Here is a 66,348-nt window from a genome sequence, read left to right as displayed (position 1 = left end):
ATAAGCAGTCAAGCACACCAAGTTTCCAAGTTCCTAACATCCTTTGGCACAACAAGACTTGATCATGGGACCCTTTAAATCCCACACTTTGGGTGCAACACTTGCTGGAAGAAATACTATGGCTTAACGGCCTGGTATGGGTACCCCTACTCCCCCACTTCCATCCCAAAGGGAAGGCCTAATCCCCTAGGAAGGGCGAGAACCAATGAACCGCAAGGTACTTAAGTGGGGCACCACTTCATATGAACCAAGAGCACCATAGTTGGTTTCCCTTCCAAGAGTGGGAGCTACTCTTGAGCACTTCCTTAGGTGGCCTTTTCGGCACCACCTGAGTCCATGCTCACTCCCATCCAAGGCCCCTTAACCCCAATTTCAACCTCAAGTTAGTTTGGAAGCACCACTAGAGAGTTCTTTCAAGACTGATTCGTAGACCTCAAGACCTCATTACCCTTACTATACTTTTGGAACCCTCTGTAGCCCCCACACCCCCCCCGTCCTAGATGAGAATATGCATGATGAAGCAATGTATACTTACCCAGATTCTTGAGTTACAGGGTGATGCTGCTGGCTAAGATTTTGTAATAGCCTTCCTCAATATCTCTTTTTCGATCCCCACTAAATCCCTTTCTGTCCATGGCCGTGTTCGCCAACACTACTGCTGGATCAAGGCCCATAGGCTTGACCACTAAGTCCCACTGTCCTCTGAGACTTTCTCACCATGTGACTATGTCCTTGGTTACCACACTAGAGGGCTACTCCTCTTCCTTTCCACAGTCTGGGACTTTGGGACAACATTTCAAAACACCATGGCCCTACACGGGCCTTATGAGTACTCTCCCCGCCTTCCGCCTTTGGGTGCTTTAACCATGGGCTTAGAGAGAGGTTCTGTTGAGCCACACTAAGTATCCAAGTAGCTAGTGCCACCCACACTTGGACTGGGAGCATCGACCATTCGATCTCCTAAGGGAACTAGAGCTGGCTCTTGAACACTTCACCAAGCTACTCTGCTTGTCAGTCTGTATTCACTCTAGCCTTGGACTTCCCAGTGGTTATCCCATCACCCAGCACCTGAGCACAGCCTTTTTGGGCCAAACTGGCTCCACTGGAGTTCTGCCCCTTACTATACTTTTGGAGCTCACCAAACCCCCTAGGGTCTGGGAGATGAACGCTTTAGGCTTTCACCCTCTCAGACTCGAACTCAGACTTGGACTCGGACTCGGACTCGGACTCAAGCTTGGGCTCGGTCTCAGCCTCGGCCTTGGGCTCGGTCTCAGCCTCGGCCTTGGTCTCGGTCTCGATCCCGGTCTCGGTCTCGATCTCGACTTTGGACTCCATCTCAGGTCCTTTTCGGACACCATCTCGGGTCCATCTTGGACTCCATCTCAGACTCCATCTCGGGTCCATCTCGGGTCCATCTCGGATCCATCTCAGACTCCATCTCGAACTCCATCTCAGACTCCATCTAGGACTCCATCTCGGACTCCATCTCGGGTCCATCTCAGGTCCATCTTAGATCCATCACAGACTCCATCTCGGACTCCATCTCGGGTCCATTTTGGGTCCATCTCAGATCCATCTCAGACTCCATCTCGGACTCCATCTCGGGTCCATCTCGGGTCCATCTCGGACTCCATCTCAGACTCCATCTCGGGTCCATCTCGGACTCCATCTCGGGTCCATCTTGGGTCCATCTTAGATCCATCTCGGACTCCATCTCGGACTCCATCTCGGGTCCATCTCGGGTCCATCTTGGATCCATCTTGGACTCCATCTCAAACACTTTCATGTGTCATGTGTTGGTCCTCTTGTGTCCCTTTTTTAGAGACTCACTTATTGCTTGCTCCATGCTTATTCCTTGAGCACTTCATTGGGAGTTCCACTCCTGCTCTCGACCTTTCAAGTCAGATCTTTTAGTCCAAACTTGTTACACTTGTTTGGTTTTCGCTTCAGCCACTAGCACATGGCACCCTTCCGGCTCCACTTTGGGGCCTAGGGATTTTGTGTCTCACATGAGTCTAAGACTGACTCTAAGACTAAGTTCAAAACTGAGTCTGAGATTGAGTCTGAGACCAAGTTCGAGACCAAGTCCAAGATTTGAAATCGGGTCCAAGACCGAGTCCGAGATTGAGTCCGAGACAGAGTCTAAGCTTTGGTCTGAGATCGAGTCTGAGACCGAGTTCGAGACCGAGTCCAAGATTGAGTCCAAGACTGAGTCCGAATACTAATACAGGTCATGGGGTGAAAGCCCAAAGCATGTGTCTCCCAATGTCTGTGGGCATCCTAAGGATGTTAAGGAATGGATCTGGGATGATCACCCATAGACGGATGGCCTAATCTTTGAGAGACGGGACTGCGATGCAGGTGGTGTTGGACCACTAGTGTGACCAAGGTCCTTAGCGTAACAGGCTGAGAGGTTGGTGGTACCTTGGGGTGTCGGTCATGGGTTCAGACACATAGAGCACTTGGACCAAGTGCAAAGGTTGAGTGGCATGGATGCCATTCTCAGGGCTAGCAAGCCCCAAGTCCTGAATGGGACTTATGGAAGTTATGAATGAGACTCCTCCAAGTGGTCGAAGGTGCGGTTAAGTGACTAAAGTAGAATGGAAAAATTAGTTGCTTACTTGATCTTGGACTCAGTTTCATCCGATGAATTCTTTATCATTTTGGTCATGCTTTCAGGGATCCTTTAGCATTTGACACCTCAGGGAGTTGGTTCCTTACAGATGGCTGTGGGGGGTTCCAAATATATAGTAGGGATAGTGGGTAGGTTGGGTATGGCTAACTAACCTGAGGCATAGCTTAGCTCCTGTTTATCCTTGTTTTGCGTTTGGCTTAGGTCTAAACCCAAATTTCACACCATACCAATTGGTGGAGTACATATATCCTTGTGTTAAGCCCCCGGATGCTGAAATAGCGTCAGACTCCATTTGGCTCCATTTTGCGTGTTGGTCCTAGCATTGGGATGCTAGATGCTCTAGGACTATTCCAAGTCACTCCGTACTCCTATCCTTTTGCTTCTTGAGCTAAACACTTGGGAGTCACTCCATGCTCCAGTTTTTTTGCTCTTTAGCTCCATGTTTAGGAGTTTGGCTCCGTTCTCATTCAATGGCCTAATGCCCTAAAACTTGGGTTCCACACCACTGTCCTTAGGACATGTGGCATGCGACATATGGCATATGAAGGGTTTACATTTTGCTTCATGGTTATTTTATGGTAAATCACCATAGGGTAAAGGGTAAAAACCACGTGCACTATACATGATTAGAAATGTATTTCTCAATGATACACTCAAGTTGTCCACCACAATGGACTATAGACATGGATCTGTCAAAATGGGATAAATTGGTCGTCTTTACTCTACACTAATTATGTGGATCAAGATGTGTCTCCATGCCCTTCTTCTTGTTTGATGAACTGGCCAGTGGAAATTTGAAGTATATATTTCCATTATAGGAAGACAAAAGCTCCTCACCTTTCATGTACTCAAACTCCTTCAATTTCAGCCATAATGATTAAGATTGCCAAAATGCCTTATTTATTGTATCAAAAACCAATTTAGAAAGAATGCACCTCCTTATATGGAAGTCTAAAAACTCATCTTCTTTATTTTCATTGCTAGAGAGAATAACAACTTCATCCTTCACTCCTTATGCAATTGGCTATGAAATTGATATCTTCTCCTCTCCTCACTTCGAAGATTCTACAATTAGAACCTCCTAACTTATACATCTATCAAGATCCCACTAAATCCCATTCTTTCCCACAACACTACCGAGAATAATGGATTTCTCTATTTGCTTACCCTTATTGTGATATATATTCTCCAAACTAACTGATCTTGGCTTTAGCTTAAATCTTTTGCAAAGGAAGCCCTTTCCAATAACACTCTTAAATTAAAAAATTGGAGGCTTTTGATCGAACTAAATTCTCTTATATCTTCTCCTTGCTCAAGCATTTAGAAAACATTTAAGGAGAAACTTAGAAGAAAGAATAAAGATATTCTTCTATATTGTGAACTTTAATTAGCTATGTCCTTACAAAGGATGAGTTAATTATTTTAACAAAATATATAACTGTTAAGAATCTAGAGATATATGAAAATCTTAAAGAGCCACCCATATTAATTGTATAATTGATTGTGAAAGGAATAATACTGTTGAAATGAATGGGGTTATGAGCGAGAGGTGCTGATTAATCACGAGAGTTGTAGTGTTGATAATTTGTTCTTCTCTCATCTCCATGTTCTCTTCCCTTCAAGAGAGTTTCATTCTTTTGTGACAAGTGAGAGAGAGCCAAGCTTAGAGAGGTTGGTTCATAAGCAGTTTTTTCTCTCACTTATCTCATTTATCACTCTCACCTCTTTCTCACTTGTCACAAAAAAACTCTCTTGAAGGGAAGATGAGAGGGAGAACAAGTTATCAATGTTACAACTCGTGATTAATCAACACCTCTTGCTTATAACCCCATTCATTTCAACATCTCACAATCAATTACACATATTTTAATATCTAAAGTATTGAATGATTGTGTCCTTGGAAAGAACATGTCAAATCTATGTTTATAGTGGATTTATTCAATAAATATATCCTACCATTTGGGAAATTAAAGTACTGTTAAAAAATTGACTTATCACTAGAATCTAGGAAGCAATTGCTGAATGAAAATCATAACCATTGATCATGACTATTGATTGTGACTATTGATCGTGACCGTTAATTTTTAGGGTTTTATGGCTAGGGTTTGAGCAAGGAAGGGTGAGAGAAAAGCACTTGAATCTCGCAATGTGCTTCAAGATGCTCCTCAATTTAGACGTTAGATGCTCTTCAAGACACTAGAAAGACACTCCTCAATCGAGGTATGCCTCTCAATCTCCCTACCTACTGCTTTTCCATCTCCTTATCTCTTGCTCCTAGCTTGCCAACAACTTGCATCTCATAGCTTCTTCTTGCTGGAATGATCGGTTTGGCGGTAAACCGATCTTCCCAACACATCAAATTTTGGGCTTTTTTTTTTCTTGTTATTCTCTTGGTGCTTTAAGATTATTTCAGTAGTGAATGGATCTTCCTAGTGCTAAGGGAACTATTCCTTTTTTTCTATTTTTTTATTCCCTTGGTGTTGAAAGATTAGTTCACTGCTAAATTGATCTTCCTAGCACTAAGGGAGGTGCTCCTTTTTTTTTTTCTTTTGTTCCCTTGGTGCTAGAAGATTGGTTCAGTGGTGAATTAATCTATCCAGTGCTAAAGAAATCACTCCTATTTTTTCTTCCCAATGTTTTTTAAATGTTTACTCAAGTGTTTTTGTCATTTTTATGTAAACACATAAATCATGCCATAACAAAAGAAGCGTGCTGGTCAACCTTAATAGACCTGTTCTCTAGGAAAAAGACTAGATCATTGTGCTAGATTCACTAAGAACACTTCACAAGTTCAAGGAGTTTTTTCAGAGGAAAACCATAGTGGGAGCAGTGGTGTCCAAATCTAAGTAATGGTTGATCCTGATCTAGATGTCAACATGCAAAAGCCATATGGTTCTAGAGAGCGTGGAAATGCAAAACCTACCTATAGCATAGGAGAAGTTGGTGGTGGTGGTGAAAATGCAACACCTGGTGCCATAGGTGGTGGGGTAGATCTTAGTGGTAGAAATGGCAAACATATCACTAGTGTTGAAGGTTATAAAAATGAGGTGGTAACTATGCTAGAGGCTGATATGATCTTGAATGAGCGAGTACGTGAGACTATTGTCCAGGCTCAAGAATGACCTATCAACAACGTGTTAGGTGAAATAGGTTGGAAAGGATCCCAAAATCTTCAAATTCCACTTTGCTGTCTCAAGCAGAGTCATTGGATGCACTTAGCCTACAACCTCAACATGGCTATTTATACCTCTTTCACAGAGGTTGGACTTGGGCACACTGGTGGATCATTTATTGTGTCATCATCATTCCCTAGAACAAATTGCATAGACATGGTTACTCACAAGATCAAGTAGACTTGGGATTAGATATAACAAAGGAAATCTCAAGAGTTTGATATTTTGATGGTGTGCTACAAGGAGACATAAGCCTTTGTAGGCTAGCTATTCTTCATTATTGATGGAAACCACCAGTGGCTAGTGTTTTGGAGGATATCCAAGAGAAGTTCCAAGATGATGATAAGTAATATATTTGTGTTCTAGTGATACTTGTGGAGGTAGAGGATCAAAACCAACCTGGAGGCTCAACTTGGAATGTCACAAGATCAACATGTAAGAATCCCTTATTAGTAGCCTTTGTTCTCACCACTTATATTACAGGTTTAATCAGTTTGCTTTCCAAGCACATACCTTGTTCATGATATCGAGCACCTTCGATATGTTGGTATGCTCTCTCTTGAGAAATCCAGATGCTATATAGTTGTGAGGTTATAGAAGTAGTTTAAGCAAAGCTTGTAACACGTAAAGGCTAAGAGTTGTTTACTTGGTATCAAGTGCCTATGGATTTTTTGGTTGCGGTTTGGGCAAAGGTATTCTTCTCTTGCATGAACTTGTGTTTTCTATATACAAGTTTTCCTTTTAGCCAATTGTCAAGGTAGAGCAAAACTCATACCTGAAAATTATGCGATGAGGGGCAAAAGAACCTTAAACTGTGACAAATTGAGCTGCATATTTTGAACTTGAAGAAGTTAAAGGTGAAGAAGCTACTTGTGATTGTGGATATAAAATGCGATAAAGATTAGCTAGATTATATTGCAAAGATATACTCTCATAGTAGTAAGTCTCTTTTATCTTTCTCATTCCACTTTGAAATTCTTGTCCTTGTAAAAAATGGTAAAGCACCTGAAGAATTGATCTATAACATCACAAAAATAAAGCTCTCCTTCAATGAACTTTTACTTGGAGTTCTTCAATACTTGGCATTGTAACAATAACATGAAGCTAGAGAGCAAGCTTGAGAATGTGATGAAGGAGAAACTTTATATCACTCAGAGTATTGTGGCTACTGAGAAGCTACTTCAAGCATGGGATACGAAGTTTCTTACCAATGCTCGCATTGGCATAAAACTTTAGGAATATGTCCAAACTTTCTTTCAAGAGCTTGGGGATGGATGGCTTCCTGATGGTAGCTTATGCTCCATGGGGTTCAAGAACTAGCCAGGCCAACCATTTTTCTCACGCCACATGGCATATAGATATATTGCAAGAAATTGACTTGCTTATTTAATCATGGCTCTTTTGTAGCTGTTTAAATCATTGCCCAGGTGATCTAGTATACATAGCAAGTGTTTTTCTCAAGCTCTTAACTAATAGAAAGAAGCTTAGCATGTATGAGTTGGAGTTCCATTGTACCATTGCATGGGAGTGAGAATTTTGTCCATAGTACTTGGAGTTGTGGAGGCAAATGCCATTGTCACCTTTTGAGCTTGATCTCTACCTCAAGTGTCATCTAGGTTTGATGAGTAAAACTTCCTTGCAGTAATTTATGTTTCTACTTTATTGTAGAGGCACTTTTGGAGGGAGTGGAGATGCTTTAGGACAAGGAGGAGATTCATATTGAGCAAACCGAAGAGGGACAAGTGGAGAACCCAATTGAAAACTCTCTTGCCCCATCTCATCCTACTACAGTTGCTCATTCCCCAGGTTCTATTGCCACTGCTCGTCCAGCCCCAACAGCTTGAAATGTACGAAGACAACTCCATACCGAGGATGTTCAAGAGAGTAAGAACTTGATTTCCAATGACCTTGCTTATTGTAATTTGATTGTAGATGTCAAAGAAAATAGCTAGCACTCTATATGCTGATGTACAAATGCATTTTTTCCATCCCTCCCCATTGCTACAAAGGATGACCTCTAAGAGTTGTCTTCATTGGCTTCACACAAACAAGTATGAAATAAAACATGTATTAACTTTAATACTTCTTGGTTTTGAACACTATTTAAGTTTGCCCTCTTTCTCCTATAGGAAGTGTTGGCAATGTGGAAATAGTTATTGGGGACTACTCTCAACTTCCCAACGATGTGAATCGAGAGTCTTTATGTTCCATAAATGGATGTGAGGATTGGGAATGAACAATACCTTCAACATCAATCTCAAGTTCTTTGACTTGCCTAATGGGTTGCCCCTTTACAAGGTGACATTCTATCTTGGAACATCCTTCGACCAAACTATATTTCTAAGTGGTGGATGTGGCACACAAAGTAATGCCACCCAAGTAGGGTTATGGTGTTTCAAAATGTTGTCCCAAAGTCCTAAATTGTAAAAAAGAAAAGGAACAATCCTTTTATATAATGACCAAAAGCATGGTCACGTGGTGAGGAAATCCCAAAGGTCAATAAGACTTAGTAGTCAAGCTTTTGGGGCTTTACCTAGTGGTGGTGTTAGCGAGCACGGCCGTGAATGAAGAGGGATTTGATGGGGATCGAAGAAAGGACAATGGGGAAGGGTGTTTCCCATGTCTCCAAATATCCTAAAGATGCTAAAGTGTGGTCCTAGGATGACCAAATGGCTCATTCTTTGAGAAACAAGACTATAATATGGGTGGTTTTGAACTGCTAATGAGACAAGGGTAAATAGGCATGGCTTTAGTGTAACGAATTAATATGTAAGTAGTACCTTTAAGGTGTCTATCATGGGATCAAACACATGGAACACTTGGACTAATTGCAAAGGCTGAGTGGCATAAATGCCATTTATGGGGCTAGCATGTCCCCAAGTCAGGAATAGGATTTATGGAGGTTGTGGGTGAGACTCCTCTAAGTGGTTAAAAGTGTGGTTAAGTGATTAAAGTAGAATGGAAAATTTAGTTACATACAATTTGGTTTGACTCTTATTGTTAATTAAGTATATCACTATTTGATATTGACATTTGAAAGTCTTAGGAGTGGGGTTATACTTGAGGAGTAGCATGTCGAGAAAGTATGACTCTCCACTTTAATTCATACATGAATATGTAGGTAATGTGGTGGATAGAAAGGGGCTAATAAAAAAATGATTTTGGGATTTTGGGAACAATAAAAAGGTTTTCCTTAGAGGGTTAAGGATGTGATCTATATGAACCTTTGACTTAGTTAATTGGTTAATGTGGTTGTGATAAAAAAAATTATAGTTGAGATCATGGGAAAGATAAAGACTCTAAGAGAATAAAGGAGTCACAGGATTATCCTCATATGGTTGAGGATGGTGCTCATTAAAGCTAATGACTATAAAAGGTTAAATATGGAGAAGGACATATAGGTAGCTAGGGCTACTTTTAATAAAGGTCGGAATAACCTAAGGAATTGGGGGGTGTACTAAAAGGATGATTTGGTATTCTTATCATATAGAAAAATAATTCTAAAGGGCAAAAATAGCCCATGTAGAACAAAGGATTAATAAGTGTCAGAGTAACATTTGCAAAGATAGTCTTTATGAATAAGATGCAAATATAAGAAATTGCATTCAAGTGTGGTGGCACTTCAAAAATAGTCAAAAGGCTAAGACTTTATGGGACGTTAGATTAACAAAGTCCAAAAGTTAGATGACTTAATAGAGTTAAAAGATGGTCCTAAAGGCTTAGAGGAATCTTATTTGGATGGATGTGTGTTATACTTTATGAAGGACTGAGAGGATCATGAAATCCAAGTATAAAAATAATAGGTATTTCATTGATGGCAGAAAATATTATACTAAAGTCGTAAAAAGGTGTTTACAAAAGACAACAACTTTGACAAAGAGTTGTGTGTAAACATTATAAAGTAGTGTTAACCAATAGTTAATATAAGAAATGATTACTTTTGTATTGGCAAAACCTAGACATATAGTGTCTTGAGGATAGGCTTGTGGAGCAGATAGGGTGGAGACCCTAAATGTCTCAAGGGATGTTGCCTTAAAGTCAAGTTGGTGGGTTCATGGGAACCCCTTACTAAAGGAATCCCAACGGAAATAGGATTGGTAGGTTGGGTTATAGAATTTCACGACTATAAGGCAATTAAGCAAAAAGTGTGGCATAATTAATTATATTGGTAAAAGTTAACTTCTTAAAATTTTTTATTGGGATAAAAAGGAGGCTAAAGATATCCCTTAGAGGATAAATTACTTATGTTGCAATATAATTAATCAATGTGGTAAAAAGAAATGCTCATTGTAAACAAAGTCCATCATTAGGATACATAAAAACTCTAAAACACTAGGAAGTGGTGTTTGGTATCATAAAAGCATTAGATAAGGCCTAAAGGACTAAGTCCCTAAAGAATAATAGATAGGAGGTGTTATCCAATATCCAAGGTTATGGAAAACTAGAGATGAGAGAAGTTCGGTTATCTAAATTGAACAAAGCTAAAAAGATTTTAACAAGGCTAATGTCAAGTATATAGAAGCCTATGAGTAGCAACATTAATCCTGGTCTATAGGATTGCAAAATGAGCATATCTAAATAGAGGAACCATTCCCTAAGCCATCAAGTAGGTTCATCCCTAAGAATAATTACTAAAGCATTTTAAAAAATCCTTCTAGCTTGGAAGAGAATAACCAAAGGGAATATGTAAAGCCAAAAGCAAGTAATAAAGGGATAAAACTAAACTATAGGATTCAAAAGGCATCACCAAAGGTGGTTATATAAGTTAGGGGTGGAGAATCAAATAAGTGCTCGAAAGCGTATTGTGAGTTTAAAGTATAAAATTGCCTATGTTAAACCATATGGCACTTAAAAAGCTTGCGAAAGCCTTGACAAACTAAAGAGTAAAGTCCCTTCAATGTTCCTAAAAACAATTCTGGGTAGGTTGGTACTTAGAAATATAAATATGAATGGTTCACAGGAATATGCAAATCAAAGTGGCGTAACAAAAATGTGGCCTTGAAGTTTGCCATGAGGTAAAGCTATCAATGTTGGGGAAATAGTTCCCAAGCATTCAAAGATATGCCTTTGAACGAAAGTCAATGTTTGAGGACTTTCAAGCTTATGCATAGAATTACACTAATCAAGTGACTTGTTAAGCAAAATTGGCAAGTCGGAAGAACATAGTTATAGGTGTTGACTTCAAAAAGGATGGCCCAAAGGGCCAAATATAGAGGAGTCCATACATGATCATAGACTTATCAACTAGTTTGTCAAGTGAGAGGATTTGGAAGCTCAAAGGAACTAGGTTCCCAAGCTGTGACCTGTAATACACATTGGATATAAGTTAGTGCATCAACATGGGGAGTCATGCCAAACATCCTAGATGATGCCGTTTATAGATACATATGTAGAGTTTACATTTGATGAAATGTGTATGTACATTCTCCAATGTCCTATAGGGACTAATACAAAAATTGGGCATGCCACCCTGAACTCACACTACCTAATGGAGCTCTCCCTCATCCCAAGTGACACCAAGTCTGAAGTAGAAGTGGCTGCAGTCGTTGCTATCATACCACATCTAGGTTCAAGTCCCCCCTTTGTGCAGACTGCAAGATCGATTCTAGGGGGCACCATCTCTATTGAACTCCTTTTTGGTCGCCATCACCAAAACATGTTCTTTGCCACTTGTCTAGCCACTCTAGCTTCCCCCTATCTCAAAGGATAGCATGGTGGAGCTGTTAGTGTAAGTCTTCACCACTCCACCATCATCTATGATACTCTAACCTATATCCCATCAAAGTGCACCCAATTACGTGCTTCCCACAAGGCTTGGACCCCTGTCACTTGCCATATTGCCCATCGAGCATGGCCAAGAGCTTCCCACATAGGAACTCTTATCTCTGCCCCAATCGCATCCCAGTGGACCTGGATCCCCTAGCTATGTCATCCTCTACATTTGATATGTCGCAGGGTTGGGCCCTTCCCTCAAACTAGTGGAGAATGTCCCCACTATGAGCCTCAAACTCCTGTGTGTGAGACACAAAATCCCTAGGCCCCAAAGTGGAGCTGGAGGGGCACCACGTGGTAGTGGCCAAAGCGAAAGCCAAACGAGCGTAACACGTTTGGACTAAAAGCTCCGCCTTGAAAGGTCGAGAGTGGGAGTGGAACCCCTAACTAAGTGCTTGAGGAATGAGCATGAAGCGAGCCATAAGCGAGGCTCCAAAAAGGGACCCAAAAAGGACTAACACATGACACGTGGAAGTGTCCGAGATGGACCCGAGGTGGAGTCCGAAGTGGAGTCCGAGAAGGACCCCGAGATGGAGTCCGAAGTGGACCCGAGATGGACCCGAGAGGGAGTCCGAGATGGAGTCCGAGATGGACCTGAGATGGAGTCCGAGATGGACCCGAGATGGAGTCCGAGATGGACCCGAGATGGAGTCCGAGATGGACCCGAGATGGAGTCCGAGATGGAGTCCGAAGTCGAGACCGAGACCGGGACCGAGACCGAGACCGAGACCGAGACCGAGACCGAGACCGAGACCGAGATCGGGACCGAGACCAAGACCCAGGCCGAGGCCGAGACCGAGCCCGAGCCTGAGTCCGAGTCCAAGTCCGAGTCCGAATCCGAGTCCGAGTCCGAGTCCGAGTCTGAGAGGGTGAAAGCCCAAAGCGTTCGTCTCCCAGACCCTAGGGGGTTTGGTGAGCTCCAAAAGTATAGTAGGGGGAGGACTGCAGTGGAGCCAGTTTGGCCAGGAAAGGCCAGTTTGGCCCAGGAAGGCCAGACCCAGTGTTGGGTGATGAGCTGCCCACTGGGAAGTCCAAGACTAGAGTGAACACGGACCGACAAGCGGGGTAGCTTGGTGAAATGTTCAAAAGCCGGCTCTAGTTCCCCCGGGAGATCAACTGGCCGATGCTCCCAGTCCAAGTGTGGGTGGCACTACCTACTTGGATACCTGGTGTGGCTCAACAGAACCTCGCTCTAAGCCCATGGCTAGAGCACCCAAGGGCAGAAGGCGAGGAGAGTACCCACGAGGCCCGCGTAGGGCCACGGTGTTCCGAAATGTTGCCCCAAAGTCCCAGACTGTGGAAAGGAAGAGGAGTAGCCCTCTGGTGTGGTGACCAAGGACACAGTCACACAGTGAGGAAGTCCCAGAAGACAGTTGGACTGAGTGGTTGGGCCTGTGGGCCTTGATCCAGTGGCAGTGTTGGCGAACACGGCCACTGACAGAAAGGGACTTGGTGGGGACTGGAAGAGAGATATTGGGGAAGGCTATTCCCCATGTCTGTGAGCATCCTAAGGATGCGGAGAAGTGGATCTAGGATGATCACTCATGGACGGATGGCCCCGTCTTTGAGAGATGGGACTGTGAGGTAGGTGGCGTTAGACCACCGGTGTGACCAAGGTGAATGGGCATGGCCTTAGTGTAACGGGCCGATATGTCGGTGGTACCTTGGGGTGTCGGTCATGGGATCGGACACGTGGAGCACTTGGACCAAGTGCTAAGGTTGAGTGGCATGGATGCCATTCTCGGGGCTATCAAGCCCCAAGTCCCGAATTGGACTTTTGGAGGTTGTGAATGAGACTCCTCCAAGTGGTCGGAGGTGCAGTTAAGTGACTAAAGTAAAATGGAAAAATTAGTCGCTTACACTGTGTAACCCCTAACTCCTTCATGTCCTTGACAATCTATTGTCATACCTCCTTTGCAATATTGCACTCCCACAGTGCATGCATGACTGTTTCAATCCTGCCACACTCCTTGCATGTGCAACTCACATCATATTGAAAATGCTGTCCAACCGAGAGATCGTTATTGGCTACCAGCCACGAAGTGACCTTCACTTTCTCCTACACAGGCAACTTCTAGAAGTGAACCGTGTTGTCCACCACCTACTCCACATCCACCCCTTGTTCTATCCACTTCTGCCACAGCCTTAGAATCTCCTCCCGTGCCTCCTCTCTAGATGTTAGCAGTCCATTGCATGCTTCCTTGACCTCATAGGAGAAGAAGCTTTTCGCCCCTTGTCACCATACAGCAAGGTCCTAGTCTGAATCTTCTATCAGTTGTTGGTGCCACCATAGCAGTGTTCCAACACCCTCTAGTAAGCCCTCTAACTCCACCATGTCCAGCCTCTTGGGCGTTTGCCTAAGAACTTAGATCCTCCCATGTACCTTGTCATCAATGATATCCAACATCACTTTTGTGTCACTCGTTGGGAGAAGTGTATCTCCTCTGGTAACGTGAAGAGGTCGTCCTGTGTTGTGCTCCAGTGAAGCGACGAACCACACCTTGAAGTCCCCTTCTACCCACGCTAGTGTAAGTGCTGTGAATGCTCGAGTCTATGTCCCCAATGGACGGCACATTGTATCCTACTCCTTCCGCTCCATTTGTTGTTGGATTGCCACAAAGTCTTCTACTTTGAGGCATCTCCTTGGCCAGTTCATCCCTCCTTTAGCTCTATTCAGAACTTGTAGGAATTGTAGAATGTTCAATTGGATGTTATGCCACCATCATAGTCTAAACACTTGTCTTCCTCTCTATTTGCCACTAATCCTTATTGATCACTCCAACCAATTACTTCATAGTTTGAAAACCATTTGAATGCATTTTTCTCCAGATTGTGTGCTGTATCTTCCAACCTAGTGTGACATCTCCCAGTTGGAATAGTGCATTAAAGAACAGGGGTTGGTTGAGCCACTCCTCGGCTCTACTTGGCGACACTTGTTCCAGTGGAAAAACTTTCCACAATTTGTGTATACTTTGGATGATGTTGCCCCCTTTCACTACCTAAATCAGCCTGTTTGCAAAGAGCCACTAGGGGTCCTCCTCCCAAGGTTTGGCCGCATTGTACTTGGGTTGTATCACTAGGAGACTCTATCAAAACATTAGCCTCCTTGATTGCAAATCCATGAGGATGATCTTATATCTCACCTTCACCATGTTGTTAGGGTCTATGATCCCGAACCCCCCTAGGATCTATGGCCGTGCTGTGGATTGCCATGCCACCTTAGCCATGGCCCACCCTAAGGCCAAGGTTCCCTGCCATACATAGGTCCTCACCATCTATTTAGCCTTTTACAGTGTGGTTTCCAGCACTGGCCAAATCGAGAGGTAATACTAGATGCTGGGGAGGATCACACTTTTAACTACTACAATCCTCATTGGGAGCCCAAGTTTCCTTGAGGCCCACTTCTGAATTGCAGTTTGAATCCTCCTAAGTAGTATATCATCTTGTGTGGTTGCACTGTACTAGATCCCTACCTGGATGCCCAGGTAGCGGGTGTCTTCGCCCAATTGAACCCACTGAAAACCGATCTCTTGTCCCTAGGCTTCAATGCTTGGCTTTCCTTAGTTCACCCCAACTGACTTATTCCAGTTGATAGTGGCTCCTACTGCCATGTTGAAAATCTCCAATTTGGATTTCACTACATTGAGGTTCCTTGGGGTGGCAAGTAGGAATATTGCAGTGTCATCCACAAATGCCCTATCCTACAGCTCCTATGTTCCCGGAAGCTATAGTCTTTTAGCAGGTAACACCAGTCCCTTGATATCTCCTCTGTGTGCAAGAAAAGAGCCTAGTGTCTCTACGACAATCAGAAACAAGTAGGGGGTGAGTGGATTGAACATCCTAAATGGAAGGTTGGACCAAACTCTCTGTTCAGTGTGAGCCGACTTGATGCTCCACTATACAATAATGAGATGTGCACTATAGCCATTGCTGGGATCCTTACCCTCCACATGTAGTCCTCTAGGAAGTCCTAGTCTACCTGATCGTATCCTTTCTTGAAGTCTAGCAGCCACGCCATCATCTACTGGTTTGAAATATTTGCCCACTTTTGTGCAAGAAGGTATGTCCAGATGTTTTTTGCAATCTGTCTTCCCGGCACAAATCATGTCTATTGTTCCTTGATTATGAGAGGCATGACCGACTGCAACTTTAGTGCCATTGCCTTTGTATATAACTTGCACAATGTGTTAAGCATGGTTATGGGGCACCAATTCCTAAGTTCCTAGAGGTCTCCACATTTTGGGATCAGTGTGATTTGTCCCTCCAATACCTCTCTAGGCAATGCCCCCATTTGCTGTGCACCCTACCATGCCTCCAAGAGCATTAGGCCTATCTTGTCCCAGTAATCCTCATAGAACATTGAGAGAAGGTCATCTGTACCTAACATCTTGTCATCATTCAGCTGTTCTAGGGCCTGGTAAAGGTCTTCCAATGAAAAATCTGCCATCAACATCTCTAGGTACCCATCGGAAACTCTATGCGGGAGAGAGGACAACACCCTACTTGCCACATCTCTCCTATCCTAGGACCAGGGCTATGCAGTATATAGCTTTTGGTAGAACTCCTATGCTAACCCCTACATCCCTTGTTAGTCCTCTATTACTTCTCCATCATCCTTCCTTAGTCCCAGGATTGGGGGAGTGTTGGTGACTAGATGAATCCCCTTGTAGAAAGCTTTATTAAGGAGCCTCTCATTCATCACCCATTTATCCTCCATGGTGCAGAGTCCAGCACTCCACATTGCATATTTCTTGTCTCGCAGCTCAGCTTCCCTCTTGTCCAATGTTGCTACCATCTATCCACATCGTTTGTGTTCAGTACCATTCTTTAGGCCACCGCCACCTTTTGCCTTGCTAGCCTCACCTCTTTCAGGACTTCCCCCTTGAGCATTGTTTGCCTTTCCCGAAGCTTAGTAGAGCAGGTATTCAGAGCCAAGACAAGTTCCCCTTTACACTCGTCCAGTGCTTCTCAAACGAGCTCCAACACTACCTAGTCAACTAATGTAGCCTTGGTGATCCTTCGTTGCACTGCCATTCCCTTATCTGCCTATAGCTTAAGGATGCCTCGGAGTGGGTCATGGTCCTAAAAGGTGCCAAATGCAGGCCATGTTTTGAGCCTCCCTCCATCTTGTCGCAGCCTGGTGGAAGCATAAATCCTGTCCAAGTGTGCTTGGCTCCCCGTCAGTTGCCATCTTGTGAACGGGTGGGAATGAGCAGCGAAGCCTTCTACATGCTGGAGGTCTAGTATTCCCAAGGCTTCCATTAGCGCTGTACAACTCTTCCTCTCTCACCCCTAAATGGTTCCCAGTGAGCCTTGATGATCACTCAAATCCTCAACCATGTTGAAGTCTCCTACCATGAGCCACTCATCCACCACTTAATTTCTACCCACATCTGCCATTTGGTCACCTAACTTAAGTTACATCATTACTAATAGTTCAAATCAACGCTTTGAATAAGAACTTTATTCTTCAATCTAACAAAAACTTTATCTTTCTTTAGCCATAAGATCACCTAGTGATTTCATATTGACACTTTAGTGAGTTTACCAATAAGTACTAAGATTGTCAAACCTTTAAGTTGTTTTACATTAAATAATCTAATCATGCATCATGACTCTAGGGCATCCTCTGCTTAGTGGTGTGCCTAAGCTAGTCTCTTTACTGAGAGTTTATAACCACCAAAAATGAATATTTTCATATTCTAAACCATCACCACACCTTAGTGAGTTTGAACTTGAACCCAAGCACTAAAGGGTTAAGACTCAAAGCCAAACTCCACCCGATTGCTAAAAAGGATGGCGAAGGTTTTCAATTGATTCTTCCTCGAACGGTGAACATGGTAGTTAGATGGATCCCACCCAACTGAGAGCTAACAACCATAGAGGTTGGTGATTGATTGATGTACTAGGGACACATGGCATTCCCAGAGGTCATCATGCTGGGAGATTGCTAAACTCATATGGAACATGCCATCATAGAGTGGATGGGCTTTGCAAAATATGTAGTGCATGGCTTTTATTGGACCAAGTATAAGGGGAAGCTCACTATAGTGTGGATAATCTCCACAAAATGGAGGGCTAAGCCCAGCAACATAGTATTCTCCTAGAAATATATTGCTCTATGACTACACTCTCAATCCTAACATGGAACTATGGGGATTGAGATCTAACAATAGCATACTCAACAAGAGAATACAACTCAAGTCCCACATTTGGGAGATTGGCATGGAGGGGAGGATTGACATATAGTGCATTCAAGAGCACAAGATGGTGAAGGCACCAAACTTCAACTTGGGCATGCGAGGGAGGCTCTAGTGGAATCTAGCCACATGAGCAAGAGTACACCATAAAGGAGGTATGGCGATCATTGTCTCTACCAAGTGGTCAGCACAAGTACATGACCACATGGTGCTGGTCCTAGGGAAAGTGTAGCTGTTAGTACCTACACTTTGGGCGGGTTGGGATTATCAATGTTTATGCACCCACTTGACAAAGGGAGCATGCACAGAAGTGAAGAGAAGAGTGTGTGTGTTTTGCTACTCAACCTTTCTTCTTTCTCCTCCTCCTCCCAGCACAAGCTGTTTTTGGGGAGGCAAGATACCTAGGGGAAATGAGTTATAACAATACAATGATATTGTGAGTTTAAGAAAGTAGTCTTAAAGAAAAGACATATAGGAGAGTTGTAAGGTGGGGCCATAGATAGAGCCCATAGTAGAAAATGCTGGAGAGACTTAACACCCCTTACACTTAGCAAAACAAAGCCTTTATTATGGAGTTGAAAAGATACCTTAAAGTTGGAGATAATGATCCTATGTTTTTTGGTGCAACAATCAAAGGATATAAGTGAAAGATTAGTGGCTGAAAATGGGCCTTGGAAATTATTAGAAGAAATCCAAATGACAAGTTAGGCAAGAAACCACTATATGGTGGTTTCTAATGGATTGTGGGAAAAGAAATATATTTCCAAAGATGGGATTCCCAAATGCTCTAATTTGGCAAATATAAAAGCTCCAAAAGAGATAAAGTGGTAAAGTAGCCAAATGATAGGGCTATGGATAACCCTAGCATGAATTATAAATGAATGGAACTTAGTGCTAAAGGTGGTATGAAATAAAAAAAAGGATGATGATACCCTCAAGTAAAGAACTTCCTAAGATGGGGAAGTGGAGTTTGTAGAACTGATGTAATGCACGGTGAACATATATAGGAAATTGACTCTAGATATCAATATTAAAGTTCTAGAGTCCAATGATTATGTTAGTAGAGGCTAAGATTATTTTGAAATGAGTAGTAAAATTAGAATAGAGAAGGTGTCTCCAACAAGTTTATTGAGAACTAAAAGAACGAATATAAAGAACTACTATTGGTGATCCAATGAAACTTTAAGTTTGAAACACTATGCTTCTTAAAAGATGGGCAAGGCATGGTGAGCCTTTAGTGTCAAACCATTGATGAATATTGGTTTAGTGCTAAGGATGAAAATGGTAATCCATGATAAGGTTACTTTATAAAATGGTTTATTGTTTATTGAATTTTGTCCATGACACAAATCCCTAAGTCCCAAAATAGAGCTTAAAAGGGTATCATATGGTAGTGGCCAAAGTGGAAGCTAAACAAATGTAATATTAATATTTGGACTAAAAGCCCCAACTCGAAGAGTTGAGGGTGAAAATGGAACTCTCAATGAAGTGCTTAAGGAATGAGCATGAAGTGATCAATAAGTGAGTCTCTAGAAAAAAGAAATGAAAGGACCAATATATAACATGTGGAAGTATAAAAACTAAGTCTGAGATGGAATTTAAGATAGAGTCAGAGATGGAGTTTGAAATGAAGTCCAAGATGGAGTCTAAAAAAGAGTCTGAGATGGACACCAAGACCAGAGTCCAAGATCAAGATCGAAACTAAGAACAAGACCGTGACCAAGTTCGAGTCCGAGTCCAAATTTGAATACTAATATTGTAAGCGATTAAATTTTCCATTCTACTTTAGTCACTTAATCATACCTTCGAGAGTCTCACTCATGACCTTCATAAGTCCTATTCTAGACTTAGGGATTTGCTAGCTCCATGAATGGCATCTATGCCACTCAGCCTTTCCATTCCAAAGGGTTTCCATTCCAAAAGTATAGTAGAGAGAGTGTGGGGATTGGACTCTAATGGAATCAATTTGGCTAGGAAAGGCCAATATGACCCAAGAAGGCTATACCCACGTGTTAGGTGATGATATAACCACTAAAGAGTTCAAGGCTAGAGTAAATACTGATGGACAAGCAGGGTAACTTAGCCAAGTGTTCAAGAGTTAACTTTAATTCTCTTAGGAGATTGAATGGTCAATACTCTCAATTCAAGTGTCGGTGGTACTACCTATTTGGATACCTAACGTGGCTCATCAGAACTTCACTCTAGCTATATAGCTAAGGCACTGAAAGACAAAAGGTAGGGAGAGTATCCATAAGACTCGTGTATGGCTATGGTGTTTTGAAGTGTTGTCCCAAAGTCTTGGACTATGAGGAGCAATCCTTTTATATAGTGACCAAAGGCATGGTCACGTGGTGAGGAAGTCCCAAAGGTCAATGGGATTTAGTGGTCAAGCCTTCAAACTCTGACCCAATGGTGGTGTTAACGAGCACAATAGTGGATGGAGAGGGATTTAGTAGGGATTGAAAAAAGGATACTGGGAAAGGGTGTTACCCACATCTCTAGACATCCTAAGGATGCTAAAGTGTGGTTTTAGGATGACCACTTATAAATAAATGGTTTAGTCTTTGAGAGATGAGATTATGGCATAAATGGTTTTGGATTACTAATGAGATAAGGTAAATGGATATAACTTTAGTGTAATGGGCTGATTTGTCAATGGTACTTTTAAGGTGTATATCATGGGATCAAATACGTGGAGCATTTAGACTAAGTAAAATGGTTGAGTGGCATAGATGCCATTCACGGGGCTAGCATGTTTTCAAGTCAAGAATAGAACTTATGAAGGTTGTGAGTGAAATTTCTTCAAATGGTCAAAGGTATGGTTAAGTAACTAAAGTAGAATGAAAAATTTAGTCACTTACAATCATCATCCTCAACCAAACCAAGGTGCAATACCACTAAAACCAAGTCAAGATTAGTGAAAGTTCACTACTCTTAGAGTTTAATAAAATGCAAAGTGCAACTTGCCACCAAACATAACACTACAAAAAAAAGGTATAAATGTCACTTTTTAAAAAAGCACAACAACTATTTTTCTACACTAACTCTACCTTTTATTTAGCTTAGCTATTTTAGCCTTAAAAGTTGGCATCCTTTTTAGGCTGCAACATACAAACTATCTACTAATGTTTAATCCAACTGAAGTTAACTCTAACCCTTTTACTAGCTTGCAATGGCTCACAAAAATAGAATGGTTTTCAAGCAAAATGATTAATAGATTAACCATTGAAAAAGTCTAAAAAAATTTGTAGAAAATTTTCCAACTTAAAGAAAGAATCACTCTTAGTTTAGAAATGTAAATTTTCAAGACTCAATCAACTTCCTCCTACTTACAAATTCATATAGGTTCACTTCAACACAAGTTCTCATGACCTAATAAAATACATGAGCGTTTACCAAAATGCCTATATACTCAATATCTAAAACTGACATCATAAATACAAAATAAATATCCAAAATCTTAATCACAAAAACCATAACTTCAGATATCCATATTGCATTAACAATCTTTTTCAATCATCTTTAAGATCAAATGTGGAATTGAAACATTAATAAGAAAAATAATATGAAAAATCAAGCTCTAAGGAAAATTCTTCATCACTCAACATAATAATGCCACTTTTACTAACACAAGTGCTAAAAACGTCAATACCTCAATTATTTCCATCCAATAATTTACTTCAAGTGCTAATGTTAAACTAACAAACCATAGCAAGACCTTTTCCAAAATTCAATGTGCAACTCTAAGGTATCAATTAAAGTTTTACATAAAATGGATCATCATTGAAAACTTTGTCAAATCTATTTCAATGTTGTTATGTGCAAATAAATTAGCATCACTATCAACCACTTTGGGGTTGATCATTATTTGACCAAAAGAGTTTATTTAGACTCATATCATCCTTGATAATCAAATAAACTTATCAAGTGTAAAAAATAAAAAATAGATAAGATTCTAAATACTGTTTATAAGTACTTAAAAAAGAATAACTAAGTATTTGTTTTATAAATAATTAGAAACACTTGATATCAACAAATTAATTTCTATAATTTTAAATAATAGAATAAGTTTATTATGTTTCTTAATTAGAACTTTTAAAATATTTTTATATTTCACACTAATTCTAAATTTAATTAAAGTTTAGATAATAGTAAAATTATGATAAAGGGTTTATGGATCTTCTAATTGTTTAGAATGGATAACTATTAGCATTATTATCATATTGTAATTCCCTTGATTAGGAATCACATTAGTTTTATTTCTTACCATCTTACTAACTTATATATAATTTCTTTTATAAGAGTTTTGTAAACTAGAAAACCTTTAAAAAATTTATATATATATATAAGTTTATTACTTATCCTTCTAGTGTGCTAGAAGTGCATGATCCTACTATCAAAAGAGGGGAGATGACATGGTTGCATATGTGGCATAAAGTGTTTGTGCATGTGGCATGCCCTATACGCATGGCAATGTCCAATACTTAGATGTTTATGGAAATAAATATGTGATTGCACATAGGTGCATCCTTTATTTACATATATACAGATATATTTTGTTTCGATTTTACATAATTTTATAATGCACATAATCATATTTTCTCTTAAACTTTTCTCTAATTCTTTTGAAATTAAGTTTACCTATCACAATAAATAAATTTTTAAGCATTGGTTTGCTTAATAGTAGTGTTATTTTTACTTATTAATTCAATTGATCAACTAAAGTTTATAATTATAAGTGTCTTTGTAATTTATAAACACAAGATTAATCTTATTGAGATGTAATATAAAAAAGAATATCCTTGAAAGGGTTTAAGAAAGATTATAAGTTATAAACATGTTTATAAATTATAAATACAAGATTAATCTAAATGAATAAGATGGTAGAATATCCTAGAATATTCAATCATATCTTAGGTATATCCACTACCATAGGTTTGGTTAAGCAAACCAAAACTTTATTCAATTTTATAATAAAGGATAAATATTAAACTTTGTGTTGCCATGTCATATAACAAGAAATTTGTGATTGCATGTTTGGGGGGAGGTATATTTCCCAAAGGAGGTATACCTAATGTGGGCATCTTGGCAAAAAAGTTTATTATCTTGTAAGATTTATAAATTTAAAAGACATGTGTGCTTGAATTGTTTAAACACAATATGTGACTTATAAAATAATCTTTTGGATATTACCTTTTGTTCAAGGCATATATATATATTAGCATACATAGCCATATGTGAATTCCTAATCTACATCAGTTTATTTGCTATATAAGCATCTTCTTCTTTGCCTTTTAAGTTTGGCAAAAATGGCAAAAATGCATGGTGAAATTCAATTGGATTAGAAATGCACTTAAACCGAGCATTATAGACATTGCCTGCTAAAATAATGTTGGCCATAAGCCTCCATGCACTAGTTATTATCCACTACAAGTTATGCCAGTTCAATGACACCACTACTGCACTAGAGCATGTGATTAAGCCTTTTAATGCATTGAGCATATAATTGCAATGTTTCAACAGTTAAATGCAGTTGGGTGTTGATCTAGAGTTTCACCAATCTCTACCTCATAATAGAAAGAATTGCAAATGCCACACATATTACAATTGGCACTCAAGCTCTACACCAAGAATGATCTAGAGGAGTAAAATCCTACAGCAACAATATACAGTAAATAAGGTTACTAACAGATTGACAAAGATTGTGGTGTATAGCATGTTGGAAGCATGCAATCCTGCTGTCATAAAACAGGGGATGACATGGTTTCACACATGGATGAAGTGTTCACATTGCATGGCCCCTATATGCATAGCATGGCCAATGCAAATATTATAATGCATACATAATCATGTTTTGATTGCTATTATAGTGATTATATAGATTATAATAGTGTGTGCAATTGAAAAAATATATATCCACACATCTGTAAATAAAAGATGCACCTTTATGCAATTATATATTCATTGTTTGAGATTTAAATTAAATTTTACCTAGTTTATAATGAATTTAACTATATCAATATATTGATATAGCAATGATATGCCATCCTTCTTTGGAGCCCTGGCCATATGTGTATTGAATGATAATTATTCTTATTAAATATTTAATTTATTTAGAAATATCCTTTTACATGAAAAGAGTATTTACATTATTGTTAAATGTAAGACACACTTAAATTAATGGTTTGCACCACCATAGTTCTTTATTATTTGTTCGTTACCTTTGCATTGTGATTAAAATATTTTATGAAGATTTATAATTAGGGCGAGAGAAGAGGGCGAGAGAGAGAGAGAGAGAGAGAGAGAGAGAGAGACGATGAAGGAGAAGGCCCAGGAGATAGGGAAGACGGTATGGAAGATGATCCGTAAGGTCGTCAAGAAGCCGTGGGAGTTCACGGGGCCGACATCGCACCCCGAGTACGTGGAGGCGAACCAGAAGGCGACTGAGTACCGCCGCATGTCGCCCGCCACGCCCGACGTGACGCCCATCATACCGCAGACGGAGCCCGACCGCATCTTCGACATCAGGTACCACACTCGCGAGACCCACCGCGTCGCGCCGCCCGTCAAGCTCGACTACGAGTACGATCCCCACAACCCCGAGCACATCCAGTTCGTCAAGAAGTTTATCGACGAGATGCCCCTGCCCCGGGCGTGGGTGTTAGGTCCCAAGCGCGGCATCTGGGAGGAGGAGAAGGATCGCCCAGATGGGGGATACCAGGTCGGCGGAGCCCGGGAGGCCCGAGAAGCTAGAGCCAAGGCGGCGGCAGCCAAGGCAGCGCCGGCGGAGTCCAAGGCGGCGGCGGAGGCCTCGGCGTGAGGGAGAGAGAGAGAGTAAGATCTCTTTGGCCACATTTTGCCTGTGGAATAAGCTCTCGCCGCGCGGACTTGGAATCTTTGTATTTTTTTTCTTCTCGGTGTGTTCTAGGCTCTTGCAATCTTTGCTGACAATCCTAGCGCACAAGATCACGAGGGTTATGGAAGCGCTGCATTCTAGATCACGAAATGGTAATGTACCTCCATTTTTCTTGGATCTTTCAACCAAGTTGATGGAGTCTTTTCTCGAGCTCGGCCACTTTGAGGATGGCGTATGTCTCGTCCTCTGGATAGTAGGCAATGGGATCGTCCAGCAGCGCCTCGTCCACCCCCGCAACACCCTCGAGCGTCGCGTGGACGCAAAAGGCCGTGTAGCATGGCTGGTATCCTCCTTCCTGGACGAGCACCATCCGGCCACTCGAATGCTTCTCGGCTTGCTCGCGGATCATCCTTCCCAGGACACGGTAGCCTTTCATTGTCAGGCACTGCCTTCCATTTGGATCAAACTGCGAAGAACGAAAATGTTAGTAGCTAGCTGAAAAGGAAGCTTGCTCTCTTACAGCACTAGAATCCTGGCCCATGGTGACAACGATCAGCTCCGGCTCGAAGCTCTCCAGCCTTGGAACCACAAGTTTCTCCATCGCGTGCTGGTATCCTCTATCGCCGGTCCCGTTTGGAAGAGGAATGTTAACGTTGTATCCGACTCCCTTCCCTGTGCCAGCTTCTTCCGGCTGCCCGAACTCGGCGGAGTGAGACTCGTCCCAGGGGCCGTGATCCATATGGAGCGAGATCGTCAAGACGTCGTCTCTCGAGTAGAATCCAGCGGCGGTTCCGTTTCCATAGTGCACGTCGATGTCCAACACTGCTACTCTTTTTACAGAAGAGGAGCTGAGAGCAAACTGGACGGCGAGTCCGGCATTGTTGAGGAAGCAGTAGCCGTCGGCTCGAGAAGGCTGCGCGTGATGGCCTGGAGGTCTCACCAGTGCGTAGGCCAGCTTCGACTTACCTTCCAGGACGTGCTTCACAGCGTCAAGTGTGGATCCGGCAGCTAAAAGAGCCGCTTCCCAGGAGCCGGGATTGAAGCAGGTTCCAGGAGCAAAGATCGTCGTGCCACCAGCTTTGTCAGCGTCGATCAGCTTCTGGATATAATCTGTGATAAGAGAAACTAAGTAAGAGTTGCAAGAGATGAGATGAGACTCGAAAAACCCACCTGGGTCATGGAAGAGGTGAAGTTCCTGAATGGTTGCCATCCTTCCCTGGTGCCACACGATCCGAGGAGAGATGGGTCCTTTCTCGAGAATGGATTTGATGTTAAGGACCCGGGTTGCGTTCTCTGGGTGCTGATCCAAGACAGCCAACAAACCCCCTGCGCAGCTGAGTGAGTCAAAGATCCCACGAAGCGGCTCGTGCTTGAGCATCCCATCATGCCAGAAGACGTGAATGGCCGCCATAGCTAGACAAACAAAAGGGCGTAAAGGCTGTCCTGGATATTGCGGATTCCAAAGTCTAACGGAGCAGTAGCAAGTGGAGTAAACTCCTTCACCAGAATTCTCTGAAAGGCATACGAGAGGCTAGAAAGGTCCCCACGAACTCGATGGTGGACTTGCCATAGCGTCGAGCGACTGGGCCGCTTGCTTCAGCGACAGCAGAGCAGTATCATGCTCCTGCTTCATCGGCTTGCCATCCTCCCCACCTTGCCAGTTAACCTGCAGGTGATTCATAAACGGCGGGTAGTAAGCCGACGTCGATCCCTCGGCCCGAGCCCAGTCGAAGTCTATGAACTTCACGTCCAGTGTACCATCTGCCGAGCGGCGCACCATGACATTGACGTCCCTCATGTCACCATGTACGCCACCGCCAACGCCAACTTCACCTGAAGCTGAAGAAGAAGTCACGGGAATCTGCTGCGCAGCAGCAAGAGCCTCAAGCACCTTGGGCCTCAGCACATCCGCATCCGGGCACGCCTGTAAGACTTTCCACCCGTCACCCTCTCCCAGATATTGCATCTTGACCTGCCACCAGCCTCCTTGAAGCAGAGAGACCCCGTAGAGCTCAGGGGCATAACCTCTTGCAGCCCAAGCCCTGTGAACGTCTTCCCCATAAGGACGCTGCACGAACTTGACGACAACAAGCCTTTCAGGATGCTGCACTAGGTAGACAAGCTTATCTCCGAAACGTCTCGGCACAGCTGCGCAGTTCTGGAGCGGATACGGAGTGCTCCTCTTGAAGAACAAGTCCCTCGGTGGGCCGCTTTCGAAGTTGGTGTAGAAAGCAGCGAGCTCCGTCAATGCAACCTTCACAGCCAAGATTAACCGGACGCCTTGCTCAGCTGTTCGGACATCGTCACCTTGGAGTTGCAGGAAGTTGACGAAAGGCGTAAGCGGCATGCAGCAGAAGCGATCCAGAGTTGCTACAGCAGTCACCCGGACAAGAGTACCGAGCTGCTCGATGGAAATCGCGGGGTAACAAGTGTTGTAGAATCGTTTCCTGTTACCCTTCCACAGGCGCACGTACTGCGGAGCTTGTGCTCCCGGATCACTTTTGCTGCGGAAAGGTCCCAACTTCGCCTCCAGTGCTGCCAGAATAGCTTTCAGAGCGAAAAGCCGCGCCCCCAAAGTGCCACCCCCGGTATTAAGCTCGTTGGTGAATTCGATGCCCGTGTATTGCTTCCAAAGTTCAGCTGCTTCGTCCTTGTAGTCCGCTTCATCTGTGTAACAGCTTGAAAACGCACTTGCTATCTTCAGGTAGAACTTGTAATCGTTCCTATCCGGTTGCTGGCCCTGTCCATGGAAAACATCCTTAAACCTTGCAAACACTGGATGAGCGAGCGTCAAGGGTATTGGCGGCTTGGCATGCTGAGGGCGATAGTTGGAAAACGCCGGGATCTTGGGCAGCCGGAGACCTGTTGTAGGATCTATACCTTGTAGCAGCATATAGTTCTCGTTGTTGATGCTGGACGGGGCGATTTTGAGGGCCAAGCTATCGCCCCACTCACAAACTCCTGTCGGCACGACTTCCTGCTTTGCTCTCCTGGCGTGCAAGTCGAACTCGGACGGCAGACTCCCCTCTTGCTGCGCAAGCCGCATCCAACCGCGCACCGTAAGCACATCTTCCACCTGGTGCCTGGCTTCTAACCAGTTGAACAAACCCGAAATGTCGTTGATCTCGGCAGGCGGCGGCACGAACGCCACCTTCGTAGCCAGAATTTGCGCATCGCTCCCCTGCTCGCTCGCTGCATGGATAAAGACCCTCCGCTTCGGATACCCCAGAAAGGCCGCCATCTTTTATTACTCTATTGCATTAGGTCATGCAAGCTGCTAGTCGTACTCCAGCTCCTCTGGAGTGACCATCTGCTTAGGCGAGATTATGGATTTTCTCTCCACATCTCTCGGCATAGGCTTCCGCATATCTGCAAACGCAAGAAATTAGAGAAGGCCATCTCCTTAAAAAATGAAAAGCAACGCACCTAGCGCGTCTTCTTCGCCGGAGTAGTACTTGATCACCCTTCTGTATATTACGTATCCCAGCTGCAAAGGAACGATTTTCCGGTGAGCAATGGAGGTTTTTAAGAGAAAACTCGTTACCTTCTTGTACATCCTTATGGCGAGAGTATTGGATGCTCTCACGAACAAATCCACGAAGTAGCCATTGTAGCTGGAACCATGGTTGATCATTCGTCAATGAACAATGCAAGCAAAACAGCAGGAAAAACAAAAGAAAAAAAAGAAAGGAAAGAACTCACGTTTTCTCAGTGACTTCCTCCAGAATGTTCATGAGTTTCATCGCCAATTGCTGCCGGCGGTACTCTGGAGCTACAGTCACTGCTGTTACATGCCCATGCCACGATTCACCGATGCCTTCCACTTTCCCCATTACTGCCACAAAGAAGAATGAGACATCTCCGAGGAAAAAAAAAAAAAAAAAACAAAGTTCTCACTGTATCCCATCAGATGTCCATTGGGAGCTTCCGCGACATGGAAGTAGTCGGGCCATTGCGAGAGATAAGTGAGATAGAAATGCATATTAAACTGGCAACAAGCACAAGGGCCAGAATCAATCGATCCCATTCTTCCAATCGAAGCAAAGCTAGGTAGCGCTGCGAGGAGGGACAAGCTTACCGTCTCCGTCAAGTGATCGAAGTTGATGTGCGTCATCCGGAAGAGATCCGCGCAGGTGAAGCGCCGGATCGTCGTCATCGCCTCGAAATATTTCGCGAGGAACCCTAGCCACTAGAGACCAAAACAATGTGTATGTATAAATATATTTTACACGAAGAACAGCGCTTATTCTAGAGCATAGAAAAGAATCCTTGTTCCCCATCGCTAGATTTGGGGGGAAAATCTCTCTCACGCGCTCACCTCCGCCACTCGGTCCTCCAACGCCTTCCCATCCATCTCCAGCTTGAGCAAATCGTCCGCCTTGTGGATCATCGCGGCCGCGTTCTTGTGGATCATCGCTTGGGCGCGCCGGAGATCCTCCCTCTCGCGCAGCCACAGCTCCGCGTACTCGCAATCCTTCCACGCCTCAAACCACGGCCCCCCGGATGTGTAGTGGATCGCCTTTGGGAGCCCGGCGCCATCGCCCATCTTGTTGTGGCCGACGAGGAAGTTCCACACGAAGGGGATGGATCCAATGTCGGCGTCGTCGAGCCAGAGGAATCGATGGAGGAATGCCCCGGTCTGGGAGCTGACGAGCGCGGGCGTCAGGATCCTGTTCTTGGGGTGCGCGCAATTGTAGAGCACCATGGACGACCAGTTCTTGCGCGGGTAGCTCGTCTGGACGACGCCATCCATCTTGGTGGCCGATTTGGGGGTGTAGTCGTGCTGGACGCACATCACCGCGTAGTGATCGTCGATGAGGGCGGCCAGCTCGCGGACGTCGGCCGTGTAGAGGAAATCGCAGTCGACGAACATCGCCCAGCCGTGGAAGCCCGCCAGGAAGGGCGTGAGGAAGCGCGTGAAGGAGAACTCGGTGCTCTCGGTGGGATCCTTGGTCCGGGTGTAGAGCCCGCTGGCGCGCAGCTGGGATTGCTTGATGGGGGTGATCTCCACCGGCATTGTGGCGTGGCGGAGGATGGAGTGGCGGCATACCTCGAACGCGTCGTGCTCCCTAGGGTCGTAACCGATGAAGATCTGGAGCTTGGGCACAATGCTCGTCGGCGATCCGGATCCAGCCGCCATTGCGCCGCCGCTCACTCCCCCCCGCTAGATCGATCGATCGCGGCGGCCGAAATATCGCCGCTATAGAGCTAGAGAGCTCACGCAAAAGAGCACTCGAGCGAGAAAACAAAGAGAGACGGCTTATAACCAGGGGGCCACGTCACCGCTCAAACGGTTTTGTAAATGACGCGCGTTCGATTCCTGTTACGAGTAACAGAATATGCCACAAACGGCACGCCGTTTGTGGACTGACAGAATGTGCACGGAATCATTCCCGATTTGGCATATTCTCGGGAATGTCTAGGTTCAAGGGGTTTTCCAGAGCCTGTGGAGCGGGCGAGCGATGGCGGGGAGGGCGCTCTACCAGATCGGCTTCTGGATTCGCGAGACTGGCCAGGCGCTGGACCGGCTGGGATGCAGGATTCAAGGCAACTACATCTTCCGGGAGCAATGTAAGTCTCGACTCGATTCCCAGGAAATATTTGCGGCTCTCGCGCTAGGGTTCTAGCTGCGCAGTGATTTCTAGGGACTGATCGGTGCGCGCCGCAGTGAATAGGCATCGGACGCTCATGAATCTCTACGACAAGAAGCCGGAAGTGATGGAGAATGTATTTATAGCTCCCAGTGCCACGCTTATTGGGGATGTTAGCGTTGCCGGAGGCTCGTCCATCTGGTATGGCTGCGTTCTAAGAGGTACTAAAAGAGATTTTTTTTTTGGTGTTCTTCCCTGTGTTTAAGTTCTTTGCTACTTAGGTGATGTGAATGAGATAAGAGTCGGCTATGGAACAAATATCCAGGATAATACTCTCGTTCACGTAGCAAGAACGGGCATGAGTGGCAAAGTTGCTCCAACGATTATAGGCGACGCAGTGACAATCGGTGAGCACGTCTATTCTTTTTTTTTTTCCTTTCATCGCCAAAGTTTGTGAGAAGTTTGTTTCTAGGCCACAATGCGGTGCTTCATGCCTGCACTGTCGACGACGAGTCCTTTGTGGGAATGGGCGCGACTTTGCTCGATGGAGTTTACGTCGAGAAGGGCGCGATGGTGGGAGCTGGTTCATTGGTCACGCAAAACACCCGCATTCCTTCTGGAGAGGTAAGTCACAGAAAAGAAGAAACAAAACTTTGTTTTGATTGATTCTACTCGTCCTCGCAGATCTGGGCTGGAAACCCGGCCAGGTTCCTGAGGAACCTCACCGAGGAGGAGACCTCGTTTATCACGAAGTCGGCCGAAAACTACAGCAACCTGGCAATCGTGCACGCGCAGGAGAATGAGAAGTACTCGGACGAGATCGAGGAGGACAAAGTTCTCCGCAAGAAGTGGTGCTACCAGCTCGAGGAAGACAACTACCTCGGAGTGATGCGCCAGGCGCCGTTTCAAATGCCATTCGGCGTCAAGGCCGTCAAGAGATCAGCCACTGGGTAAGCTCGAGAGCTTCGCTATTTTTCTCTCGAGATTACTCTTTTGCAGGAGAAGAGAAAAAACAGTCCCACCATTGTTCAGAAGAAGAAAACTTTGTTTGTTTGGCCGAATTTTTCCTCCCAACATCATCAACACAAAGAGACACAGTCAGCACACTTCGATTTTTCATAAGTGGATCGAGCTCGTTTCAGCTCAGTTCGATCCATTCATCTGGATAATAACGAAAGAGAAGAAAGAATCCACTCGGGCTCCTCCGAGATCTCAGAGAAGCTCCTGGTTTTTGTGGTCAAGTTCGCCAGGAGCATGTAAGGCGACGAATCTCCAGGCTCCAAACTCACGACTTGTTTCGTGGCGTGGATTCCCAGTTGGAGCTCGTGCAGGCAAGGATCTGCGTCTGGAACAAATGGCATGTTTGTGATGAGATCTTTAACCTGGCCCAAGTGTGATCACGCATGGTGCTGCTTGCTCGGCTAAAGTTCATCGAGATGCACGACCGGCGCCCACTCCCCACGAGCACACGATCCGAGAGATCGAAGCTTTCGATCGCGACCTCACATCGTCCATTGATGACACACGATGCCAGGATCGCACTCCAGTAGGCAATCAAACGTGGAAATCGCGAGATCTAGATGCCCGTGTGGGGCATATATCGCAAAGGTATCATGCTCTCAGCAAGATACCCGTTTATCAAACAGATGCTTGGAACCATCCAGATACCCTCTCATGCTCTCAGCAAGATACCCGTTTATCAAACAGATGCTTGGAACCTTCCAGATACCCACTGACATTCCCTCCAAACCATCAAAATTTCTCCTAATATATTTGTGATTATATTTTCACTTGCGCTTCTGTGTTTATATAGCACTTAAAACATATTTAACAAAATACAAATCATCAAAATTGAAATAAGATTAAGCCATCTCAGCAAAAAGTGTCATCATTCTTGGTAGTGGATTTAATTATTTTTCCTCCACAATGGTTTTACAGGAGTGAGAGGCAAACAATTTTATTGTGGGTAATGGGTTCTTACACATTTTAAGGTAGAATGTATAGAGAGTGTTAGCCATTTCTAAAAGATCTTGGAGAATATTCATTGTTCATGTAGGATGCTAGGATTGCACTCCATGATTAAATTTCTATATAGAAATTATGAGATTTAGATGCTTAAAAATATGCATTTTTAATTAACCTAAATACCTTAGTTTATATATAACAGTAAATGGTCCAAATTAAAACTAATTCAATAGCTACTCATATTAATATATACCATTGTAATTGTACATTTGAACCTTATATCATCCCTTCTTTTTTAGAAGGATAGAAGGTAGTTAAAGTTCTTTAATTGATTGTCCAAGATTTGAAAAAACATCAAGAAAAAGCATTAATGTATTTGTAGATGGTGTCAATTATTTTTAATCTCTTGTATGAAGCCCTTTAATTATTACACATATAAAATTTCTAAAGGATACCATTTGTGATAAGTTGGACTACAAGTTTATAAAATTTAGTTTAATAAGCCAGGGGAGCGATAGATGCCGCCCGACGAGAAATGGCTCGTGCATGACAATATATGCTGCGTTGAGGCTGCACAGAACGCAAAGTTAGAGAACACTCAGAGTTCATGGATATGGCTTCTCTACTCACGTATCAATGTTGGGTGGCGTCAAGGGATTGAAAACCTCGTTGTTAGGATCATACATTGCATACGGATTGCCCTAGCAGTGGCAGAGAAAAACTTAAATCAAGCAAGAACAATGTTTTTCACATTTACCAGTTGCATATAGCCTCCCTTTCTTCACATGCCTTACACCTTCTCCCACCTTCAAGAGATTGGAAACGATCAGAATTTCTTCCCTTTCATTAAGTAAAGAGCCCCTTTATATATCATAAAATTAGGAAAATGAAACTAATATTATGTTATTCACTTTATACTCCATAGTTAGAAGATGATAGAAGTTATAGCATTATTGTTATCCCACTTATACATAGCCAAAGTGTTCAATAAACTCTACTCAAAGTAGTGGAAGATTATTTATCAAATATTAATTCCAAAACCTAGTATTAGCAACTCTTGACAATTGTAAAAGTGACCTCATGTTAGCAGTGTTAAATCATGATCATATAATAGTTTATATAGTGAAGCATCAATAGAACTTTATACCCCTATAACATATACATACCAAAAAAATGGTAAATAATTATCCCAATTGGAATGTTATAAATGCATGTACTTCATGATCATCCCTCTGAAGGTTTAAACAAGTGGTTTTATCAAACTATCCATTTGTGGATGATAAGCATTCATAAAATTATAACACATTCCTAATCGAGATGTAAAATGTGAAATGCCTCAACCATAAACACAGACTATTATCTGAGAAAATCTACCCCAGACAAAATGTTAAAACACCATTTGATTGAGGAGGAAGTATTTAATAATAGTTGCAGATACACTTGCAAAAGTATCAACTTTCACCAAACAAATCAAATAGTTATAAGTAAAAATGACATACTCATTACTAGTAGTTGATTACAAATATTAAATCAAACACTATTAACTCAAATAAATAGGAAATTACAATTAATTTTAATTATCCTTTTGCAACATGAGGGAGAGTATTATGAGTATTATTATGTAACTATGCACATACCAAATAACATTATGTTGCATATTGTAATATATATAATTATGAGATGATATTTAGATATATTGTCACTATGGATCCTTGAAACCTTAATTGATAAATGGCGGTAAAATAAACACTAAAACCTTTTAAGATGTAATTACCCCTTTTTTAGTTGGTTTAATGGGAGATAAATAAAGTGCACTACACATATCCAATCAATAGAATGATGTTAACTATACATACTTGTGCTCTTTTGTATCAATACATCCTACACATATAATAAAATGTTGAGTATGAATTTCAAATATGCTGAAATTGGTGGAGTTGTAAATAGCTCATTGAGAGCCATAAATATTTACTTAAAATTTTCTAAATGAAAAACAATGTTGATAGCTTCAGCAATACTCATAATGGTGTAATATAATTAGAAAGATGATCAATAAAATGATTACGATATTGCACCTTACTGATGAAGCATTGCACATCATTTACACACTTCAGAGTAGGGAATTTCAAAATAGCCATAAGTTTTTTAAGATCAACTTACAAATCTTCATGAGTAATATGGTATTTTATATCTTTAAACCCAAATACATATTTTGATTACTTCAACTTTAAACCAACTTTTTACAATCAATTCAACACTTTGTAAACATCATAAATATGTTTCTCCCATATCCCCTTCAAATGGATCAAAACATTATTAATGAAGTCAGTAATATCCTCTAGCATATCGCAAAGAATTTCATCCATCATCCACTAAAAAGTCATTAGAGTATTGTTTAAACCAAATAACATCACCAACAATTTATACAAATTAAATGATATATAAAAAGTAGTTTTAGGAACATCTTCCTTAACTATTAATACTTCTAAGGATCTAAAAAAAAAATTCAACTTAGTGAACCAATTCAAATGATTCAATAAATTAATAATATGAACAAGAAGGTACACATCCAAGATAATCACTTTGTTTAATGGACAATGGTTAATGTAAAATCAAATACTCCCATTACACTTTGTCATAAGATGAAATTCATACGAGCAATGACTTTGAAAATTTCAGATAACACCTTTCTCTAACATTTCTTTAACATTTATGCATAAAATTTTGATCTCTTTCAATGACTGATGCTAAACAAGAATCTTAATTGGACAACTATCCTCAGTTGAAATAGTATGATGCATTACAATCTTGGCCTTAGATAATAGGTTAAAGTAAAAAAGATTAGCATACTATTTATTAACTTGATGAACTACTACAATATAAAGATTGTTGAAGGATCTAAAAATGGTATAAAGGAGTAAAATGGAAATACAGGAAAAAGTAATAAAGAAACAAAAGTGATAAAATCAAAAGTAAAAGTAGAGGGATGAAGTAAAATAAAATTTTAAAAAATATAAAATAAGTAAGTATAAAACAAAAGAGAGACACCTCAAAATCACACTTGGCATGATTGTGTTACAACCAATCTATACTAAGCATGAGGTTAAAAACTTGACTCAACACCATTTATAATAATAGAAACTTAAACTTAAGATCACCTATATATATAGTTATATTCATTCATCCCATGAACATATATGTGTATAATTTTTGCCATAAAAATGAAGACTTGCCTAGAGAATTTCTACCAATGTGGAACTACTGAGCCAGGGTGAAGTTGGACACCCTTGATAAATGATAAAGCTATTTGAAAATCTAGCTAGTTTATATACAATGCTAACATTAAGGTGTTGGACTTATTGAAACGTGGTTGTGAATTTGATGAGATCTATATATCGAGAGTGCAAACTGTGCACATGATGAGTGTTTTTATGGCTGTGATTCCCAAGTCCCAGAAGGTCTTAAGAGAATGTCTGGAGCACCTTTTAAATTAGGTTTATTTTTGTTTCTCCTTTATTTTTAAGTGCTACACTTTGCTACAGGTCCGCGCCAGCTTGCACCAATGATCCAAGGTCTGTGTTTCCATTAACTTCCTGTGTTCATCGGCCTGTATTCTTGTGTTCTGGACTTAACTGTCGTTTCGATGTTGAGATTGTTAGTTTGATGTTCTCTTTCTAATCTAAACTCCACTCCTTGGACAAAGTTCTCCACAAGAAGTCATGCTACCGGCTGGAGGACGACAACTACCTGCGGGTGATGTGCCAGGCCCCGTTTCAAATGTTGTTCAGTGTCAGCTTCACCTCCTCTTGTACAGGAGAAGAGAAAAAAATGTCCCAGCCATTGCTCAGAAGAAGAAAGCTTTGTTTGTTTCGCCGAATTTTGCCTCTTAACAGCATCAACAAAAAGAGATAGTTGCAACACTTCGATTCTCCATAAGTGGATCGAGCTCGTTTCAGCTCATCACCTGGATAATAATGAAAGCGGCTCCGTCGAGATCTTAGAGAAGTTCCTGGTTTTCGGTGGTCAAGTTTGCCAGGAGCATGTAAGGCGACGAATCTCTAGGCTCCAAACTCACGACTTGTTTCGTGGCGTGGATTCCCAGTCCCGGATTGTTGGAGCTCTTGCAAGCAGCGAGTAAAGATCTCCAGTCGAGAGCGTCTGGAACAAATGGCATGTTTGTGATGAGATCTTTGGCGTGGCTCAAGTGCCCGGATCGCGCGAGGAGATCAATGACGCAAGAATAGTGCTGCTTGCTCGGCACGACGTTAAAGTCCGTAATCATCGAGAGGAAGGAGCTGACGCTCGACTGGAGCTCACTACCCGCAAGAACACACATGAAGCTCATCTCATCCGGGAGATCCACGAGCTTCATCGAGTGAAAGCTTTCAACCGCAACCTCGCATCGTCCGTTGTTGACGCATGATGCCAGGATCGCGTTCCAGGCAATCAAGTTCCTCTCCGGTAGGCGATCAAATATAGAGATCGCGAGATTTAGATGCCCACGTTGGGCATATGCTACGAGCATCGCAATGGAGAGGAAATTGTTGTGCTCGGGTATCATTCGAAAGAGCTCTAGCGCTTCAGCGAGATACCCGTTTTGGGAATATGCGTTAAGCATTGCTGCCCAGAGAATGTGGTCTGGATTCTCAATGCCATCGAACAAGCGCTTAGCATCTTCCAGATACCCTCTCTCAGCATATGCCGTTAGCAGCGCCGTCACCGTGACAATGTCCCATTGTGCCATTCCGTCAAGAAAGACCTTGGCCTCCTCCAAATGTCCGTTACCAGCATATGCCGTCACCATGGTTATGAACGACGCTAGATCCTTCTCCTCCATTCCATCAAACAGCCTCTTTGCCTCCTTGACACGCCCACTCCGGGCATATGCTGACAGAATAGCATTCCAAGAGACTATATCCCACTCCGGCATCTTGTCAAACAGCCCTTTTGCTTTATCCAAGAGCGCGGTTTGTGAATATGCCACGAGAATCGTCGTCCAAGATACCAAGGATTGCATTGGAGTGTTCTTAAAGATCCCTATTGCTTGATCAATATGCCCTGATTGGGCATATGCGTGAAGCATCGCGTTCCACGACACGACGTCTTTCTCCTTCATAGAATCAAACATGCGCTTTGCGCCGTGAAGATTCCCGTTGATAGAATATGCCGAAAGAAGGGCATTCCAAGCGACTAGATCGTGCTCGGGCATGGAATCAAACAAGGACTTGGCGCTTTCCAGATTTCCGGCCTGGGCATATGCAGAAAGCATAGCGGTCCACGACAGAATATTTCGTTCTAGCATTGAGTCAAACAACCGCTTAGATTCTGTCACGTGTCCACGATTAGAAAACGCTGCTAGCATCGTCGTCCAGGCGACGAGGTTGTGCCGGGGCATGGAATCAAAGGTTTCTTTCGCAAGCTCAAGATGCCCATTATGGGCATATGCTGCGAGAAGAAGACCCCACGAGAATCGATCCCTGTTTGCCGGCGTGGAATCGAAGATATCTCGAGCGCGCGATGCGTCGCCGCACCGCCCATACGCCCGGATCATCTGATTCCTCACGAAGGAATCGCTGTGGAAGAGATGCTGGGATTTAGAATGCGCGATCGATGCCATGGCAACGCTCCGGCACGACTGGATGAGCTCAATGCAGGCATCCCGATCGACAGGAATGCTGTTGTTAGGCTCGATGATCGTCATTCCCTGCGAGAGAGTCATCAATTCTCAATCCACCTGATCGATCGAACAAGAATCCAATCGCCCTCTAAGCGCCCTCGATCGATGCGTGTTGGTAAGGAGCACGTAGGCAGCGCCATGGTGTGGATCCATGTCAATCACGAGCTTGGCGGCTTTAGCCCCGAGCTCGGCGTCGCGGTGGGCGTGGCAAGCGCTGAGAAAACACGTCCAATCCAGCGCCTCGGGCACAAAGGGCATGGAGTGGAGGAGCTCCTCGGCGTGGGCGAGATGCCCGGCGCGCCCCAGGAGGCTCACCATACAGCAGTAGTGCTCCTTGCGCGGCGCTAGAACAAAATCCATTGCCATAGCCACGAAGAACTCCCAACCGCGATGGAGATCTCCGAGGTGGGCGCAACCCAGCAGCGCGCAGCACAGCGACATCTCGTCTGGGAACTCCGTGAGATTCATCGCCGCGAAGAGGGCGATGGAGCGGCCATTGTGGGAGTAGCCCGCGAGCATCGCGTTCCAGGAGACGATGCTGCGCTCTTGCATCTGATCGAAGAGGCGCTCGGCGAGGCGGAGCTTGCCGGCGCGCGCGTAGGCGGACACCATCGCCGTCTCCGGGACGAGCGATTTGCCGTGGATGGAATCGAATATCTCGCGCGCCTCGCACAGATGCCCGTTGTGGGCATACGCGACGAGCATCGAGGTCGTGGCGAAGCGATCTCTGTGTGGCATTCGATCGAAGAGAAGCTTTGCCTCGTCGAGGTATCTATGCTGGGCGAGCGCGTTGAGCATTGTCGTCCACGCGAAGATCGTGTGCTCGGGCATTCTATCAAAGAAGAGCTTGGCCTCCTCCAAATGCCCGTTCTGGGCAAATGCATCGAGCATCACGGTCCAAGAGATAAGATCGCTCTCGGGCATTTGATCGAAGATCTTCTTGACGCTAGCGACGCGCCCCGTGGCTCCTGCCGCAGTGAGAATCGACGTCCAGGCCACAAGATCGGCCTCCTCCATGGATTCGAACAGAATTTCTGCGCGATCCAGTTGCCCAGCGTCGGCAAATGCCGCGAGCATCGCGTCGCGCGTCACCAGATCCCACTCGGGCATCGCGTCGAAGATCTTCTTCGCCTCGCGGAGGCGTCCGTTCTTGGCGTACGCCGAGAGCATTGCCGTGCACGAGACCCGATCGCGCTCCTCCATGGCCGCGAAGATCTTGGCGGCCGCGAGGAGCTGGCTGTGGATCGCGTAGGCTGTGAGCATCGCCGTCCAGGAGTGGAGGCCGTGCTCCGGCATGGAATCGAAGAATCCCTTGGCGCGCTCGAGATGACCGATCCGGGCATAGCCGCTGAGCATCGCGGTCCAGGACACGAGGTTGCGCCGCGGCATCGCGTCGAAGAGCTGCTGCGCGTGATCCATGCGGGCGTTGCGCGCGTAGGCGTGAATCATCATCGCCCAGGAGTAATCATCCTTGGATTGGATCGAATCGAAGACGCGGCGCGCCTCCTCGACGCTGCCGCGCTTGCCGTGCATCTGGATGAGCTTGTTGCCCGCGAAGGCGTCAGGGCGAGATCGATTGGATGGATCGATGCGCGGGTGGAGACCATGCAAGGAAGAATTGGGAGGATCTACGAGGTCCAAGCACGCATGGCGATCGAGCATCTAAAAAGTATCATTCAAATTTTTAAATCTATAGAACCCTAAAATCGCTGTTGTAGTATATTCTGTCATATTCATGGTATATGCCGTCACATAGGGTTTATTTACTTTTCACCCTTTTAGAACATAGGTTCTTGCGTGACACGTGTAGTGTTCGTCTCTTCGATCTAGCAATGGCCGCCACAACTCCCTCGGATGGAAATCTCACGCTGATCGAACTCCTCGTCGACGGCGCCTCACTGGAGCCGGACAGCGATGCATTGATCGCCTCCGGCGGCCCGCGCCTCACGCACGCCGAGCTCCAGGCAGCGATTCTCCGCACGGCGTCCAAGCTCAAGCGCACCGGATTGAATCCTGGCGACCTCGTCTCGCTCGCATTCCCCAACACGATCGAGGTAAGCGCGTGAGGATAGGGCCAATCCTGTGTCGAAATTTCGCATTTTCTTTTTCTCTGGCAGTTCGTCGTGGTGTTCTTGGCCGTGGCCAAGCTCCGCTGCGTCGCAGCTCCCTTGAACTCGGCCTACACACCGGAGGAGTTTCGATTCTCTATGCAAGATGCTGGATCGTCGCTGCTGCTAATCCCAGGGCTGGAAGGAAACAAGAGCGCCGAGGAGGCTGCCGACCAGCTCGGCTTGCCAGTGGCAGGAATCCACTGGGGGAAAGAGGAAGAGACGGGCCTTCTGATCGTGGAAGTCACCCCCAAGAACAGGCTCGAGCTAAACTCCGAGAAGGAAGATCTGGATCTCCCACATCCGGTTGGAAGCGATGTGGCCCTCTTCCTCCACACCTCCGGGACTACGAGCAGACCCAAGGGGGTGCCACTCACCCAGTTCAACCTCGCCTCCTCCGTGAAGAATATCGTGGGAACTTACGAGCTCTCGGTGACGGACAAGACGGTGGTGGTGCTGCCGCTCTTCCACGTCCACGGCCTCATGTGTAGCTTGCTCTCGACGCTGGCATCGGGTGGGACAGCCATTCTCCCAGCCGCTGGACGCTTCTCGGCCGCCACCTTTTGGAAGGACGTGAAGGAGTATGGAGCTACGTGGTACTCGGCGGTGCCAACGGTCCATCAGATTTTGCTGGCTCGTCACAGGAGCAATCCGGAGGCGGAGTATCCGGAGCTGAGATTCATCCGGAGCTGTAGCGCGTCGCTGGCGCCGGCGGTGCTTGCGAACTTGGAAGAGGCCTTCTCGGCTCCGGTTTTGGAGGCGTATGCGATGACGGAGGCGAGCCACCAGATGACGTCCAATCCTTTACCTTCTCACGGGCCTCACAAGCCGGGGACTGTAGGCAAGCCAACGGGGATAGAGCTGGCTATTCTGGATGACAATGGCGAGAAGCAGGAGAAGACGAAGCAGGGAGAGGTTTGCATCCGCGGCCCGAATGTGACCACGGGGTACAAGGACAATCCCGAGGCTAACAAGACGGCTTTCGCTTTCGGCTGGTTTCATACTGGAGATAGAGGCTTTCTCGACGAGGATGGCTACGTAACTTTAACCGGGAGAATTAAAGAGCTCATCAATCAGGGAGGTGCGTCTTTGTGTGATCCTTGTTCTTTTCTTTTTTCATCTCTAAAGCTTTTGTGCAGGCGAAAAGATTTCGCCCCTCGAGGTGGATGCCGTCTTGCTCGCTCATCCGGCAGTATCAGAAGCCGTGGCATTTGCAGCGCCTGATGAAAAATACGGAGAAGTGGTGAGAGCGTTTCTCCTGAGAAGCAGTGTTTCATTAAACGACCTCCTTTTCCAGGTGAACGCGGCCGTTGTTTTACACAAAGGCGAGTCCGCCACCGAGCAAGACATCCTTGCCTTCTGCAAAAAGAACCTGGCGCAGTTCAAGCTCCCACGCCGGACGTTCTTCGCGGACGAGCTGCCGAGAACCGCGACGGGGAAGATCCAGAGACGGATCGTGGCGGAGCACTTCCTATCTGGCAAGAAAGGCTCGTAAGCAAAGACGAAAGCCACCGCCAGCACACGACGCACCGGTAAAAAAACATCCTCGTCCAGGCGTCCATGTTTCGTGCCACTATTTTCCTTTCCCAGTGCGTGCTAATAAAACTGGCTTTTGCAGAGCCAAGAACTGGGCATAGAAAGGTGTGCCCATACGTTGTCGCTTTTCCACTTTATTCTCGTCACTCAGACGAAAATGCTCATGCGTTTGGGCTGTCTAGGATTTACATTCGGATTTGCAACGAAGAATAAAAGCAGGCAAGCGAGAAAGTGACAGAGCTCACAAAGGTTTTTCCTCGCAGAAGAAAACCCATTGCTTCGAGCCTCGGTGTCTTCCATCCAGGAGAGAAACCAAGAACACTGTCAAGGTGGGTTGCTTTCATTCCCAAGTTCTGTTCTTCTGGCCGCTTACAAGCTGGAAGTATTTGTTACAGGATTTGAGGAGATATGGAGTCCAGCTTGGGTGGAGCAGAAGGCAAGGCATGGGGTGTGTTCCAGAGAACCTTCCACCAGGTCCAGTTCCTACTGGACCACAACCGGCTGCTCATCAAGGAGATCAACGTCAACCAGGAGTCCCAGATCCCAGAGAGCCTCTCCCGAAATGTGATGCTCATTAAGGAGCTCAACTACAACATCAAGAGAGTGGTGGAGCTCTACGCCGGCCTCCCCACCTCTTTTATTCGCAGCTTCAGCAATCTCCCTTCGCAAGTCACTGCCGCTACCGGAACTTATCCAGCGGAGCAAGGCCTCAAGCGAGCTCGCTCCACTTAGTAGTAAAGCGAAGATCACGATCTTCTTGTGGATAGACAGCTCTGTGTGAATAGTGTGTGTGAGCCTGTTACATAAAGAAAGGAAAGAGAAAAGATCTGATCTCACTTGGTTCGTATATCGCCAGAACAGGAGCAGGGGTTCGGGGCATTTATTGGTAACAAGCTTGCACCATTCAAGTCCGATGACCTCTAGCTCTGTCTGTAAGCTACGGGATTGAGCTTGAGAACATCCACAAACTTAAATGCTCTTACTTGATTCGACTGGATAAAAGATTCATTGTCTGCTCCTTCGTGATCCTTTGAGTCTTGTTCCAAGGAAGAAATCAGTATCCAACCACGAAAACATTGACAGAAAACCTTTGTTTTATCGTTTGTAGCTTTTCCCGGTGCTGTGATATTGAGAACAGTTGTCGATGACATACTCAACATACTCAAAAAGTCGGTCTTCGTTTCAGAAGTCGGCGAAGAGAAAAATATGGACAGAAATCCATGATCCTAGATTTCCAAGTAGCAGCCACGCACCAGTGCAGTACACAGCTAGGATGCATTCACTGGCTAGAATGCCAACAGCCAGCAACACTACCGATGCACAAACAAAATGTTTCTAAAACGAATTAATATCAAGGAAAAAAAGGAAGAACCAACCTGATTGAAGCATCACACCGTTCATGAGATATATCTTCTGGCGAGAAGAGACACAGGATAAGATCCCAAATAGAGACACCAGACAGAATTGCTCAACGTTTTCAATAACTGCTGTGCCAACACCTTCCTTGAATGCATCTCCCTGTCAACATTCAAGGATGAGGAAACAAATCTAATAGTTTACCTCGGCCACAAAAGCAAATAGCTTGGAAGGAAATTGCTCGTTTTTTTACCTGTGGGATGTTGATTTCACGCCGACACAATGAGCAATTTGCAGCTCAAAGCATCAGCGTACCTGAAAAAGAAGAAAAAATACTACAAAGTTCATGAGGAGATCAAAGCACAACTTACTTTACCACTGCAACTTCCATGAGAAATGTCCTACCAACCATTGCTCGATCATAGCGTTCATCTGTCAGCATCAATTCAAGCAGAAAGAAAACAAAGGAAGAAACAATAAAGTATCAGCAAGAAACAATTGCAAATAAAAGAGAGAAACGCAACCTCGCATTTGTGACGATGGCTGAAAGCTCTCCATGGCCTGAAAACTTTCATGGCCGCTCTGAAGAAATTTACACCTGCATTGAGGAGAGAGGAACGAACGCCAGACAGAACCATTGAAGGCCTACCAAGCTTTCAATCGAACCATTGAAGCATTGTACATCGTCGCTAGTAGATAGTAATGAACTGCTGCTGCATGGTGTATGCATCCCGAGAGCGACACTAGGTACTTTTTTTCAGCATGTGTGCTCTGAAGGAAATAGACTGCAGCAGCCATTATAGATTCTGGGATGTGCCTTAAGAGCTGGACGGTGTAATTCACCACCGCCCAAAGTCTGAAACACCAAACCAACCAGGAAATCACTTAGGAAGCTTGAGAAAGAGAAAACGAATCAAACAAAGAAAAAACATGGGAAGCGTACTCACCCGGTCAACTCCAACGAGATAATGCCAGTGATAATGATCTCAACAGAATAAAATAACCTCCGAAAGTCCAAGCTTGTATGTCCTCGGAGGACACCCGAAAGTCTTGTTGCTCTCCTGGCAGGCGGGTAAACAAATGTCTAAGCGTGAAGCTTGACAAAAGCGGATGCTTCCAAACAAACGTTTCCAGTGATATGCACTGGCCAAATAGTGCGAGTCCGCTGGTGGTGTCCCTGCTGAAATAGTTAGGTAACTGTAACTGGATATGTCTTAACTTACAGGCTTCCAACCAGCAAGCACAAGCGGGAAAACGATAGACGGGAAAAATGCCAGGTAATGTCAAAGTACCCGTCCCCCAACTTGATGCCTGGCTGCAATGTAGCAAAAAGCAAATTTGTTAGCGCGACGCATTGAATTCTGCTGAGAATGTGAAGGCATCACGATCAAACCCAAAGGCTAAAGCAATAAAGAAAGAAGCTCAAAAGCCTAAAAGTCGAGGAGGGGAAAGAATAAAAAAAAGGGACAAGGGAGAGATCATAACAAAAGATAGTTCCAGGAATTGTGATACCTCAACGAGCTTAAAGCAGCCAGGCCAGGAGCACCCTCTCCGCTTTTAACATACCGATTAGGAGGAACGAAAGCTGCTTTGCGTTACGAATTCTCTCCTGCTTGTTGCTGTGATCGCCTTCTGCTGACCAAAGAAAATGTGGTGGCGACCTGGAAAGCAATGAATGTACTTGTCAGAGAGCATTAATTGATAGATGGCATGGGAAACAGTGCTTCCTCTGAACCACCTGTAAATCCCACCCGCACTCTCAGGAACCAGCATCTAGACTAACTTAATGCAGCTAAACTCAAACCATAACGAAAACAAAAACGGAAGCGGAATCAAGCAAGGAGGAGGAAACAACACGAAGATAAAGGAAAGAAAACCCGAATATATACTTACCAGCATTGGCTACTACTTACGTTTAATGCACGCCTGATAAAGTCGCTCACTTTTCTTTCCGTCATTGCTGCTTTCCTTTGTTGGACCACACACCCTCTCCATAATTCACCTCGTTCATGCTGTTGCTGCCGCTGAGCGTCAGGTGGATTTGGCTTGATGCAAGCTACTTCACCACTTGAGAGGCCCCCCCACCCTCGTCTTCCCTGTTTCGGGTGGTTAAAGAGATTTTTGGACTTCAGTATATGATGGGATTGAAATCGGCGAGATCTCAACAAAGAGCATGTAATCACTGCCAATGCAAATGCAAATGCCAGCATGAATGCTTGCTTGCTTAGTCAATCACCACCACCACCACCAGCCAGGAAAGCCAACTAGCAAAAAACGGAAAGCAAGGAGAAAATGAGGGGAGAGATCGCATACTTACTTGCTTGCTTAGTCAATCACCACCACCACCAGCAGCCAGGAAAGCCAACTAGCAAAAAACGGAAAGCAAGGAGAAAATGAGGGGAGAGATCGCATACTTACTTGCTGAGAAGTGCTGCTTAAAGATACCTGCATTTAATGCAAAGCACGGGCTGCAGACCCCACCTTTCTGAAGAGAAATACTGGCTGGCTGGCCGGACAAAGAGCTCGCCCGCCTACTTATCATTGTATGCAGCTCATGGGAGAGTCTTGGCATCCTTTACGCTTCTCCGCTGCTATTCAAAGCACGTCCCTCACGTTCTCGTTCTATACTAATCTTCCTTTCCCTGTGCTCTTCCCTTCTCCCCCGTTTCCTCCACTCTATCTAGCCATCTATAGCTGCTGCTGCTGCTCTTCTTCTTCTTCTTCTTCTTCTTCGTCCTATCCCATCTTTCCTTCCACCTCTTCGCCTCGTATTCTTCCACTTCCGGATGACAGTTGCAACAATGGAGCTGGGCTGGCAGGCTGCTGAATTGTGCACAAGCTCGATCAAGACGACAAGTGCCAAGGAGCCACACGCCTGGAGCGAGGACCCCCAGAAGATCCTCAGCCTGATGATGGGAAAGCCGGTCGACAGCTCGGGACCGCTTCCGCCAGCAATCCGTCCGTGCCAATCCTCGGAGACTGTCCATCTGGATCACGAAAAAGAGCCACCGCTTCCAACCGGATGGGAGAAGCGCCTCGACTTGAAGGTACCAAGAACTCATTGCTGTCCATTCCTCTTCCTTTCTCTTGGCTGAAAGTTCTTCTCTTGCCGCAGTCTGGCTCCATAACTTTCGTCAACTGTAGCACCGGTTTGAGCACCATTGACGATCCCCGGCTCCTACAGTCCGGCTCGTTGAATCGGAGCTCGTCTCTCTGCCTCGATCTCCTCCAGAGCAACAGCAGCCGAGCCACCTCCGTCAAAGCTCACCACGCGAAAAACAACAGCCCGACTTCCACCTTGGAAGAGCACCTGGACCTGGAACTGAATTTAGGATGCAAGCCGACTTCTCCACGCAATCTAGCAGCTGTTTCTTCTTCATCAAAACTGGCCGCCGAGGGGACCAACTTGGACCACAAACGGACCTCTTCTTGCGACGACTGCTCCTCGTCTGGAATTATAGTGACCGGATGCAAGAGCTGCCTCATGTACGTCATGCTGTCCCCGAAGAATCCACACTGTCCCAGGTGTGGAAGCTACGTCGTCTTGGACAACCAAGCAGCTCCCAAGAAGATCAAAGCATGAACGAAAACCGATTGGTTTTACGTCCCAGCCTGCCGCTGCTCAAGTTCCAAATTATTCGTGAATTTTTTTGTCGCGCAGTAGCTACTATCGTGTTGATACTCGTTCTCCAACGTTTCAAGTCATCGCCGATGAATGAAGAAGAAAAATGGCTAAATGTACGAGATGAGTTTCCCCCGCACAGTCCTTGAGTTCTCTTCTTGCGTAGTTCCGTAGAGGACTTTCCTTCTTTTCTTTTCTTTTTTTCTGATTGTTCTTCCCACATCCCACATTACCATCTGATTCAATTTCGTAACACATATTTGCATCTGCTCATTCGCGCTGAACTGCCACCCCCGCATTTAAGTTTGAAATACTCCTCCCAATCAAACGATCCTACCCAACGTCCAAGGGGATGCACAGCGTTTACTTGAGTAGCTCATTGCTGCTTGTCGACGAACCAGTAAGTTACATTGCTAAATCTGCCGTGTTGCATCCAGAGTCTTCTCATACTCTTCCAAGCATCGGTACAGTGCCGAAAAGTTATCCTTCCCAACAACATCGAACTTGTCCGCCTGAAAACTCTGGCTTTCGATCGAAGTAAAACGCTGGATGATCTCTAGAAACAGGGTGGGCCTGCGTAGAAAACAACTTAGGTCGTGCCAAGGAAATACGACACACGTACCTATCTCCTACGGGCTTGGTAAATATTTGTAAGAGAATGCCGTGCTCGTCCTTGTCGATCCAAATACCGAGCTCTTGGCATTTAAGTATCTGCTCTTCAGTCAAAACGCTGCCAACCTTTCCGCGCATGGAATCATAATACTCGGGACCAGGAGCTGGCAAGAACTCAAAGCCACCAGCATCGATCCTATCACGGATATCATTCACAGTCCCAAAAATGTCGTCGCACTGAAGAGCCAAGCGCTGGATCCCTGAGCCTTCATTCTGCTCCAGGTAAGTCTGAATGGGCGACTGGCGCTTGGTCCCGTAAGTCGGCTCACTCAGCGAAAAAACAACCGTCTCGTTGTTGCTCGCAAGAGCCATGGTGTTCAAGCCGCTGTCTTTGGTCCCAACGTCGTCCGTCGTATACTCGGCCACCTCGTGGAATCCCGTAAACTTGACAATGTGGTTGACGGTGTCGAGAAGGTTGTAAACATTCGCCGCAACGTAGCTGAGCCTCACAAACCCGGAAGTGAGCGGGAGGCTCTCCACCGGCGTGTAATTCGGCAAGAAAGCTCCCGAGAATCCCTTCAAGCTTACGTATCTCAGCACCACGTCCCCGAGCAGCTTCACCTCTGATATCACAGCCTTCGCACCGGTGGCCTCGTCCGCGAGCTCCTGGGGCTGAAACACCGCCAGAGCTCCGCCAAGAACACTCTTCCGGAAAGCCTCCTCCGCATCCTCCACCAGGAGCCCCACCGCTCGCACCGCCAGCCCGTGCATGGAAAAGAACCGCCGTGCGTCGCTCGATGAGAAGCCCGGGTGTGGCATCTGGCTGAGCTCCTGGTCGGCCTTCTTGGACGAGTAAGGAGCAGTGAAGGCGAAGACGAGCTCACGGGAGCTGATCACGTAGCTGCAGTACGTGTGATTCCCTGTGCTGTGATCCGACTTGGCCACCAGATGCATCCCCAGCCCCCACGCGAATCGCCGCCAGGTGTTGGAGGCGTCGCCACACCAAAACTCGACGTGGTGGAAGCCAAGAACACCGAAGCGATCGGACATGGGATTGCTCCTCACGAACTTGTCGTGGCCGACGAGCCCCAGCTTGTAGCCCTGATGATCCGCGCAGGACGCGCTGCTCTGGTGCCCGGTATCCACCCGGACCTCGAGCGGCACATCCTCCTCGTCGTCCGTGTCCGTGGTCGACAAGGTCACGCACGACGATCGCTCCAGCGACGCGAAGAATGCCGACGCCAGGCTTCCTCCAACCCATCCCGCGACCTTGTCCATCTTGTCGCTCCCCTCCGATCTCTCGCGCCGCTCCGTCCGGATCAGGCGATCGCCGCGGAGAATGGAGCTCGGGATCCCCGCAGCTTGAAAGACGTACCGATGTGGAGAGCGCCCCGGATCTTCGCTGCGCTGCCACAAACCCTAGCGTAGAGGCACAGCATAGCTCCTGAGAGCTCGGAGACGTACGGACGGCATGGGGTCTCCGTACCCTGGCACAAATCAGAGAATATTCGTTGCTTTGGAATTTCAAACTTCGGGAGTTTGGAGATCACCAAACTTTGGGCCGGATGGGCGCGACGAAAATGCTAGTGCCGGGAATTCTCGCGATTTCTATCTACTTGCTGGTTCTAGAGTTTCGGATCTGGGAGGTAGCCAAAGGAATTTGTTACTTCTCCTCCTCGAGAGCTTCTCGCGATAGAGAATCGCTGCATGGATTGCTGCCCATCCGGGAGAACGATCGATGCCAGAGCCGGCTCCAGCGGCACCTATACTACCGTGCAGCCGCGATCGATCGCAACATCCCATCTACAAGCCTCGCGAGAAGACTGCGCTCGTACGAAGATCTCCACGCGCGCTGCGCTCCAAATCATCCCCAATCCTGGGATCGCCGCGGGAATCTCACGACTAGCGAGTGCAAATTCGTGGTGTGGATCAACTTCAGCGGCCTTGGCAACAAGATGGTGTCCATCGCCGCCACTTTCCTCTACGCGCTCCTCACGGACAGGGTGCTCCTCATCGATCCCGGCGAGGACATGGCAAATCTCTTCTGTGAGCCATTCCCTCGCAGCTCCTGGCTAGTCTCGCGGGAGATCCTCAACAAATTCGCGCTCGGCGATCCCAAGCCCAAGTTCGATCATCGCTTCTGCGCCGACGATCTCGATCGGGTGCTCGGCAGCCACCTCTCCATCGACATCATCAGCGAGACAAGCCTGGGCGAGAATTTCTTCTGCGAGCGGCAGCAGCGCGCGCTGGGCGATCGAGTGGCGTGGCTGTCGATCCGGAGTAGCCAGTACTACGCTCCCAGCTTGTACGCGGTGCCGCGATTCAAGGCCGAGCTCGATTGTCTCTTCCCGGCGGAGCAAGAGACCGTCGTGTTCCACCACCTTGGGCGCTACTTGTTCTCACCATCCAACTCCGTGTGGGATCAAGCTTCCAGATTCTACAAAGCCTCCATGGCGGACTCGAGCAAGCTGATCGGGATCCAGATGCGCCAGCTCGCGCCCAATCTGGGCCTGCGACCGCACTCGCAATCCAGCTTCGCCCAAGCGATGATCCAGTGCCTCCTCCAAAACAGCCTCTTTGATCTCCCCTCGAACAGATCCAGATCGAAGACCACGGCGCTCGTGACATCGCTGGATCGGTTCTTCTTCCAGAGGCTACGAAATTTCTCCCTGGAATCGGATGGAGTCGTGAGAGTTCTCTCCCCAGGCCACGAAGAATCGCAGAGGACAGACAACTTGGAGCACGACGAGAAGGCGCTGGCGGAGATGGTACTGCTGTCGATGTGTGACGAGCTCGTCACCAGCCCCGGATCCACGTTTGGGTACGTCGCCCAGGGCCTGGCCGGGATCAAACCGTGGCTCCTCCTCGCTGACAATGACGATCGCGGCGCCACCGCCAATTGCTCCAGGCTGATTTCCATGGATCCCTGCTTCCACGCCGCGGCGCCGTACGGATGCGATTGCAAGCGCCGCAGCGATCCAAGATTCGAGCCCAATGTACGCAGCTGCCAAGACGTACCGACTGGGATCCAGTTGATAGGATCGAAAGAATGGCGCTCCCCAATGCAAGAACCCTAAAATGTAGAGGAAGAACCCTTAATTAAGATGTACGGACCTATTCTCTCTTACATTTTTGGATTTGCGTCATATTTATAGAATCAAACCTCCATGCTCTGAGCCAAGCTGACATCCACTTATGACATAAGGTCACATTCATTCTTATCTGAGCCACTAGAATCAAAATCAACTCTCTACAATCCTTAGAGAATTTAGAGCCATTATAACTTATTGAGCTCAAAGCCATTACAATTGAATTTGGCCTTTCAACAATTTGCTTAGCAAACACAACCCTTGGGATTTTCTCTTTTTCATTCCTTACACCTAAAGAGCATTTGCCTCAATATTTGCCATTCCCCAAGAAGGAATTGTTAGCATGCTATAACACTAGCCACAATAAATTTCCTCTCACATGCACAAAGTGTTCAAACAGCTCTCTTGTTTAGCTTTCTTGTTATGCCAAGCCTTTGCCTAGATTTACTGCATCAGTTTCCAGCAATGCCCTTCAGGTTCTCACTGAAAGTTTCCAATGCCACACAAAGCAAACTTTGTGTACATTGCTCACTCATGATGCTTAATTTAGCAATTGTCAATCTTCTGTAAATAGTCCAGGAATGGATAGTCACACACTGCTTGTGAGAGCATTCAGCAATGTGGCTGCCCCTCATCTCCACCATAACAGGGACCAGCTCTCCATTCATGGACACAAACAAAGAAACTAGAGAAAGTTTCTCAAGAGAGATCAACCTTTGAAACACAAGAACACCGAACATGCTCACACCCAACACCTATTGCTTGTTTCCTCCCATCTTCCCCACAAAAACCCTGTTGGTACCTTTGGGCAGGTTTCTCTTGCAGTAGTTATGTCAATACCAAGAATGGCTTGCGGTGAGTTACTTTCCAGAGCTTTTGGTGACTCTTCCGGATTTTGGGGCACAAACCAAGAACCCTCACACACCCACTTGCCACGTCAGCACTCGGTTGGGGTTCGACCAAACTGGACACTATTGTCACTAGCATCACCTTAGCCTGTTACAATGATGAATTGTAGAATATGCTGTTGGAGTCTGCACGACATAGAAATCGTCGCCACTGCATGTGGAACTTCTTTGAAGTGCTGGGATCTGCGAACTATGAAGTAAGATCCTCAAGTGCTGCATTTTTCTTCCTGATATGTCTCTTGTTTCAGAGAAGCGAGCACTGTGGACCAAGCTCATGCAGGACAAGTTCGTGACTTGGATTTCAATCCAAAATGGCAGCACACAACAGTGTGCTTGTTCATCTCTCGTCTCGGTTTCAATGCCTGTCGGAATTTTCAGGTAACTTCTGGCGACAACTCAAAAGTTCGATGTGGGATTTGAGGATGTCAGGTACTGCCTGGGCACGCACACTTCTGTATCTTCTGGTTGTGGATCACAGGACATTACGAGTGCAATACAACCATCGATACGAAGAACTGATTCTCGCAAGCTTTTGTTGTCACTCCTGGATGTGCAACTTATTGAAGAGCGCAGGTACCGATGCAATGGTGAATTTCTGGTGCGTACCTCCTCCGGCTGAAGGCAAAACTAACAGGTCTGTCGATCGAAACACTTGCGTGTGACTTACATCTCTTTCAGCTGTGAGCCCTCCAAATCTTTCGGATCCTCTCGTCCGATCCTACCACGAGCATGAAGACAGCATCTTTGGTTTGTGTCCCATCCTTTTACAGTCTGTTAATCTGTCAAACAGGCATCGCTTGAAGTGAAAGAGATCTCTATCATACGACGGGAATGTATGTCTTTTACTGGTAGAAAACCCTTGCTACCTTCAGGTATACATCGATTACGTTTGATACTGACGCGAGGCTATTTTCTGGTCAGCTTCTTGCAAACTGCTTGAGTCCATGTTCAAACCAAACTAGCAACAAGCTCTTCTATTTTACTTTCCATTGCATGCGTTCTGGGTGATGTAAGCTTTTGGCCAGATCGTGGCACTTGTGGATCAAGTCGCGAATTCCATCATGAGAATCGACTCAACTCGCAACGTGTATTTGGTTTTCTCATCAAGTCCGGATCGTAGAAGGCCTGTCCCTCGGAAGCACGTACTCGCAGCAGAGGATGAGAAGCATTATTTCGACAAAAACCAGAAGGAGCAACTTAAAGCTATTACCCATGGCATCAATGGCTCGGACCAGACCATGATCGTACGCGCCCAGTTGTCGAGATGATCAGGTAAAAGCACCTGAGATTCAAAGAAATTTAAGAAGATTTTCCTAATGCTATAGTACATCGTCCACGTATTTTAGATCCTCAGTCGAAGCAGCGTTAATTCGGCGTCTGCATGTGGCCTCGAGTTGATAAAAAATCTGTCATGAGGCGTCATCTCACGTTGACTACCAGCCCTTGACCGCGTTGACCGCCTCAAAACGGACCGCGATTTCAAAGTCGGTGTCCTGGAAGAAAGTAAAACCAGGCATGAAAGTGGCAAACTTCTCGATCTTACGGGGACGACAGTGAGCAACTGAATCCCTCTCCCATGTCAAGCATGTAACAATCCAACACAGTGCTCATGAACTTGGTCTCTAGCTCAAAGCGCGAAAGAGCACCTTCTAAGACTTGTAATTTTATTCTTGAAAACCAAGAAGAAACCCTCCATGGTATTCCAGGAAGAATCCTTCCATTGCAAACTTCGAAACAATTTTCTCGTTTGTACCAGATGCGCCAGCTCGCGCCCGAGCACGACGAGAAGGTGCCTAAAATGTGGAGCCGAAACGTATCAAATTCTTCGAATATTCTACGATCATTTTAGGGCAGGAGGAGAGGAGGATGCGATGCAAGGCTCGCAGAACACCTATGGCGTCAAGTACCAGGTGCCATTTGTTTCTTCCGCTGGATCGATCGCAGATCTGACTCTTGACAATGCGGATGATCATTTTTGTTCTTCAGGCTAGATGCATCGCGGCTGTTGTAGCTGACACGCAGCGGACGCGATTTCTTGTTGGTACGCTGAGCCTGCGGGAGGAGAATGAGGTGTGGAGTGGAGATTTTTTCGCTCGCTATCTTCGTTTTGTTTTCCTTTTGGTTGGAATGTAGATACACCTCTTGCAAATTGGAGACAAGACCGGAGCTCTAGCTTTCGATGGACTATACACGCATCCTTCCGAGATCTGGGGACTCTCGGCTTGTCCGTTTGATGTGAGCATCTTGTCCACTGTGTATGCATCCGGTAAGGTGTAGGTTGCAACTTCTACTAGTTTTCTCCCTGTTTCTTATTGATTCTTCGTTGTGCAGCTGGTGAATTCGGTGCTGCAATCTGGAAGTTACCGGAGCGAGCAAGGGGTGCTGCAAACACGCCTTTGCAAAAACTAGCCTCTCTAGACGGACATACACAGCGCATCAAATGGTACGTAGAGTGTATTCTCTCTTCTACACCGATCATGTTTCCCTTCCTTGCAGCACTCTTTGGTTCCCGAAAGGAAAACATCACCAGATAGTTAGCATCGACGCTGAGAATTTATATGTCTGGGATTTGGATCCGTCTGGAAAGCCTGCAAAGGTAAAGAGTTTGTAAACCCGAGATTTTCTGAGATACTAGTGTTGCGTTTGTGTGCCAGGAGCTGGGGCGTGTCTCTTCTGGCTTGCAGCAGATGGCCGGAGGCTGTTGGAGTCCTCACGACGTAGACATCGTCGCCACTGCGTGTGGAACTTCCTTGAAGTGCTGGGATCTGCGAACTATGAGGTAAGATCCTACTGCAAGTTTTTTTCTTTTTGAAACTTGATGTGTGTCTTGTTCCAGAGAAGCGAGCACTGTGGATCAAGCTCATGCAGGACAAGTTCGTGACTTGGATTACAATCCAAAACGGCAGCACACAATAGTATGATCATCAAACTTGTCCTCTGGATTCGAGTGCCTGTCGGTTTCTCAGGTTACTTCTGGAGACGACTCAAAAGTTCGAGTATGGGATTTGAGGATGTCGGGTATGCCACTATCGGAACTGCCTGGACATGCACACTGGTGACTATTTGCTCCTCGATAAGTCTTCGGGTTGTGCTAACTTCTCAGTTGTAGGACATTGCGAGTACAATACAACCGTCGGTACGAAGAACTGATTCTCGTAAGCTTTTGTTGTCACTCCTGAATGTGCAACCTATACTGGTTGAGCTGAAGAGCGCAGGCACCGATGCAATGGTGAACCTTTGGTACGTACCTCCTCCCGCCGAAGGCAAATCTAAAAGGTTTGTGAACCTCTCGATTGAAACGCTGGCTCGTTGTTACATCTCTTTTCAGTTCTCTGAGTTCTCCAAAGATTTCGGATCCCCTTGTTCGCTCTCATCACGAGCACGAAGACAGCATTTACGGTTTGTTTCTCACACTTTGTACTTCCTTTTGTGAAACCGCTTGTCAATCAGGCATCGCGTGGAGTGCTAGAGACCCCTGGGTGTTTGCATCTTTATCATACGACGGCAATGTAAGTCTTTCATTTGTACAGAGCTTCCTTTCTAACATCCGTTTGTCACTCAGGTTTACATCGACTACGTCACTCAAGCAGTTCGCAAAAAGCTGACCAGCAAGTAGTAGAGCCCATGTCTTGCAACTCATCAGCAGAGAGCTCTCCCCGCCCTTCCGATCTTTGGCAAGCAGCATCAGGTCTTTGATTTTCATTTTACCGGTCCAACGCAGCACTGGCATGCGTGGCGCAAACTATTTCCAGGTCCCTGGCGCAAGCCTTGGTGATTTAGAAGCTGGATAAGCTTGACGCAGTCGAAAACACTTTGCTCGAGTTTGTCCGAGTAAAGCAGGGAGGAGCCGATCATCAATTTAAAAACTGGTTTGAGATCCCAGGCCTTCAACTACCAAAACATGGCTGGATTCAATCGCAATCCATCTACAACATAACTCCAAGTGGATCCAAGTGCGCCACAGCTCATCAAGTTCACTAAAGCGTTGTTGCTGCTACCTGGAACTGGGCCCTGAAAAAGTCCAGTTTGGTCGCTCCCCGTTGCTATGCTCCAAGAAGCAAGCTTTGCGGTGGTGATTCTAGATGCTTCGTCACCCTGATCATCAACTTTTGGGCGTCTTCCTTGAGGTGTGGTGATGAGCCCCAGGCTTTCAGAGGCATCTCGAACTTGTGTGTGTTGTCATGCTGGTCGGAGATGGGGATCATACCACTATATGGCCTCCCGAGTGCATTGTCAGTTACGAGGGCAAGAAACAAGAAAGATGAGACACAAGATGGAGAGATTTGAAAGCTAAAATGCGTGGACAGCTTCGGCTTTAAAATGTACTTTTTCTTTCATGCATTGCATGCACTTGATTATACATATGTTCCACAGTGGCATATAAACATGTTTATTGTAGGTCCACTTCAGTCTAAGACTAGAACTTTGTTTTGGTTATGTTCTGCCTCTCACAATCTTGGAACATACGGATCCGGTGATGACCCTGTCCCGCACAACTGCATATATGTCGGGGGTGAGTTGAACCACAGCCACGAGAACATCCTGGCAGTGCTGTTGTACGGCACTAGACCATGAACTCCATCTTGCCAGCCTTGGCCTCCTCAAAAGCATCCCAGCGTTGGAAATGGTTGGGGATGGCCATGGTGTCGTTGCTCCTCCAGAGGAATATCTCTAGTATCTGGATAGGATCCACCGCCAAGCACAGCTTGCCATCGATCCAGAGAAGTGACCCGAGCCTGTGGAGTAGCATCTTTGGAATTTTGGCTTGGCGTATGCATTGCTCTGGACGTGGATTATTCTCCGAACACCAGGATCTTTGTGCCAGATTAATTCCAAAGTGGCACAAACATTACGAAGCAGACCATTCTGGCGCTTGTGCTACTCAAGCTTGCAGGATGCTTCAAATGATCATAGTTTCCAAATATTGCAGACGTCACCATGATTTGGCACTTGTGGACCTTTTTTTAGTCCCACTAAGTCTCTTTTTGTCCACGTCCGTGTTTGCCAACACTACCACTGGGTCAAAGCCCATAGACCTGACCACTATCACCCACTTGCCTCTGAGATTTCCTTGCCACATAACCGCATCTTTGGTCACCATACAAAAGGATTGTTCCTTTTCCTTTCTTTAGTCTGGGACTTTGTGATAATATTTCGAAACACCATGGCCTTGCACAAGCCTTATAGGTACTTTCCCCACCATCCGCCTTTGAGTGCATTAGCCAAGTGGCTAAAGTGAGGTTTTAATAAGCCACATTAGGTATCCAAGTAGGTAGTGCCACCCATACTTGCATTGGGAGCATCAACCATTTGATTTCCCAAGGGAGTTAGAGTCGGCTTTTGAACACTTTACCAAGTTAGCCTGTTTGTTTGTCTATATTCACTCTAGCCACACTAGCCTTTCTTGGCCAAACTAATTCCACTAGAGTCCAACCCCCGAACTCTCCCTACTATACTCTTTTGTACCTCACCCCCCCCCCCCCGGGGGGGATGATCACTTTGTGCTTCCACCCAACAACTTATATTGCTTTGATACCAAATGTAGCGCATATAGTTTTTACCCTTTATTCTATAGTGATTTACCATAGGATAACACCATGAAGCGGAACCTAAACCCTCTTTATGCCACGTGATAAATGCCATGTGTCCAAAGGACAGTGGTGTGGAACCCGAGTTTCAGGGCTTTGGGCCACTAAACGAAAGAAAGGAGCCAAACTCCCAAGCATGGAGCTAGGGAGTGACAAAACCGAACCACAGAGCAACTTCCGAGTATATAGCCTAAAGAGCGAAGGAATTGTAGCGCACTTTATCTCTCTCCCCTTAAGCCAATTGGAAAATGGGCAATTGCTTGATGAGAGAGCCCTTAGTGGCTTATTTTATCCCTATTTATCCCTCAAGGTTCCACGGGCCAAGGTGTTAGTTCCGAGCATATAACCCAAGGAGCGAAGGAACTGTAGCACACTTTATTTCTCTCCCCTTAAGTTAATTGGAAAAGGGGCAATTGCTTGATGAGAGAGCCCTTAGTGGCCTATTTTATCCCTATTTATGCCCCAAGGTTCCACGGGCCAAGGGGAACTAACACCTCCATTTCTGTACTCAATCTACCAATCCTTCCATTATGTAAACTAGCTATTCCATATGAGGCAACTAATCATCCACCCATACCACAATCTTAAGATGGATACCTTTGTCTGGAATGCTCCACAAGAGGAAGGATGTACGCATGATGTCCATTTTCAAATTTAGGGGTAGGAATATACCTTGCTCAAGGGTATATTATATTTTAGGTAGTCACTAATCAATGGGAATCGAACTTGTGCCATTTGCTCCAATATCAACTATAGCGCACCTTATCTCTCTCCCCTTAAGTCAACTGGAAAAGGGGCAATTGCTTGATGAGAGAGCCCTTAATGGTGATTTTATCCCCATGTTCCAAAGATCCAGTCTCGAACTCAGACTTGGTCTCAGTCTTGGTCTCGGTCTTGTCTCGGATTCCATCTTGGATCCATCTCAAACTCCATCTCAGACTCCATCTCGGGTCCATCTCGGACTCTATCTCAGTCCATCTTGGACTCCATCTTGGGTCCATCTCGGACTCCATCTTGATCCATCTTGGACTCCATCTCGGACTCCATCTCGGGTCCATCTTGGACTCCATATTAGGTTCATCTCAGACTCCATCTTGGGTCCACCTCGGATCCATCTTGGACTCCATCTCGGGTCTATCTTAAACTCCATCTCGAGTCCACCTCAGGTTCATCTCGGACTCCATCTCGGATTCCATCTCGGACTCCTTCATGTATCATATGTTAGTCTTCTTGTGTCCCTTTTCTAGAGACTCTCTTATTGCTTGCCTCGTGCTCATTCTTTGAGCACTCTGTTGGGAGTTCCATTCTTGCTTTCAACTTTTCAAGTTGGAGCTTTTAGTCCAAATATGTTATGCTCATTTGGCTTCTACTTCGGCCACTACCACATGGCACCCTTTTGGCTCCATTTTGGGGCTTAGAAATCTATGTCTCATATAAAAGCTCTGACTTAAAAATTTGAGAGTGAGAGTGGAACTCCCAACGAAGTGCTTGAGGAATGAGCATGAAACAAGCAATAAGTGAGTTCCTAGAAAAGAGACACAAGAGGACTAACACATAACATATGGAAGTGTAAAGATAGAGCTTAAGATGGAGTCTGAGAAAGAGTCCTAGAAAGAGTCCAAGATGGAGTTCGAGATGGACCTAAGATGGAGTCCAAGATGGAGTCCAAGATAGAGTTCAAGATAGAGTCCGAGATACACCCAAGATGGACTCGAGTTGGAGTCCGAGATGGAACCGAGATGGAGTTCAAGGTTGAGTTCGAGAAAGAGACCGAGACTGGGACCGAGACTGAGACCAAGACCTAGACCGAGACTGAGACCGAGACCAAAACTGAGTCTAAAACCAAGTTCGAGTCCGAATCCAAGTCTGAGTCCAAGTCTGATTTCGAGTCCAAGGATGAAAACCCAAAGTGTTCGTCTCCCAGACCCTAGGGGGTTTGGTGAGCTCCAAAAGTATAGTAGGGGTAGTGTCGCAAATGTGACTTTGGGTATCAAAAAATACTTGTTGGCTAGTCCTTACGGACACTCTTTCCTTATTGCCATGACGGCAGAAGGTCGGTATAGTTGGTTTCCTTTATTGTTCCCATTTGAGCTAGTTGAAAAACTGGTCAATGACTGTGTACTTAAATCGGATAAACATAAGGTAGGAACCCTATGTGTTTCTTGTTGAGCATACTCGGCCTAGTTTGAGAAACTCCTGTCATTGGCTTGCACTTGCTAGTATCAAAAACCCCTACATATTGAGACTAGTCCCTCAATATCGCTGAATGATAGCTTACTGTGTCTGCCAAACACCTTCGCTATCATGCTCTTAGTGTTGGTCTCATTTCGGTCTTATATGCTATTTATGGAAAGTGTCTAGATTCGCTCATTTGGCATATCTACAAAATGTAGAAATTGGCCTGAACACAATGGTGTTTGTTCCGTGTCTAAATTCGCAATCTAAGGCCATTCCATATTTAGTAAGTTTCAGACTTGTCCCAGAGACTAACTCCTTGTACTAAAGGAGGCTTGGGGTGAAAGCCCAAAGCGTGTGTCCCTCAAGGGGGGGGGGAGCTGTGGGGGGTTCCAAATGTATAATAGGGATAGTGGTTGGAATGCATGTCCGACCACCTGAGACATTAGTTTGGCTCTCGCTGGGCTGTGTCGCTCCTTGTTCTGTGTCCGGCTTGGGTCTAAGCCCAAGCTCCATGCTGCTCTAGTCGGTGGGGTACCCTCCTCCTCGCGTTAGACCACCGGTATGCCAAAATTGTGCCAGACTCCGTCTGACACCATTTTGCGTGCAGGTGCTAGATACAGGGAGCTGGTGCTCATGGGATTGTACTGGACACTCATTTCGTAGCGCAATGGGCTTGGATTTCGGCTCCAAATTCAGGTGCGCTACATTTGGTATCAGAGGATTGTCTCAGCGATTCCTATCCAACTTTTGTCGGATTTTCTAACTCAAGTTGCATACGCAGAGACTTTTCTAGTAGATCCGAAGCGACCTATGTAGGATTAGTTGGATAGCACCATTTGGTAAGAACGTTGTATGCATGTTCAGTTACTGATAGAGGCATGCATGCAGCTAGCAAGATGGTGAAGAGGAACCATGCTGATGACGCTGAAACCTCTAGACAGGCAAATCGAGAGGAGGAAACTCCTGCTAGAGATGTTGCAGAAGAGGCTAAGGCTGAGTCAGAAGAGGAAGAGCCAGATGCAACGTACTGCTCAGGAAGTTGAGATTGAGAATTTGCGAAGGGAGATTCGCAAATTGAAGAAGGAGAAAAAAAAGAGGAAGAAAGAAGTTGGGGTAGCTAAACCAGCTAAACCTAAGCAATCGAACTCCTCTTCAAATTCTGAGGACGATGAAGTTCTGTAGTTGCATGAGTTTTAAAGTTCAAGCCTCCTAAACCACCCAATTTCAGAGGCATGTGGGATTATCAGGTTTTGGAAGATTGGGTCTACAATATGGAAAACTATTTTATATTGGTAGACGTAGATGATCGTACGAAAGTTGCATGCATGCAATCCTTTCTCACCGATCATGCCAAAACTTGGTGGTGCCAGGTGTGTGCTGAAAAAGGGCAGACTAGAAGTTGGACCAAGATGCAGTCTCATATCCATAAGGAATACTTGCCGGATGATCTTGGTTTGAGACTTTGCGTGGAGCTGCGGCGGTTAAAGCAACGAGTGGATCTCATGCATTACATTAATGCGTTTGCTCAAAAGTGCATTATGATTACAAATATGAGTGACAAAGATGCTCGAAGTTATTTTCTGGAGGGTTTAAGTTCACTTTCTCGCAATGAGATTTTGAAGTTTAAGCCGAAGACGTACCTAGAGTGTAAGGAGGTAGCATAGCAAGTTGCCTTTAGTCACTCACTCATAGAACAATAACAACAACCATATGCTAGTACCTCGGACAAGAATAAGAATTTTGGGAATAAACAAGGTGATTGGAAACAGAGGGTGGAAGGCAAGTTTTACCCTGGAGGCTCACAAGCTACGGTTAACAAAGGTGGTGGTGGTTGGAAACCACTAGCAGCTTCTTCTGGATCTAGGTCCTTTGTTCCTCCTCCTAGTGGGTACAAGCAGTAGCAACCTACTAGCGGAACGGGTAGTGTGGGTCATTGCTTCCATTGTGGAGAGTCAAGACATAGGTCCTCAAAATATAAGATAAGGTCTCATGTTAATGTCATGAGGGAAGATGGTGGTGGTGAAGTTGAAGGGGTTAATGAATTGGTCAATACAGACTATGAGGAAGAGGAGGTGAATTACTTTCATTACTTTCCTCAAGCTTTTCTCGCAGTCAATGCAAACACTGATCCATTGATGTATCTGGTAGGCTTTGTCCGCAGACACTAAATTCGAGTGATGATTAACACGGGAGTTACCCACAATGTGATATTTGAAGACTTAGTTAAATTGTTAGGATCGAATGCTGAGCAAATGTCACCTATGCACTTCCAATTTATGGAAGGTGGACAAGTAGCCAAAAAATTTGTGAGTGATGTTCCGATAAAAAATATCTAAGTGGAAAGAAAGAGTGGACTTGGTAATGTTAAAGATACCAATGGTGTTTGGTATAGATTTCTTCAACAAATATATTAAAGGGATTTATGGTGCTAGACAAAGTTGTATCACATTGAAGTCAAAAGGACATCCCGATGTGTCTTTCCAATTGCAAAAGCACTCCTCAAAGGATTGGGATGCTAAGTTCCTGACTGCAAGAGCTGTGCAAAAAGTAGCTAAGAAGGGATGTCAGACCTTTTGGGTTAAAATGATGGAAGTTGAGGGTGTTGGTGATTCAATTCAAATTGGCAACGGGGTTGATCCTGTACCAAAGAAGATATTGGAGTTGTTGGCAAGGAATTAGGATATCTTCCCGAAGGATTTGCCGCTAAGGCTACCTCCTAGCCATGAGGTTGATCATCGGATTGAGGTTATTCCAAGTTCTAAACCACCTACGAAAGCTCTATATTGATTGAACATCAAGGAAATGCCTGAACTCAAGAAGCAACTCACGAAGCTTCTTGATAAAGGTCATATTCGACCACCTTATGGAGTGCCGATCCTTTTTGTTATGAAAAAGGATGGAACCATAAGGATGTGTATTGACTATCGGGCACTCAACAAGATCACGGTTAAAAATAGTTATCCTTTGCCTCGCATTGATGACTTGTTTGACCAACTCTTAAAGGCTAAGTATTTTATGCGACTTGATTTGCAGTCCGGGTATCATTAGATACGGGTGGCGGATCAAGATGTGGAGAAGACAGCCTTTAAGACTTGGTACGGATCTTATGAGTTCCTTGTCATGCCGTTCGGGTTATGTAATGCTCCAGTGATATTTAGCACTATGATGGATAGAATATTCGGAGATTATTTGGACACATTTGTTGTCCTATATATCGACGATGTTCTAGTCTTTAGTGAAACGTTGGAGGATCATTTGAACATTTGGAGCTGGTGTTTCAGAAGTTGTGTGAACACAAACTATATGCTAAGGAAAGTAAGTGAGCTTTTGGTCAATTGCGCGTAAAATTTCTCGGACATGTAGTTGGTGGTGGCGTGATTGAGGTCGATCCAAAGAAGGTGGAAGCGGTGAAGTCTTGGGAAGTCCCAACCACTGCATCAGATGTTCTTTCCTTTCTCGGTTTGGCGGGATACTATTGCAAGTTTGTTCTCAATTTTGCAAGAATTGCTCTTCTGTTGACTGAGTTGACGAAGAGTAGTATTCCGTTTCATTGGACACCAGCTTGTCAGCATGCTTTTGTACGGTTGAAGGAGATCTTGACTACGGTTCCTATTCTCAGGATCCCAGATCTTGATAAACCTTTCGAAGTGCATTGTGATGCATCTGGTTATGCTATTAGTGCCGTGTTACAGCAAGATTGTGACAAAGCAGTTGGTGTTACGCTAAGGCAACATGGTTGTCCCGTTGCATTCTATTTCAAGAAATTAGATGAGACCCAATGAAGATGGCCAACACATGAGAAAGAGATGTTTGCTATAGTGTCGGCCCTGGAACACTGGAGACACTACTTGGGTGGACATACCAAGGTTTATACAAATAATAACACACTAAGCTACTTTGCTACGCAGCCTAAGCTTACGCCGAAGCAAGCTCGTTGACAAGAGAAGCTTGTTAGATATGATATTGAAATCATATATAAACCTAGTAAAGACAATATTGTCCCGGATGCATTGAGTCATCAGGCTCAATTCCGGGCAATATCAGCCATCAGTTCGGACTGGTTAGAGGACGTTCGGGCTTCATATGGAAGTGATCCATTGACGAAGGCAATCTTATGCCGTACGGGGTTGTTGAAGCAGAGCCCTAGTAGCGAAGCAGCGAAAGTTGCTAGTCGCACTAATGCAAAGCTTCACTTCTCAGTTCGGGATGGGTTTATATTCTATAAGCAAGAAAGATTGTATCTTCCCTCTAAGGATCTTCAACAGTTATTTCTGCAGAAACATCATGATGTTCCAGCAGCAAGACATGGTGGACAGCGAAAGACTCTAGCTTCGTTGAAAAAGGGATTTTTCTGGTCTGGTATGGAAGGTGATGTAGCGGATTATGTCCGTTCCTGCCCTATATGCCAGCAATGTAAGCGCAGAACTGAGAAGCAGGCTGGGAAGTTGCAATGCATTCCAGCACCAGCATGGCCATTTCAAAGTGTGACACTTGATTTCATCACTTGCTTGCCGAAGTCTAAGGGTTATGATACTTTGATAGTGGTTGTGGATCAATTGTCGAAGATTGCACACTTCATTCCAACTGTGGGAACAGTGAATGCGAAACAAGCAACAAAGCTCTTTTTCCATGAAGTAGTGCGGGTTCGTGGTCTTCCTGAAGAGATGATCTCAGATAGAGATTTGAGGTTTACGGGGAAGTTTTGGGGCACACTGTTCCAGCTGTTTGGTACCACATTGAAATTTAATACGGCTTATCATCCTCAAACCGATGGGCAGATCGAACGCGTGAATGCTCAAGTTGAGGATTATCTGCGGTACTATGTCGCGGCGGACCAACGCGACTAGGTTGAGCATTTGGATACAGCAGAAATTTGTTATAACAACACATTTCATAGTGCTATAGGCTGTTCTCCATGGGAGATGCTCAAGGGAATGCTCGTGGGGACCCTCAACAGATTGTTGTACCGAAACCTATGTCTGAAATGTTGGTCCCGGCTGTTGAGACTTATGCAGAGCAGCTATGCCAAGGTTGGTCTAGGGCTACTGCGGCGATGGGCAAAGCTCAGGATAGGTATCGACATGATAAGGATTAGCATCGTCGGAATGTATCCTATCAAGTGGGAGATCAGGTGTGGCTATCTTCCCAGAACTTGAACATTAAGGGATGTTTATCTCGGAAATTATTGCCAAGATATGTTGGACCCTATCGGGTGGTGAAGCGAGTTGGTGATGTATCCTATAAGTTGGATCTTCCGGATGAGTTGTCCAATGTACATGATGTGTTTCATGTCAGTTTACTAGAACCATATCAGGTTGCTGTGGATCGCTCTGTGGACATTCGTCCACCTTCGGAAGTTGTGAATGGTGACATGGAGTATGAGGTCGAAGTGATTCTCTTGTCTCGCAAAGCTCATGGTGGTCGTTCCAAGGAATATCTAGTTAAGTGGAAAGGTTACCCAACTTGTGAATCAACTTGGGAACCTCTTAGGAATCTTACACATGCTCATGAGCTTGTCACGGAGTATGAGAATAGTAATAAAGACTAATTTTTGTAATCAATCTTGCAAATCAATAAAGTAATATATTTCTATAAAACAAAGTGTCGTTTCTTTTGTTTGTTCGTACTTGGGTCAGTTTTGGCAGGCTGACTTCGGCACTTCGGTGCATGGGTCCAATCCATAACCATGGGGATAACTATTATTGACTGATCACAAGTCCCCACCTCTCTCTCGATAACTCATTTTCGAAAAAGGGGCGGGGTCGTGTAAACAACTTAATCTGCTAGTTTATAATAGTTGTCTAAATCTTCCTGACGGGGTTGATTTCTTGCTCAGGGGCAGTTGGGCCTCTGGCCTTCTCCCTATATCCCTGCGGGCAGGGATGTATCATTCCTTTGTAAGCCGAGTGGTACTCGAAGCAGCAGGGGTGGCTAACTCTGTTAGTCATTTCCTTGTCGGCGACGGCCGGAGGGTGTTTGAGTCTTAACGTTTTTGGACGTAGAGGAGAGGTTGTTCCATAACTCATTTAAGTCGGTGTATTTCCCACATAGTGTGCTTTCCGTTAACTTTCGAAGTTGTTTCTTTGACAGTTTGCTAGACTCGGGTATGCATCGATGAGGACGTTGATCTTCCCCAAGGGGGGGAGAGTGTCGTGAATGTGACTTCGGGTATCGAAAGATACTTGTCGGTTAGTCCTTATGGACACTCTTTCCTTACTGCCATAATGGCAGAAGGTCGGTACAGTTGGTTCCGTTTATTGTTCCCACTTGAGCTAGTTGAGAAACTGGTCAATGGCCATGTACTTAAATCGGATAAACATAAGGTAGGAAACCTATGTGTTTCTTGCTAAGCATACTCGGCTTAGTTTGAGAAACTCCTGTCATTGGCTTGCACTTGCTAGTATCAAGAACCCCCGTGTATTGAGACTAGTCCCTCAATATCGCTGAATGATAGCTTATTGTGTCTGCCAAACACCCTCACTATCATGCTCTTAGTGTTGGTCTCATTTCGGTCCCATATGCTATTTATGGAAAGTGTCTAGATTCGCTCATTTGGCATATTTACGGAATGTAAAGATCGGCTTGAACACAATGGTGTTCGTCCTGTGTCCAAATTCACAATCTAAGGCCATTCCATATTTAGTAAGTTTCAGACTTGTCCCAAAGACTAACTCCTGGTACTAAGGGAAGCTTGGGGTGAAAGCCCAAAGCGTGTGTCCCTCAAGGGGGGGGGGGGGGGGGGCTGTGGGGGGTTCCAAATGTATAGTAGGGATAGTGGTTGGAATGCATATCTGACCACCTGAGACACTAGTTTGGCTCCTGCTGGGGTGTGTCACTCTTTGTTCTGCATCCGGCTTGGGTCTAAGCCCAAGCTCCACGCTGCTCTAGTCGGTGGGGTACCCTCCTCCTCACGTTAGGCCACCTGTATGCCAAAATTGTGCCAGACTCCATCTCACACCATTTTGCGTGTAGGTGCTAGATACGGGGAGCTGGTGCTCGTGGGATTCTACTGGACCCTTGTTTTGTAGCCCAACGAGCTTGGAGTTCGGCTCCAAATTCAGGTGCGCTATAGTAGTCCAAGGCTAGAGTGAATACAGACAGACAAGCGGGGTAGCTTAGTGAAGTGTTCAAAAGCCAACTCTAGCTCCCCTAGGAGATTGAATGATTGATGCTCCTAATCCAAGTGTGGGTAGCATTACCTACTTAGATACTTAGTATGGCCCATTAGAACCTCACTCTAGCCACATGGCTAGGGCACCTAAAGCAGAAGGTGGGGAGAGTACCCATGAAGCTCGCATAGGGCAATGGTGTTTTGAAACATCATCTCAAAGTCTTAGATTATAGAAAGGAAGAAGAATAATCCTCTAGTGTAGTGACCAAGGATATAGTCATATGATGAGGAAGTTTCAGAGGATAGTGGAACTTAGTGGTTAGGCCTTTGGACTTTAATCCAATAGCAGTGTTGGTGAGCACGGCCGTGGA

The 66,348-nt window shown here is 45.2% G+C and overlaps 15 protein-coding genes across 17 annotated transcripts; 8 read left to right on the top strand and 7 right to left on the bottom strand.

Annotated features, from left to right (window-relative positions):
* Nucleotides 1–23,968: 23,968 nt before the first annotated feature.
* On the top strand, nt 23,969–24,846 carry LOC112345959. The gene has a single exon (XM_024673774.1). It carries the CDS (start codon nt 24,097–24,099, stop codon nt 24,598–24,600), a length of 504 nt encoding a protein of 167 aa, XP_024529542.1. The 5' UTR covers nt 23,969–24,096; the 3' UTR covers nt 24,601–24,846.
* Nucleotides 24,644–26,058, bottom strand: LOC9650925 (histone deacetylase 8). 2 transcript variants are annotated; one of them, XM_002968666.2, is made up of 4 exons: nt 25,807–26,058; nt 25,157–25,746; nt 24,798–25,102; nt 24,644–24,733 (listed from the first exon to the last, which is right to left on the bottom strand). In XM_002968666.2, the coding sequence occupies exons 1-3, from the start codon at nt 26,045–26,047 to the stop codon at nt 24,818–24,820; spliced, it is 1,116 nt and encodes a 371-aa protein (XP_002968712.1). In that variant the 5' UTR covers nt 26,048–26,058; the 3' UTR covers nt 24,644–24,733; nt 24,798–24,817. The 2 variants fall into 2 exon arrangements, with proteins under 2 accessions (XP_002968712.1, XP_024529540.1); XM_024673772.1 differs by having other exon boundaries at nt 24,683–25,102.
* Nucleotides 26,059–26,064: 6 nt separating this feature from the next.
* LOC112345958 lies at nt 26,065–27,901 on the bottom strand. Its single transcript, XM_024673771.1, has one exon. The coding sequence runs from the start codon at nt 27,875–27,877 to the stop codon at nt 26,168–26,170; it is 1,710 nt and encodes a 569-aa protein (XP_024529539.1). The 5' UTR covers nt 27,878–27,901; the 3' UTR covers nt 26,065–26,167.
* On the bottom strand, nt 27,858–28,823 carry LOC9650924 (N-terminal acetyltransferase B complex catalytic subunit NAA20). The gene is made up of 6 exons (XM_002968665.2): nt 28,715–28,823; nt 28,534–28,624; nt 28,339–28,471; nt 28,181–28,250; nt 28,063–28,123; nt 27,858–28,005 (listed from the first exon to the last, which is right to left on the bottom strand). Exons 1-6 carry the CDS (start codon nt 28,790–28,792, stop codon nt 27,914–27,916), a joined length of 525 nt encoding a protein of 174 aa, XP_002968711.1. The 5' UTR covers nt 28,793–28,823; the 3' UTR covers nt 27,858–27,913.
* An 11-nt stretch (nt 28,824–28,834) lies between these two features.
* Nucleotides 28,835–29,899, bottom strand: LOC9651671 (protein CDI). The gene has a single exon (XM_002968664.2). It carries the CDS (start codon nt 29,774–29,776, stop codon nt 28,943–28,945), a length of 834 nt encoding a protein of 277 aa, XP_002968710.2. The 5' UTR covers nt 29,777–29,899; the 3' UTR covers nt 28,835–28,942.
* Nucleotides 29,900–30,060: 161 nt separating this feature from the next.
* On the top strand, nt 30,061–31,447 carry LOC9651670 (gamma carbonic anhydrase 1, mitochondrial). The gene is made up of 5 exons (XM_002968945.2): nt 30,061–30,207; nt 30,305–30,448; nt 30,509–30,634; nt 30,700–30,851; nt 30,912–31,447. Exons 1-5 carry the CDS (start codon nt 30,099–30,101, stop codon nt 31,179–31,181), a joined length of 801 nt encoding a protein of 266 aa, XP_002968991.1. The 5' UTR covers nt 30,061–30,098; the 3' UTR covers nt 31,182–31,447.
* Nucleotides 31,448–36,189: 4,742 nt separating this feature from the next.
* On the bottom strand, nt 36,190–37,911 carry LOC112346000 (pentatricopeptide repeat-containing protein At4g02750-like). The gene has a single exon (XM_024673905.1). The coding sequence runs from the start codon at nt 37,909–37,911 to the stop codon at nt 36,190–36,192; it is 1,722 nt and encodes a 573-aa protein (XP_024529673.1).
* Nucleotides 37,912–37,917: 6 nt separating this feature from the next.
* Nucleotides 37,918–39,531, bottom strand: LOC112345999 (pentatricopeptide repeat-containing protein At1g56690, mitochondrial-like). The gene has a single exon (XM_024673904.1). The coding sequence runs from the start codon at nt 39,529–39,531 to the stop codon at nt 37,918–37,920; it is 1,614 nt and encodes a 537-aa protein (XP_024529672.1).
* Nucleotides 39,532–39,647: 116 nt separating this feature from the next.
* Nucleotides 39,648–41,694, top strand: LOC9651669 (oxalate--CoA ligase). Of its 2 annotated transcripts, XM_024673948.1 has the most exons (5): nt 39,648–39,923; nt 39,987–41,058; nt 41,117–41,220; nt 41,275–41,509; nt 41,596–41,694. In XM_024673948.1, exons 1-4 carry the CDS (start codon nt 39,702–39,704, stop codon nt 41,470–41,472), a joined length of 1,596 nt encoding a protein of 531 aa, XP_024529716.1. In that variant the 5' UTR covers nt 39,648–39,701; the 3' UTR covers nt 41,473–41,509; nt 41,596–41,694. The 2 variants fall into 2 exon arrangements, with proteins under 2 accessions (XP_024529716.1, XP_002968990.1); XM_002968944.2 differs by having other exon boundaries at nt 41,275–41,641.
* Nucleotides 41,695–41,855: 161 nt separating this feature from the next.
* On the top strand, nt 41,856–42,491 carry LOC9650923 (protein ELF4-LIKE 3). Its single transcript, XM_002968943.2, has one exon. It carries the CDS (start codon nt 41,922–41,924, stop codon nt 42,243–42,245), a length of 324 nt encoding a protein of 107 aa, XP_002968989.1. The 5' UTR covers nt 41,856–41,921; the 3' UTR covers nt 42,246–42,491.
* Nucleotides 42,492–45,519: 3,028 nt separating this feature from the next.
* Nucleotides 45,520–46,610, top strand: LOC9650922. Its single transcript, XM_002968942.2, has 2 exons — nt 45,520–45,916; nt 45,985–46,610. The coding sequence occupies exons 1-2, from the start codon at nt 45,656–45,658 to the stop codon at nt 46,450–46,452; spliced, it is 729 nt and encodes a 242-aa protein (XP_002968988.2). The 5' UTR covers nt 45,520–45,655; the 3' UTR covers nt 46,453–46,610.
* Nucleotides 46,611–46,713: 103 nt separating this feature from the next.
* LOC9651667 (4-hydroxyphenylpyruvate dioxygenase) lies at nt 46,714–48,563 on the bottom strand. Its single transcript, XM_002968662.2, has 2 exons — nt 47,114–48,563; nt 46,714–47,064 (listed from the first exon to the last, which is right to left on the bottom strand). The coding sequence occupies exons 1-2, from the start codon at nt 48,379–48,381 to the stop codon at nt 46,905–46,907; spliced, it is 1,428 nt and encodes a 475-aa protein (XP_002968708.1). The 5' UTR covers nt 48,382–48,563; the 3' UTR covers nt 46,714–46,904.
* Nucleotides 48,564–48,668: 105 nt separating this feature from the next.
* On the top strand, nt 48,669–50,180 carry LOC112345998 (fucosyltransferase 2-like). The gene has a single exon (XM_024673902.1). It carries the CDS (start codon nt 48,669–48,671, stop codon nt 50,178–50,180), a length of 1,512 nt encoding a protein of 503 aa, XP_024529670.1.
* Nucleotides 50,181–51,196: 1,016 nt separating this feature from the next.
* LOC112345997 (EARP-interacting protein homolog) lies at nt 51,197–52,368 on the top strand. Its single transcript, XM_024673901.1, has 5 exons — nt 51,197–51,297; nt 51,349–51,478; nt 51,579–51,673; nt 51,912–51,972; nt 52,126–52,368. Exons 1-5 carry the CDS (start codon nt 51,197–51,199, stop codon nt 52,366–52,368), a joined length of 630 nt encoding a protein of 209 aa, XP_024529669.1.
* Nucleotides 52,369–52,932: 564 nt separating this feature from the next.
* Nucleotides 52,933–54,986, top strand: LOC9651666 (WD repeat-containing protein DWA2). Its single transcript, XM_002968941.2, has 13 exons — nt 52,933–53,010; nt 53,087–53,170; nt 53,234–53,366; nt 53,432–53,543; nt 53,597–53,696; nt 53,755–53,879; nt 53,937–54,015; nt 54,067–54,155; nt 54,210–54,255; nt 54,309–54,376; nt 54,429–54,499; nt 54,551–54,609; nt 54,663–54,986. The coding sequence occupies exons 1-13, from the start codon at nt 52,972–52,974 to the stop codon at nt 54,714–54,716; spliced, it is 1,059 nt and encodes a 352-aa protein (XP_002968987.1). The 5' UTR covers nt 52,933–52,971; the 3' UTR covers nt 54,717–54,986.
* Nucleotides 54,987–66,348: the final 11,362 nt, after the last annotated feature.

Source organism: Selaginella moellendorffii, unplaced genomic scaffold, assembly GCF_000143415.4.
Source record: "Selaginella moellendorffii unplaced genomic scaffold, v1.0 SELMOscaffold_11, whole genome shotgun sequence".
Lineage (NCBI taxonomy): Eukaryota > Viridiplantae > Streptophyta > Lycopodiopsida > Selaginellales > Selaginellaceae > Selaginella > Selaginella moellendorffii.
This window is presented reverse-complemented; position numbering and strand designations above follow the sequence as displayed.

Bases quoted from the DNA above. Each gene is read 5' to 3' on its own strand.
- LOC9651666 (XM_002968941.2), top strand. From the start codon at position 52,972: ATGCAAGGCTCGCAGAACACCTATGGCGTCAAGTACCAG. The intron at 53,011-53,086 runs GTGCCATTTGTT...TTTGTTCTTCAG, and splicing joins CCTATGGCGTCAAGTACCAG to GCTAGATGCATCGCGGCTGT. The intron at 53,171-53,233 runs GTGTGGAGTGGA...GTTGGAATGTAG, and splicing joins GCCTGCGGGAGGAGAATGAG to ATACACCTCTTGCAAATTGG.
- LOC9650922 (XM_002968942.2), top strand. From the start codon at position 45,656: ATGACAGTTGCAACAATGGAGCTGGGCTGGCAGGCTGCTGAATTGTGC. The intron at 45,917-45,984 runs GTACCAAGAACT...CTCTTGCCGCAG, and splicing joins AGAAGCGCCTCGACTTGAAG to TCTGGCTCCATAACTTTCGT.
- LOC9650923 (XM_002968943.2), top strand. From the start codon at position 41,922: ATGGAGTCCAGCTTGGGTGGAGCAGAAGGCAAGGCATGGGGTGTGTTC.
- LOC9651667 (XM_002968662.2), bottom strand. From the start codon at position 48,381: ATGGACAAGGTCGCGGGATGGGTTGGAGGAAGCCTGGCGTCGGCATTC. The intron at 47,065-47,113 runs GTACGTGTGTCG...TTTTCTACGCAG, and splicing joins ACCAAGCCCGTAGGAGATAG to GCCCACCCTGTTTCTAGAGA.
- LOC112345958 (XM_024673771.1), bottom strand. From the start codon at position 27,877: ATGGCGGCCTTTCTGGGGTATCCGAAGCGGAGGGTCTTTATCCATGCA.
- LOC9650925 (XM_002968666.2), bottom strand. From the start codon at position 26,047: ATGGCGGCCATTCACGTCTTCTGGCATGATGGGATGCTCAAGCACGAG. The intron at 25,747-25,806 runs GTGGGTTTTTCG...CTCTTATCACAG, and splicing joins TCACCTCTTCCATGACCCAG to ATTATATCCAGAAGCTGATC. The intron at 25,103-25,156 runs GTAAGAGAGCAA...CGTTCTTCGCAG, and splicing joins TGGGCCAGGATTCTAGTGCT to TTTGATCCAAATGGAAGGCA.
- LOC112345998 (XM_024673902.1), top strand. From the start codon at position 48,669: ATGGGCGCGACGAAAATGCTAGTGCCGGGAATTCTCGCGATTTCTATC.
- LOC112345959 (XM_024673774.1), top strand. From the start codon at position 24,097: ATGAAGGAGAAGGCCCAGGAGATAGGGAAGACGGTATGGAAGATGATC.
- LOC9650924 (XM_002968665.2), bottom strand. From the start codon at position 28,792: ATGACGACGATCCGGCGCTTCACCTGCGCGGATCTCTTCCGGATGACG. The intron at 28,625-28,714 runs GTAAGCTTGTCC...GCTTGTTGCCAG, and splicing joins TCGATCACTTGACGGAGACG to TTTAATATGCATTTCTATCT. The intron at 28,124-28,180 runs GTAACGAGTTTT...GTTCCTTTGCAG, and splicing joins CCATAAGGATGTACAAGAAG to CTGGGATACGTAATATACAG.
- LOC9651670 (XM_002968945.2), top strand. From the start codon at position 30,099: ATGGCGGGGAGGGCGCTCTACCAGATCGGCTTCTGGATTCGCGAGACT. The intron at 30,208-30,304 runs GTAAGTCTCGAC...TGCGCGCCGCAG, and splicing joins CTACATCTTCCGGGAGCAAT to TGAATAGGCATCGGACGCTC. The intron at 30,635-30,699 runs GTGAGCACGTCT...GTTTGTTTCTAG, and splicing joins AGGCGACGCAGTGACAATCG to GCCACAATGCGGTGCTTCAT.
- LOC9651669 (XM_024673948.1), top strand. From the start codon at position 39,702: ATGGCCGCCACAACTCCCTCGGATGGAAATCTCACGCTGATCGAACTC. The intron at 41,059-41,116 runs GTGCGTCTTTGT...GCTTTTGTGCAG, and splicing joins AGAGCTCATCAATCAGGGAG to GCGAAAAGATTTCGCCCCTC. The intron at 41,221-41,274 runs GTGAGAGCGTTT...CTCCTTTTCCAG, and splicing joins ATGAAAAATACGGAGAAGTG to GTGAACGCGGCCGTTGTTTT.
- LOC112345999 (XM_024673904.1), bottom strand. From the start codon at position 39,531: ATGCTCGATCGCCATGCGTGCTTGGACCTCGTAGATCCTCCCAATTCT.
- LOC112346000 (XM_024673905.1), bottom strand. From the start codon at position 37,911: ATGACTCTCTCGCAGGGAATGACGATCATCGAGCCTAACAACAGCATT.
- LOC112345997 (XM_024673901.1), top strand. From the start codon at position 51,197: ATGATGAATTGTAGAATATGCTGTTGGAGTCTGCACGACATAGAAATC. The intron at 51,298-51,348 runs GTAAGATCCTCA...CTCTTGTTTCAG, and splicing joins TGGGATCTGCGAACTATGAA to AGAAGCGAGCACTGTGGACC. The intron at 51,479-51,578 runs GTAACTTCTGGC...TGTGGATCACAG, and splicing joins ATGCCTGTCGGAATTTTCAG to GACATTACGAGTGCAATACA.
- LOC9651671 (XM_002968664.2), bottom strand. From the start codon at position 29,776: ATGGCGGCTGGATCCGGATCGCCGACGAGCATTGTGCCCAAGCTCCAG.